This window comes from Phyllobates terribilis, unplaced genomic scaffold, assembly GCF_046119375.1.
Source record: "Phyllobates terribilis strain yellow unplaced genomic scaffold, ASM4611937v1 Scaffold_3__8_contigs__length_932513732, whole genome shotgun sequence".
NCBI lineage: Eukaryota > Metazoa > Chordata > Amphibia > Anura > Dendrobatidae > Phyllobates > Phyllobates terribilis.
The window spans coordinates 100,811,025-100,883,113 of NW_027362763.1; the positions used below are offsets into that span (position 1 = coordinate 100,811,025).

At 42.2% G+C, this 72,089-nt stretch overlaps 1 protein-coding gene across 1 annotated transcript; it reads left to right on the forward strand.

The window, feature by feature from the left end:
• Positions 1–36,037: 36,037 nt before the first annotated feature.
• LOC141258465 (serine/threonine-protein kinase SBK1-like) lies at positions 36,038–42,723 on the forward strand. Its single transcript, XM_073673461.1, has 4 exons — positions 36,038–36,052; positions 40,272–40,356; positions 41,609–41,811; positions 42,175–42,723. Exons 1-4 carry the CDS (start codon positions 36,038–36,040, stop codon positions 42,721–42,723), a joined length of 852 nt encoding a protein of 283 aa, XP_073529562.1.
• Positions 42,724–72,089: the final 29,366 nt, after the last annotated feature.

Here is a 72,089-nt window from a genome sequence, read left to right on the forward strand (position 1 = left end):
TAGAAGGCCAAATATTTTTTCAGAGGTAGATGCAGACAAAAAATTATTTTGAATTTGCAACCTGATGGAGGTCAGTATAGATGACTAATAGAAAAAGTCCCACACACAGCTAGAAGGCCAAATATTTTTTCAGAGGTAGATGCAGAAAAAAATTATATTCAGTTTGAAACCTTATGGAGGTCAGTATAGATGGACTAATAGAACAAGTCCCACACACAGCTAGAAGCCCAAATATTTTTTCAGAGGTAGATGCAGAAAAAAATTATATTCAGTTTGCAACCTTATGGAGGTCAGTATAGATGGACTAATAGAACAAGTCCCACACACAGCTAGAAGGCCAAATATTTTTTCAGAGGTAGATGCAGACAAAAAATTATTTTGAATTTGCAACCTTATGGAGGTCAGTATAGATGGACTAATAGAACAAGTCCCACACACAGCTAGAAGCCCAAATATTTTTTCAGAGGTAGATGCAGAAAAAAATTATATTCAGTTTGCAACCTTATGGAGGTCAGTATAGATGGACTAATAGAACAAGTCCCACACACAGCTAGAAGGCCAAATATTTTTTCAGAGGTAGATGCAGACAAAAAATTATTTTGAATTTGCAACCTGATGGAGGTCAGTATAGATGACTAATAGAAAAAGTCCCACACACAGCTAGAAGGCCAAATATTTTTTCAGAGGTAGATGCAGAAAAAAATTATATTCAGTTTGAAACCTTATGGAGGTCAGTATAGATGGACTAATAGAACAAGTCCCACACACAGCTAGAAGCCCAAATATTTTTTCAGAGGTAGATGCAGAAAAAAATTATATTCAGTTTGCAACCTTATGGAGGTCAGTATAGATGGACTAATAGAACAAGTCCCACACACAGCTAGAAGGCCAAATATTTTTTCAGAGGTAGATGCAGACAAAAAATTATTTTGAATTTGCAACCTTATGGAGGTCAGTATAGATGGACTAATAGAACAAGTCCCACACACAGCTAGAAGCCCAAATATTTTTTCAGAGGTAGATGCAGAAAAAAATTATATTCAGTTTGCAACCTTATGGAGGTCAGTATAGATGGACTAATAGAACAAGTCCCACACACAGCTAGAAGGCCAAATGTTTTTTCAGAGGTAGATGCAGACAAAAAATTATTTTGAATTTGCAACCTTATGGAGGTCAGTATAGATGGACTAATAGAACAAGTCCCACACACAGCTAGAAGCCCAAATATTTTTTCAGAGGTAGATGCAGAAAAAAATTATATTCAGTTTGCAACCTTATGGAGGTCAGTATAGATGGACTAATAGAACAAGTCCCACACACAGCTAGAAGCTCAATATTTTTTCAGAGGTAGATGCAGAAAAAAATATATTCAGTTTGCAACCTGATGGAGGTCTGTATAGATGGACTAATACAACAAGTCCCACACACAACTAGAAGCCCAATATTTTTTCAGCGGTAGATGCAGAAAAAAATATATTCAGTTTGCAACCTGATGGAGGTCAGTATAGATGGACTAATACAACAAGTCCCACACACAGCTAGAAGCCCAATATTTTTTCAGAGCTAGATGCAGAAAAAAATTATATTCAATTTGCAACCTGATGGAGGTCAGTATAGATGGACTAATAGAATGATCCTATGCCCAAAAGATTTTACTTCACTAGGTGCAGTAAAAAAATTGGTATTCTATACACAGGTGGTATATCTTGCAACACAGATAGGCTACTCCACTGACTAACACACTCTTCAATAGGCCAAAAAGGATTAGCTTTGCTAGATTCAGCCAAATGCTGTGAAAAAAACTTGCACAGCACTGGCACAGACCTGCATGGCAAAAACGGATAGGAACTGATGTAACCTAGTCCTGAAAAGGACTCCAATTACAAATAGTCTTTACTCCCACAATCTATCTATTTAAGAGCACAGACCTGCCTGATAAAAGTCGTAGGAAATGCTGTAACCTAGTCCTTAAAAGGACTGCAATCACAACTATTCCCTACTCCCAAGCTATCTGTAGATTTGTGCGAAAATTGGCTTGAAATTAACAAGGTATAGCGCACACAGCAACAGCGGTGCCGTCTAACACGCAGCTGCAGCAGTGAGAAAATGGTGGCGATGGGGAAAATGGCTTGGTCTTATAGGGCAAGGACATGTGACATACACTGCCAATGACACATGCCCTTGCTTGTGTGAAAAAAGCACTTCGCTCCGTGTCTGCGCTGCTGATAGGCTGACAGATTGCACCTCCCCACTGTAAATGCGGGAAAGAGAAAAAAAAATGGAGATCTTCATTATTCCTGCAGAGATCCATCCCCTGCCCCTCCCCCCACCCCGCTGTACACTCAAACTGCGTATTAACATTAATTTTCATCATTACTGGGAAAAAATCCAGTTATGATTTTGGTGCACGAACAGTTATCGAACATAACCTCGAACAGCCGAATTTTTCTCAAATTGTTCGTGTTCGCCGAACGGCTCGAACACCGCCCAAAACAGCTCGAATTTGAGATTGGCGAACAGTTCGAGTAGAACAACGCTCATCTCTAGCAGTCACACCTGTTTTGGGGCGCAGACCTGCCACCTCTTTACCCGCAACAGCCAGCGTGATTGGCAGGTCATCATTTTCTTTGGAGGTGGTAATACCAGCTGGTGTTGAGCGCTGTCCGACATCGATAGCACCACCTTTGGATCAAGGCAACCTAACGTGTCCACCTGCATCTTCCTCACAGACCGGCAGTTTGCCGGGGACACCCTTATCAACCCCGTCTAAGCACAATAGCCAGCCCTCGGTCCCTCAGATGTGGACAAGTAAAAGACCATTTCCTCCTAGCCATGAGAAAGCTAAGAGGTTGAATTTCACCATCTGTAAGCTCTTGGCTACAGAAATGCTGCCTTTCCGCCTGGTGGACACAGAGGATTTTCGAGACCTTATGTCCGTCGCAGTGCCCCAGTACCAGATGCCCAGTCGGCACTACTTCTCAAAGAAAGGTGGCCTGCGCTCCACCAGCATGTCGCACACAACATCACCGCTTCTTTGAGAAACTCTGTGTGTGACAGGGTGCATTTCACCACAGACACTTGGACGAGTAGGCATGGACAGGGGCGCTACATGTCACTGACTGGGCACTGGGTAACTATGGTGACAGCAGGACAAGGGGCTGCTGTCCAAGTCTTGCCGTCCCCACGAGTTGTGTGTCAATCCTCTTTATGTCAAAGTTCCTCCACTGCTTCTGCCTCCTCAACCTCCTCTCGGTCTTCCACCTGCACCCAAAGCCTGTCTGGTCATGCCACAAGCTTTCTAACTGCGCAGAAGGGATCCTGCACACCTCCTTACTATGCTGGCAGTAGGGCGGTTTTTACTTTGAAATGTCTGGGAAATGTGAGTCACACAGCTGAGGAGTTGTGGTCAGCTCTGGAGAAACAATTTCATGAATGGTTGTCTCCACTGGACCTGAAACCAGGGAAGGCCGTGTGCGACAATGCTGCAAACCTGGGTGCGGCCCTTCGCCGGGGCAATGTCACACACGTGCCTTGTATGGCTCACGTGTTGAACCTGGTTGTCCAGCAATTTTTAGCCCACTATCCCAGACTAGATGGCCTTCTGCAGAGGGCACGGTCGCTGTGTCTTCACTTCCGCCATTCGCATCCCGCAGCTCAGCGACTTACATCTCTACAGAAGTCGTTGGGCCTGCCACTTCACCGGCTAAAATGCGATGTGCCTACCCGGTGGAATTCAACTCTGCACATGTTGCAGCGACTGTGGCAGCACCGACAAGCCCTGGTGCAATACGTTCTGACGTATAGCCTGGGCCAACGAGATCCGGAGGTGGGGCAAATCACGCTGGAGGAGTGGTCTCAGATCAGGGACCTATGCACCCTTCTGCACAGTTTTGAAATGGCGACGAAGATGTTTATTGCTGACGATGCCATTATCAGCATGACTATTCCGGTGATTTACATGCTGGAGCACATGTTAAACAGAATTCGGAGTAAGGTGGTGGCACAAGAGGAGGTGGAGGAAGTAGAGGAGGAGGAGTTGTATGCGGAAGGGCTAACATCTGCAAGGTCCAGACTAGTGTTGAGCCACCCCCGTAGTGTTCGAGTTCGGTTCGGTTCGTCGAACACCCGTGTGTTCGCCGAACTGTTCGTCGAACTGTTCGTCGAACACCTTCGAACACCGTTAAAACCAATGGCAGGCAAACAAAAACACATAGAAACACATAGAAAACACCTTCAAAGGTGTCCAAAAGCTGACAAACTGCTCAGAAGACACAACTAACACATGGAAAAGTGACAAATACATATAGTCATGCGAAAAGAAAAGAGGTGGAGGAGTAAAAGGAGGGGGAGACACAGATATAGGCATGTCATGCCCTTCTAAAATCCAAAAAGTGAGAAGCCGACACGTTCAGTCCGCTCCTGCCCATGCCACCTCCGCGTCCCCGGGTTTGTGCCAGAGCCGCGGTGAACCCTGACGGCCAGCCCCCCTCTCCCAATACTGGTGCCTGTCCGCTGGTGGGTCGAGCGAGCACCCCTGTGGTGGAGGCAGCTCTAAGCTTTTTAATTTAAATTGTCTCTCTAATTTGAATGAATACACTTTAAATCCATTTACAAGGATCTATTGGAGGGCAAGTCTCATGCCAGCAGCCGCGTAATTCCAGCTCCAGTAGCGTCCACTAAAGCTGCTGCAGTTAAAAAGCTTTTATAAGGATCGAGCTCGGCTGTCCACCGCAAGGCATCCTACTGCCAGTCCCAGCCCCTATGCCTTGGGGTGCCTCCTGATGCTCTTCACGGAGTATCCCGTGGTCCCGAAGCATTTCCTTTGAAAAAATTAAGTGTCCAAACTACAGGTGGTGTAGCTTGCTTAACAGCCGGTATAATCCGCTGACTAGCAGACACTGCTACTAGGCACAAAGTATTTCCTGGGCTAGATGCAGTTAAAAATTTCTAATTAGATACTCTCGTTGGATGCTGAGAAAGCATTCCATAGAGTCTCCTGGCACGCCATATATGATTCTCTTAAAAAGCTTGGGGTAGGGGTCTAGGGGACCCTTTTATAGCCAAAATCATGGCCCTGTATCGCAATACGTCACCTAGGCTGAAGATAGATGGAACTGTAGCACCCTGAGGGCTCGGTTGCTACAGAGGTATTGCACCTCACCCAGAGGTGTGATATCTCACTCTCAGGTAAGGATGTAGTGTGGATCAGGACCCGACACCTGCATGCATTACACCACATTGCCGTGGGGCAGGGCGACCAATATGCCCCTGAGATGGGCACGACAGTCCCTGTCCCTGGCTGGAGTGGGGGGAGGGAACACTGAGGAAGGGGAACCCTGTAGTGCAGGAGCAGGGAGGAAGCAGTTCCTGGGTGCATTGAGAAGGGAGTATAAAAGGTGGGCACCATCTTAGTTCAGTGCAGAGAAGTCTGAGCAGAAGTGGCAGGGAGCAGGGGCTCTGCATGAGCTCTGCTCCGGAGGCGGGCCTAGTAACAGAGGCCCAGGCCTGGAAGAGGGAGAAGGAAGGAAGAGGAGCGGAGAAGGCTCCAGGAACGAGGAACGAAGGGATCCCAGGGGTGCGGACGGGCGAGTCGCCACCGCACGCCCGAATCCACCTGTGTGGAGGGGTCAGGCCAAAGGGGGAGACCGGTCCCCGAAACTAGTGGAGTCAGGAAACGACCCTCAGCTAGAAACAGGAGGCTGTGACATTTTATGTGGCGCAGCCCCTCGCTACACCCGCTAGGAAGGCACCACATAGGGTCAGGGAAACTGGCGCCAAGTTTACCAAGAGGAGGCCCGAGGCAGCCGGACAGAAGGGTTGGTAAGAAAGGCCAGACAAAGGACACACAAAGGGGGTCCTGTGAAGCGCTCCAAAGTTATCTGGGAGTTGTCTGAGCCCCTCACCTGGTAAGCACAGTACGACGTGGGCAGCCGTTACCTGCAGACGTGGTCTGGATAATAAGAACTGTGAGTAAAGGCCCTGGACTGCATCACTGACTCCGTGTCGTTACTGCTGCTGCCCTGCACCATCACCCCCATCCTCCGCATACACTGCCCTGAGGCTATACTCCTCCCGTGGGGAGTTATGCTACGCTCTGCTGCACCCACAACACCAGCCTCAGCGGTCTGCCCTGGAGCGGCGGTTCACTCTGACCGCAATCCACGGGTGGCATAGTCGGACATTTAAACATCAAAACCACATAAATAGTTCCGCCACTGGTTTGACCGCCCTGAGCCACGGAATCGGATCGCCGCCACGGAGACTACAACCACCAGCATCCACCAAAAAGGGTCCGGCTCCGGGTGTCCCAAGGCCCAGGGGGCGCGTCAGAACATTTTCATCACCTTTCACAATCACCAATGGGACAAGGCAGGGATGTTCTCTGTCCCCTCTCTTATACATCCTAGTGACGGAGCACCTGCTCTCATCAATTCGCCATAACCCCAATATTAGGTGGATTGAGGTGGGAGGCACCGAGTACAAGTGCTCTCTATTTGCTGATGATGTCCTAGTATATATCACTCAATCACATATATCCATCCATGCTGTTATGGCTGAAATAGATCACTTTGTTACATGGTCAAATTTTAAAATCAATGCAGCGAAGTCTGAGGCCCTCGATGTCTCCCTCCCCAAATCCATATAGGATTCCATCCAGTCCAACTTTCCCTTTGTCTGGCCCTCACAGGGTATCAAATACTTAGGAATTCCTATTCATAGAGACCTCTCCCATCTATGTTATCTTAATTTTGGGCCCTTTATTGAACAACTCCATACAGACCACGGTTGGCAAGTTAGAACTGTAAGATTCACTACGTGAACCACTGGTGTTTTGTGGAAAAGCACATGTACACTGTGTTCCAAATTATTATGCAAAAAGTGTTTAGGAGTGATAAGGGAAGAATTTGTTTGTTTGTCAGTTAAACTCATTGATGGTGATGTGTGTCAGGGCTCTTTATATCACTGTAAGCAATTGCAGACACCTGTGCTAATTAGTTTGGCAGGTGTGTCCAATGAAAGGCAAGACTACTTAAGAAGGCTGTCTCACATTATTAAGCAGCCTACATTTTCTGCCAAATGGGAAAGAAAAAGGATGTGTCGGCTGCTGAGAAGCAACAAATTGTGGAGTGTTTAGGTCAAGGCATGACTACAATCAACATTGTGCGATGATCAGGATGAAGTGTCTTGGCAATCAAGAAGTATGTAGCTGATTCACAGTACACACGTGTGCGTGCTGATAAGGGCAAATTGAGGACTCTTTCCTACAGGCAATTACGTCAGGTTGAAAGAGCAGCGGCAAAAAAGCCTTGTCATAGCAGCAGACAAGTTTTTGAAGCTGCTGGTGCCTCCAACGTCCCCCGAACAACAAGATGCAGGGTCCTTCAGAGGTTTGGAGCTGTGCATACGCCATCCTGTCGACCTCCTCTATCCACTTCACACAAGCAGAAACGGCTCCAGTGGGCCAAACATTACATGAAGACTGATTTCAAAACTGTTTTGTTCACGGATGAGTGCCGTGCAGCGCTCGATGGTCCAGATGGATGGAGTGGAGGATGGCTGGTTGATGGACACCCCACGCAAACACGGCTACAGCGCCAACAAGGAGGAGGTGGAGTAATGTTTTGGGCTGGAATCATGGGGAGAGAGATTGTCGGCCCCTTTAGGATCCCTGAAGGCGCTAAAGATGAACTCCATAATGTATGTGGATTTTCTCAAACAGCACTTCCTGCCATGGTTCAAGAAGAAGAACCATGTATTTCACAGCAAGATCATTTTTTTGCATGATAATGCACCATCTCATGCTGCACATAAAACATCTGCATCTCTGGCTGATATGGGCATAAAAGGGAACAAACTTATGGTGTGACCCCCATGCTCCCCTGACCTCTACCCCATTCAGAACCTTTGGAGCATCATTAAAAGGAGTGTCTATGATGGCGGGAGGCAGTTCACATCTAAGCAACAGCTCTGGGAGGGTATTCTGTCCTCATGCAAAACAATTGAAGCAGAAACCATCCAAAACCTGACAAATTCAATGGACGAGAGAGTTCAGAAGCTCCTTTCGAACAAGGGGTCCTATGTGAAAATGTAACATCACCTAGAATAAAGTTTTGAGTTGAAAACTGTTTGATTTCAGTTTCTAACAACCTGCTAATGCTTATAATTTCAAAAATGACCATTTTTTTGGTCTTTATTAAAATGAAAAGGTTGATCGAAAAGTTTGGGGGATCTAAGAGTGTGGCAACCCAGTAGTCATGATTACTTCGAATTCTGACAATATGAGGGTCATGCTGCAGGTAGTGCAGCAAGAAGGCACTTATGTGTCTTGCGCATCTCGGAGCCCCAAAATTATTTTCCGGGCTAGATGCAGCTAAAAATTATTATTAATTTTAAATCTGGTGAAGCTTTAGTATAGATGGCCTAATAGGATCAGTGCTGCACACTGCTACAAAGCCCAAATTATTTTCCAGTCAAGATACAGATAAACATGATTAGTAATTTTAAATCTGGTGGAGCTTATTATAGATGGCCTAATAGAATCAGTGCTGCACACTGCTACAAAGCCCAAATTATTTTCCAGCCAAGAAACAGATAAACATGATTAGTAATTTGAAAGCTTAAAACGGTTGGTAGGGTGATTTTAACCAATCATCAAGCTTTTACTCTCCCCTGGATGACACAGGGGTAGAAAAGTCATTTCGGATCCATGATTTGTTCATCTTTATGAACGTGAGTCTGTCTACATTATCAGTGCAGAGCCGCGTGGGCTTATCTGTCAGCACACCACCAGCAGTGCTGAACACACGTTCAGACAGAACGCTGGCTGCGGGGCATGACAATATCTCCAAGGCGTAAGTGGCTAGCTCCGGCCATTTATCCAGATTGGAAGCCCAAAAAGAGCAAGGGTCCAGTGACACAGTCATGGCTTCAATGTTTACTTGGAGATACTCCTGTACCATCGTCTCTAGGCGTTGACTATGTGTCAGACTTCTTGTCTCCTGTGGCCTTGCAAAGGATGGGCTAAAAAAGTGGTGAAATGATTCCGCAAAATTGATGTTACCAGCAGATACTGTGGTTCTGTTACGGTTTGAGTGCTGAACACTTGACGGTCCCACGGTGGGCAAGTTGGAACTGTGAGATTCACTACGTGCACCACTGGTATTTTGTGGAAAAGCACATGTAAGATTCTGCAACAGTCTCTGCTGATACTCCTGGATGCGTGCATCCCTTTCTATGGCAGGAATAATTTCTGCAAATTTACTTTTGTACCGGGGATCTAACAGTGTGGCAACCCAGTAGTCAGGATTATTTCTAATTCTCACAATTCGAGGGTCATGTTGCAGGTAGTGCAGCAAGAAGGCTTACGAAGACTGGAAAACATGTATTTGGAAGTCGCCTTGCTACACTCATCAGAAGAGCTTTAAACTAGAACAATGTGGGAAGGGAAGCAAAAGGCCAGAAAAAGCCATACAGCTGACAAATACTATTGAGATCTCTGCTACTGGAAGTGGAAAGGAAGAACAAAGACAAAACAATTTAAATAATAAAAATATGGGAGGAAGAGAAACCAATCACAAACTAAAATGTTTTTATACAAATGCACAAAGCATGGGCAACAAACAAGGAGAATTGGAACTACTAATGCAGGAAAAGGAATATGATGTCATTGGAATCACTGAAACTTGGTGGGACGATACACATGATTGGAATAAAAGGCTAAAAGGATACAACTTATTTGTAAGAAACAGACTTGATAAACGAGGAGGAGGTGTTGCATTGTATGTTAGAAAAGCGTATATCTGCACAGAGATTGAAGCTTCAGAGACTGGGAGTTCTGTGGAAACTGTTTGGGTAAGAATACAAGGAGAGAACAACGGAAAGGACACCATTGTAGGCATTTACTACAGGCCACCTGGGCAAGCTGAAGATATGGATGAACTCTTTATGTATCAAATGACCAAGTTCTCCAAAAAATATGACGTAGTGGTCATGGGAGAATTCAACTATCCAGACATTTGTTGGGAATCTCTCTCAAGTAAAACTAACAGGTCAAGCAAATTCTTATCCTCTCTTGCTGACAACTTTATCTTCCAAAAGGTAGGGGAGAAAACAAGGGGATCTGCTACTTTGGGTCTAATCCTTATAAACAGGGAGGAAATGGTTGAGGAGGTAAAGGTGGCTGGGACCCTAGGAGGCAGCGATCATGCTATTATAGAATTTTGGATAACTAGAGGAGGAAGACATGTGAAGACTCAAACTTCAAGGTTAGATTTTAGAAAGGCAGATTTTAAGAGACTCAGAAAGAGAATAGGAGGGATCCAATGGCTGGATGTCCTTAAGGACAAAAATGTCCAGGAAGGATGGGAAATTTTTAAAAATGAGATTCTCAAAGCACAATTGTTAACAATCCCGAAAAGTAGGAAGAATGGGAAGCATTTAAGGAAACCAGGATGGATGAACACAGAATTTAAACACATGCTAAAAAGAAAGAAAGAAATGTTTATTAAATGGAAAGAGGGAGGCATATCTAAAGAAGATTATAATGCAGTCTGCAGATCCTGTAGGGCACGTATCAGGTTAGCTAAAGCTGACAATGAATTAAGGCTTGCAAGAGATGTCAAAAGCAATAAAAAAGGATTTTGGGGGTATGTCAAAAGTAAAAGAAAAGTCAAAGATGCTATAGGATTTTTACAGGATGAAAATGGAGAAATGGTAAGAGAGGATGTTGAGAAGGCCGAACTTTTTAATTCCTATTTTGCATCTGTTTTCTCTCAGAAAGAAAATGTAACATCAACTGATCTTCACTGTCCTTTTAAAGGAATAGAGGAATCCAAGTTATCTGTAAACAGAAAGATGGTGAGGGAATATTTAGCTAACATAAATGAGTTCAAGTCTCCAGGTCCAGATGAATTACACCCCAGAGTACTGAAGGAGATCGTAGAAGAAATTTTACAACCACTCTCCATAATCTTTGAAAATTCTTGGAGAACAGGAGAAGTCCCAGAAGACTGGAGAAGAGCAAATGTTGTTCCTATCTTCAAAAAGGGGAAGAAGGTGGACCCAGGGAACTATAGGCCGGTGAGTCTGACTTCTATACCAGGAAAGATCTTTGAACAAATTATTAAACAACATGTATGTAAGTACATGGATAAGAATGAAGTGATTAACCAGAGTCAGCATGGGTTTGTAACTAACAAGTCATGTGAGACTAACTTAATTTCCTTCTATGACAGAATCACTGACTGGGTGGATCAGGGAAATGCTGTAGATATAGTATATCTTGACTTCAGCAAAGCATTTGACAAAGTATCTCACACCATCCTTATTGAAAAAATGACCAAGTATGCAATGGACCAGGCAACTGTTAGGTGGATTCATAACTGGCTTAGTGATCGGACTCAAAGGGTGGTTGTAAATGGCTTCACATCCAGCTGGATGAATGTCTCAAGTGGGGTACCACAGGGCTCCGTCCTGGGACCTGTATTGTTCAACATCTTTATCAATGATTTAGATGAAGGAATTGAGGGTAAACTGATTAAATTTGCTGATGACACAAAGCTAGGAGGGATAGCTAATACTAGAGAAGAGAGAGAGAGGATTCAAAAAGACCTAAATAAACTGGAGCAGTGGGCAGCAACCAACAGAATGGTTTTTAACAGGGAAAAATGCAAAGTACTACATCTGGGCAATAAAAATGAAAAAAGCATATACAGAATGGGAGGAATAGAGCTAAGCAACAGTACATGTGAAAAAGACTTAGGTATACTAATAGATCATAGACTGAACATGAGTCAACAGTGTGATGCAGCAGCAAAAAAGGCAAATACAATTCTGGGATGTATTAACAGAAGCATACAGTCTAGATCACGTGAAGTCATTATCGGTCTTTACTCCTCTTTGGTCAGACCTCATCTGGAATACTGTGTACAGTTTTGGGCACCACATTTTAAAAAAGACATAGACAAACTGGAGCAAGTTCAGAGAAGAGCGACCAGAATGGTGACTGGTCTGCAAACCATGTCCTATGAGGAACGGTTGCACAATTTGGGAATGTTTAGCTTGCAAAAAAGAAGACTGAGAGGAGACTTAATAGCTGTCTACAAATATGTCAAGGGCTGTCACATTGTAGAAGGATCATCTTTATTCTCATTTGCACAAGGAAAGACTAGAAGCAATGGGATGAAACTAAATGGGAGGAGACACAGATTAGATATTAGAAAAAACTTTTTGACAGTTAGGGTGATTAATGAGTGGAACAGGCTGCCACGAGAGGTGGTTAGTTCCCCTTCAATGGACGTCTTCAAACAGAGGCTGGACAGACATCTGTCTGAGATGATCTAGTGAATCCTGCTTTGAGCAGGGGGTTGGACCAGATGACCCAGGAGGTCCCTTCCAACTCTACCATTCTATGATTCTATGATTCTAAGGCACTCATGTGTGTTGTGCATCCAGGAGCACCAAGTCCCTGTTGTGTTGGTGGCGAGGTAACAATCATGCTTCCTTCCTCTGTCCTCTCCCCCCAACCTCGCACAACAGAAATGTGATCAAGGTCTCCCTCATCTGATGAGTCTTCCATCAGTTCGTCCTCCACTTCTTCCTGGGCTCCTGCACCTTCCTCACTAGTTTGGCTGCTACCATGCGCCCTGCTAAAACCATCTCCCCCACCCTCACATGCCTGCCGCCTTGGTGCTGCCGACCGTCTGGACCTTGCAGATGTTAGCCCTTCCGCATACAACTCCTCCTCTTCTACTTCCTCCACCTCCTCTTGTGCCACCACCTGACTCCGAATTCTGTTTAACATGTGCTCCAGCATGTAAATCACCGGAATAGTCATGCTGATAATGGCATCGTCAGCAATAAACATCTTCGTCGCCATTTCAAAACTGTGCAGAAGGGTGCATAGGTCCCTGATCTGAGACCACTCCTCCAGCGTGATTTGCCCCACCTCTGGATCTCGTTGGCCCAAGCTATACGTCAGAACGTATTGCACCAGGGCTTGTCAGTGCTGCCACAGTCGCTGCAACATGTGCAGAGTTGAATTCCACCGGGTAGGCACATCGCATTTTAGCCGGTGAAGTGGCAGGCCCAACGACTTCTGTAGAGATGTAAGTCGCTGAGCTGCGGGATGCGAACGGCGGAAGTGAGCACACAGCGACCGTGCCCTCTGCAGAAGGCCATCTAGTCTGGGATAGTGGGCTAAAAATTGCTGGACAACCAGGTTCAACACGTGAGCCATACAAGGCACGTGTGTGACATTGCCCCGGCGAAGGGCCGCACCCAGGTTTGCAGCATTGTCGCACACGGCCTTCCCTGGTTTCAGGTCCAGTGGAGACAACCATTCATGAAATTGGTTCTCCAGAGCTGACCACAACTCCTCAGCTGTGTGACTCACATTTCCCAGACATTTCAATGTAAAAACCGCCTGATGACATTGAGCCCTACTGCCAGCATAGTAAGGAGGTGTGCAGGATCCCTTCTGCGTAGTTAGAAAGCTTGTGGCATGACCAGACAGGCTTTGGGTGCAGGTGGAAGACCGAGAGGAGGTTGAGGAGGCAGAAGCAGTGGAGGAACTTTGACATAAAGAGGATTGACGCACAACTCGTGGGGACGGCAAGACTTGGACAGCAGCCCCTTGTCCTGCTGTCACCATAGTTACCCAGTGCCCAGTCAGCGACATGTAACGCCCCTGTCCATGCCTACTCGTCCAAGTGTCTGTGGTGAAATGCACCCTGTCACACACAGAGTTTCTCAAAGAAGCGGTGATGTTGTGTGCGACATGCTGGTGGAGCGCAGGCACACCTTTCTTTGAGAAGTAGTGCCGACTGGGCATCTGGTACTTGGGCACTGCGACGGACATAAGGTCTCGAAAATCCTCTGTGTACACCAGGCGGAAAGGCAGCATTTCTGTAGCCAAGAGCTTGCAGATGGTGAAATTCAACCTCTTAGCTTTCTCATGGCTAGGAGGAAATGGTCTTTTACTTGTCCACATCTGAGGGACCGAGGGCTGGCTATTGTGCTTAGACGGGGTTGATAAGGGTGTCCCCGGCAAACTGCCGGTCTGTGAGGAAGATGCAGGTGGACATGTTAGGTTGCCTTGATCCAAAGGTGGTGCTATCGATGTCGGACAGCGCTCAACACCAGCTGGTGTTACCACCTCCAAAGAAAATGATGACCTGCAAATCACGCTGGCTGTTGCGGGTAAAGAGGTGGCAGGTCTGCGCCCCAAAACAGGTGTGACTGCTGTCCCCCCAGTCACAGAGGATGAAGAGGCCGCGGATGCACAAGATATGGCAGACGGTGGTTGGCCCGGCCGGCTAGGCCGCATTGTAGCACACTGAGCTTCCCACTGCAACTTATGCTTCATGTCCATGTGCCGGTTCATGCATGAAGTACTCAAACTATGTATTTTTTGGCCTCTACTTAGCTTTTGCTGACAAATGTTACAGATAACACGAGTTGGGTCATCTTTATCGATCTGAAAAAATGCCCAGGCTATGCAAGGCTTAGCACCCATGCGACCTGAAGACCCACCACGACTTGTGGTGAGAGGCAGAGTTGTGTTTGAGGATGCAGTTGTTGACGTGCTTCCAGTACTACGTCTCTGTCCAGGAAGGCGCAACCTGACCTCGTCGTCACTAGCATCTTCCTCCACACCCTCTGCTGACCTCATCTCTTGGCTGACTGTGGGTTGACAGTAAGTGGGATCTCCAACCTCATCATCATCACCCTGTGTGTTATCACACCCGTCGTCCTCAGAGCCAACCTGTTCCTGCCCTGACAAAAAACTGAAGTTGTCTCTCCAATCAGGTATTTGAGTCTTATCATCGTCTTCCTCATTGTCTCCACCAACAGGAGTTACAGTTTGGGAATGAGGGTCTACATTATGGTCAGAACCTTTTGCGTCTGGTCCTGGATCCAACTCATAAAGATTCTGGGCATCAGTGCAGATCATTTCCTCGTCTGGATTCACAGAAGCGCTGGAGTCGACCTCTGAATCCCAGGCTATAGTATGAGTAAACAGCTCTGCAGACTCAACCATCTGTTCTACCTCATACTCAGACGGGCAGCTGGAGATTTGGGAGCTGTGAGGAAGCAAGTGCGATTGGAGTGACACCTTTGAGGACTGGAGTATTTGTGATGTTGAAGTTGATGTGGAGGAGAGCCCACTTAAAGGAGCACTTGATATCCGTTGAAGCACCTGCTGTTTTTCTGCCTCATCTGGAATTCGTAGCGATTGGCATGGCCGTAAGAAAGGGATCTTATCACATTGTCCGCTAAAAGAAGTAGACATTTTAGTTTGGCTGGAAGATGGTCTTTCTTCTGCAGATGTTACTGTTGCTTTAACACCTACCCCACGGACACAACCTTTTTTCCCCTTCCCAACACGCCTATTCCCCTTTCCACCAGCAGCAGGCCTTTTTCCACTCATTTTGGTGGTTAACTAATTCACAACTCTGGAGTTGTTTGCACAAAAAAACAATGGATGGGAACCGAGCAGAGCTGAGTGGCCAAACTGTGGTATTAGGCCAAAACTATTGGCTGGGTTAGATGCAGAAAAAAATTATATTCAATTTGCAACCTGATGGAGGTCAGTATAGATGGACGAATAGAACAAGTCCCACACACAGCTAGAAGCCCAAATATTTTTTCAGAGGTAGATGCAGAAAAAAAATATATTCAGTTTGCAACCTGATGGAGGTCAGTATAGATGGACTAATAGAGAAAGTCCCACACACTGCTAGAAGGCCAAATATTTTTTCAGAGCTAGATGCAGAAAAAAATTATATTCAGTTTGCAACCTGATGGAGGTCTGTGTAGATGGATTAATAGAACAAGTCCCACACACAGCTAGAAGCCAAAATATTTTTTCAGAGGTAGATGCAGATAAAAATTACTTTTAATTTGCAACCTGATGGAGGTCAGTATAGATGGACTAATAGAGAAAGTCCCACACACTGCTAGAAGGCCAAATATTTTTTCAGAGCTAGATGCAGATAAAAATTATTTTTAATTTGCAACCTGATGGAGGTCAGTATAGATGGACTAATAGAGAAAGCCCCACACACTTCTAGAAGGCCAAATATTTTTTCAGAGCTAGATGCAGATAAAAATTATTTTCAATTTGCAACCTGATGGAGGTCAGTATAGATGGACTAATAGAACAAGTCCCACACACAGCTAGAAGCCCAAATATTTTTTCAGAGGTACTGTAGATGCAGATAAAAATTATTTTTAACTTGCAACCTGATGGAGGTCAGTATAGATGGACTAATACAACAAGTCCCACAAACAGCTAGAAGCCCAATATTTTTTCAGAGGTAGATGCAGAAAAAAATATATTCAGTTTGCAACCTGATGGAGGTCAGTATAGATGGAGTAATAGAACAAGTCCCACACACAGCTAGAAGCCCAAATATTTTTTCAGAGGTAGATGCAGATAAAAATTATTTTTAATTTGCAACCTGATGGAGGTCAGTATAGATGGACTTATAGAGAAAGTCCCACACACTGCTAGAAGGCCAAATATTTTTTCAGAGCTAGTTGCAGATAAAAATGATATTCAATTTGCAACCTGATGGAGGTCAGTATAGATGGACTAATAGAGAAAGTCCCACACACTGCTAGAAGGCCAAATATTTTTTCAGAGCTAGATGCAGAAAAAAATTATATTCAGTTTGCAACCTGATGGAGGTCTGTATAGATGGATTAATAGAACAAGTCCCACACACAGCTAGAAGCCCAAATATTTTTTCAGAGGTAGATGCAGATAAAAATTATTTTTAATTTGCAACCTGATGGAGGTCAGTATAGATGGACTAATAGAGAAAGTCCCACACACTGCTAGAAGTCCAAATATTTTTTCAGAGCTAGATGCAGATAAAAATTATTTTTAATTTGCAACCTGATGGAGGTCAGTATAGATGGACTAATAGAGAAAGTCCCACACACTGCTAGAAGGCCAAATATTTTTTCAGAGCTAGATGCAGATAAAAATTATTTTTAATTTGCAACCTGATGGAGGTCAGTATAGATGGACTAATACAACAAGTCCCACACACAGCTAGAAGCCCAATATTTTTTCAGAGGTAGATGCAGAAAAAAATATATTCAGTTTGCAACCTGATGGAGGTCAGTATAGATGGAGTAATATAACAAGTCCCACACAAAGCTAGAAGCCCAAATATTTTTTCAGAGGTACATGCAGATAAAAATTATTTTTAATTTGCAACCTGATGGAGGTCAGTATAGATGGACTAATAGAGAAAGTCCCACACACTGCTAGAAGGCCAAATATTTTTTCAGAGGTAGATGCAGATAAAAATTATATTCAATTTGCAACCTGATGGAGGTCAGTATAGATGGACTAATAGAACAAGTCCCACACACAGCTAGAAGCCCAAATATTTTTTCAGAGGTACTGTAGATGCAGATAAAAATTATTTTTAATTTGCAACCTGATGGAGGTCAGTATAGATGGACTAATAGAGAAAGTCCCACACACTGCTAGAAGGCCAAATATTTTTTCAGAGGTAGATGCAGAAAAAAAATATATTCAGTTTGCAACCTGATGGAGGTCAGTATAGATGGACTAATAGAGAAAGTCCCACACACTGCTAGAAGGCCAAATATTTTTTCAGAGCTAGATGCAGACAAAAAATTATTTTGAATTTGCAACCTGATGGAGGTCAGTATAGGTGGACTAATAGAACAAGTCCCACACACTGCTAGAAGGCCAAATATTTTTTCAGAGGTAGATGCAGAAAAAAAATATATTCAGTTTGCAACCTGATGGAGGTCAGTATAGATGGACTAATAGAGAAAGTCCCACACACTGCTAGAAGGCCACATATTTTTTCAGAGGTAGATGCAGAAAAAATATATTCAGTTTGCAACCTGATGGAGGTCTGTATAGATGGATTAATAGAACAAGTCCCACACACAGCTAGAAGCCCAAATATTTTTTCAGAGGTACTGTAGATGCAGATAAAAATTATTTTTAACTTGCAACCTGATGGAGGTCAGTATAGATGGACTAATACAACAAGTCCCACAAACAGCTAGAAGCCCAATATTTTTTCAGAGGTAGATGCAGAAAAAAATATATTCAGTTTGCAACCTGATGGAGGTCAGTATAGATGGAGTAATAGAACAAGTCCCACACACAGCTAGAAGCCCAAATATTTTTTCAGAGGTAGATGCAGATAAAAATTATTTTTAATTTGCAACCTGATGGAGGTCAGTATAGATGGACTTATAGAGAAAGTCCCACACACTGCTAGAAGGCCAAATATTTTTTCAGAGCTAGTTGCAGATAAAAATGATATTCAATTTGCAACCTGATGGAGGTCAGTATAGATGGACTAATAGAGAAAGTCCCACACACTGCTAGAAGGCCAAATATTTTTTCAGAGCTAGATGCAGAAAAAAATTATATTCAGTTTGCAACCTGATGGAGGTCTGTATAGATGGATTAATAGAACAAGTCCCACACACAGCTAGAAGCCCAAATATTTTTTCAGAGGTAGATGCAGATAAAAATTATTTTTAATTTGCAACCTGATGGAGGTCAGTATAGATGGACTAATAGAGAAAGTCCCACACACTGCTAGAAGTCCAAATATTTTTTCAGAGCTAGATGCAGATAAAAATTATTTTTAATTTGCAACCTGATGGAGGTCAGTATAGATGGACTAATAGAGAAAGTCCCACACACTGCTAGAAGGCCAAATATTTTTTCAGAGCTAGATGCAGATAAAAATTATTTTTAATTTGCAACCTGATGGAGGTCAGTATAGATGGACTAATACAACAAGTCCCACACACAGCTAGAAGCCCAATATTTTTTCAGAGGTAGATGCAGAAAAAAATATATTCAGTTTGCAACCTGATGGAGGTCAGTATAGATGGAGTAATATAACAAGTCCCACACAAAGCTAGAAGCCCAAATATTTTTTCAGAGGTACATGCAGATAAAAATTATTTTTAATTTGCAACCTGATGGAGGTCAGTATAGATGGACTAATAGAGAAAGTCCCACACACTGCTAGAAGGCCAAATATTTTTTCAGAGGTAGATGCAGATAAAAATTATATTCAATTTGCAACCTGATGGAGGTCAGTATAGATGGACTAATAGAACAAGTCCCACACACAGCTAGAAGCCCAAATATTTTTTCAGAGGTACTGTAGATGCAGATAAAAATTATTTTTAATTTGCAACCTGATGGAGGTCAGTATAGATGGACTAATAGAGAAAGTCCCACACACTGCTAGAAGGCCAAATATTTTTTCAGAGGTAGATGCAGAAAAAAAATATATTCAGTTTGCAACCTGATGGAGGTCAGTATAGATGGACTAATAGAGAAAGTCCCACACACTGCTAGAAGGCCAAATATTTTTTCAGAGCTAGATGCAGACAAAAAATTATTTTGAATTTGCAACCTGATGGAGGTCAGTATAGGTGGACTAATAGAACAAGTCCCACACACTGCTAGAAGGCCAAATATTTTTTCAGAGGTAGATGCAGAAAAAAAATATATTCAGTTTGCAACCTGATGGAGGTCAGTATAGATGGACTAATAGAGAAAGTCCCACACACTGCTAGAAGGCCACATATTTTTTCAGAGGTAGATGCAGAAAAAATATATTCAGTTTGCAACCTGATGGAGGTCTGTATAGATGGATTAATAGAACAAGTCCCACACACAGCTAGAAGCCCAATATTTTTTCAGAGGTAGATGCAGAAAAAAATATATTCAGTTTGCAACCTGATGGAGGTCAGTATAGATGGACTAATACAACAAGTCCCACACACTGCTAGAAGCCCAATATTTTTTCAGAGGTAGATGCAGAAAAAAATATATTCAGTTTGCAACCTGATGGAGGTCTGTATAGATTAATTAATAGAACAAGTCCCACACACAGCTAGAAGCCCAATAGTTTTTCAGAGGTAGATGCAGAAAAAAATATATTCAGTTTGCAACCTGATGGAGGTCAGTATAGATGGACTAATACAACAAGTCCCACACACAGCTAGAAGCCCAATATTTTTTCAGAGCTAGATGCAGAAAAAAATGATATTCAATTTGAAACCTGATGGAGGTCTGTATAGATGGACTAATAGAATGATGCTATGCCCAAAAGATTTTACTTCACTATGTGCAGTAAAAAAATTGGTATTCTATACACAGGTGGTATATTTTGCAACACAGATAGGCTACTCCACTGACTAACACACTCTGCAATAGGCCAAAAACGATTAGCTTTGCTAGATTCAGCCAAATGCTGTGAAAAAAACTTGCACAGCACTGGCACAGACCTGCATGGCAAAAACTGACAGGAACTGATGTAACCTAGTCCTGAAAAGGACTTCAATTACAATTAGTCTTTACTCCCACAATCTATCTATTTAAGAGCACAGACCTGCCTGATAAAAGTCGTAGGAAATGCTGTAACCTAGTCCTTAAAAGGACTGCAATCACAACTATTCCCTACTCCCAAGCTATCTGTAGATTTGTGCGAAAATTGGCTTGAAATTAACAAGGTATAGCGCACACAGCAACAGCGGTGCCGTCTAACACGCAGCTGCAGCAGTGAGAAAATGGTGGCGACGGGGAAAATGGTGTGAAAAAAAGCACTTCGCTCCGTGTGTGCGCTGCTGATAGGCTGACAGATTGCACCTCCCCACTGTAAATGCGGGAAAGAGAAAAAAAAAATGGAGATCTTCATTGTTCCTGCAGAGATCCATCCCCTGCCCCTCCCCCCACCCCGCTGTACACTCAAACTGCGTATTAACATTAATTTTCATCATTACTGAGAAAAAATCCAGTTATGATTTTGGTGCACGAACAGTTATCGAACATAACCTCGAACAGCCGAATTTTTCTCAAATTGTTCGAGTTCGCCGAACGGCTCGAACACCGCCCAAAACAGCTCGAATTTGAGATTGGCGAACAGTTCGAGTAGAACAACGCTCATCTCTAGTCCAGACGGTCGGCAGCACCAAGGCGGCAGGCATGTGAGGGTGGGGGAGATGGTTTTACCAGGGCGCATGGTAGCAGCCAAACTAGTGAGGAAGGTGCAGGAGCCCAGGAAGAAGTGGAGGACGAACTGATGGAAGACTCATCAGATGAGGGAGACCTTGATCACATTTCTGTTGTGCGAGGTTGGGGGGAGAGGACAGAGGAAGGAAGCATGATTGTTACCTCGCCACCAACACAACAGGGACTTGGTGCTCCTGGATGCGCAACACACATGAGTGCCTTCTTGCTGCACTACCTGCAACATGACCCTCGAATTGTGAGAATTAGAAATAATCCTGACTACTGGGTTGCCACACTGTTAGAAACCCGGTACAAAAGTAAATTTGCAGAAATTATTCCTGCCAAAGAAAGGGATGCACGCATGCAGGAGTATCAGCAGAGACTGTTGCAGAATCTTACATGTGCTTTTCCACAAAACACCAGTGGTGCACGTAGTGAATCTCACAGTTCCAACTTGCCAACCGTGGGACTGTCAAGTGTTCAGCACTCAAACCGTAACAGAACCACAGTATCTGCTGGTAACATCAATTTTGCGGAATCATTTCACCACTTTTTTAGCCCATCCTTTGCAAGGCCACAGGAGACAAGAAGTCTGACACATAGTCAACGCCTAGAGACGATGGTACAGGAGTATCTCCAAGTAAACATTGAAGCCATGACTGTGTCACTGGACCCTCGCTCTTTTTGGGCTTCCAATCTGGATAAATGGCCGGAGCTAGCCACTTATGCCTTGGAGATCTTGTCATGCCCCGCAGCCAGCGTTCTGTCTGAACGTGTGTTCAGCGCTGCTGGTGGTGTGCTGACAGATAAGCGCACGCGGCTCTCCACTGATAATGTAGACAGACTCACGTTCATAAAGATGAACAAATCATGGATCCGAAACGACTTTTCTACCCCTGTGTCATCCTGCGGAGAGTAAAAGCTTGATGAATGGTTAAAATCACCCTACCAACCGTTTAAGCTTTCAAATTACTAATCATGTTTATCTGTATCTTGACTGGAAAATAATTTGGGCTTTGTAGCAGTGTGCAGCACTGATCCTATTAGCCCATCTATACTAAGCTCCACCAGATTTTAAATTAATAATAATTTTTAGCTGCATCTAGCCCGGAAAATAATTTTGGGGCTCCGAGATGCACAAGACACATAAGTGCCTTCTTGATGCACTACCTGCAACATGACCCTCATATTGTCAGAATTCGAAGTAATCATGACTACTGGGTTGCCACACTCTTAGATCCCCCAAACTTTTCGATCAACCTTTTCATTTTAATAAAGACCAAAAAAATGTTCATTTTTGAAATTATAAGCATTAGCAGGTTATTAGAAACTGAAATCAAACAGTTTTCAACTCAAAACGTTATTCTAGGTGATGTTAAATTTTCACATAGGACCCCTTGTTCGAAAGGAGCTTCTGAACTCTCTCGTCCATTGAATTTGTCAGGTTTTGGATGGTTTCTGCTTCAATTGTTTTGCATGAGGACAGAATACCCTCCCAGAGCTGTTGCTTAGATGTGAACTGCCTCCCGCCATCATAGACACTCCTTTTGATGATGCTCCAGAGGTTCTGAATGGGGTAGAGGTCAGGGGAGCATGGGGGTCACACCATAAGTTTGTCCCCTTTTATGCCCATATCAGCCAGAGATGCAGATGTTTTATGTGCAGCATGAGATGGTGCATTATCATGCAAAAAAATGATCTTGCTGTGAAATACATGGTTCTTCTTCTTGAACCATGGCAGGAAGTGCTGTTTGAGAAAATCCACATACATTATGGAGTTCATCTTTAGCGCCTTCAGGGATCCTAAAGGGGCCGACAATCTCTCTCCCCATGATTCCAGCCCAAAACATTACTCCACCTCCTCCTTGTTGGCGCTGTAACCGTGTTTGCGTGGGGTGTCCATCAACCAGCCATCCTCCACTCCATCCATCTGGACCATCGAGCGCTGCACGGCACTCATCCGTGAACAAAACAGTTTTGAAATCAGTCTTCATGTAATGTTTGGCCCACTGGAGCCGTTTCTGCTTGTGTGAAGTGGAAAGAGGAGGTCGACAGGATGGCATATGCACAGCTGCAAACCTCTGAAGGACCCTGCATCTTGTTGTTCGGGGGACGATGGACGCACCAGCAGCTTCAAAAACTTGTCTGCTGCTATGACAAGGCTTTTTTGCCGCTGCTCTTTTAACCTGACGTAATTGCCTGTAGGAAAGAGTCCTCAATTTGCCCTTATCAGCACGCACACGTGTGTACTGTGAATCAGCTACATACTTCTTGATTGCCAAGACACTTCATCCTGATCATCGCACAATGTTGATTGTAGTCATGCCTTGACCTAAACACTCCACAATTTGTTGATTCTCAGCAGCCGACACATCCTTTTTCTTTCCCATTTTGGCAGAAAATGTAGGCTGCTTAATAATGTGAGACAGCCTTCTTAAGTAGTCTTGCCTTTCATTGGACACACCTGCCAAACTAATTAGCACAGGTGTCTGCAATTGCTTACAGTGATATAAAGAGCCCTGACACACATCACCATCAATGAGTTTAACTGACAAACAAACAAATTCTTCCCTTATCACTCCTAAACACTTTTTGCATAATAATTTGGAACACAGTGTACATGTGCTTTTCCACAAAACACCAGTGGTTCACGTAGTGAATCTTACAGTTCTAACTTGCCAACCGTGGTCTGTATGGAGTTGTTCAATAAAGGGCCCAAAATTAAGATAACATAGATGGGAGAGGTCTCTATGAATAGGAATTCCTAAGTATTTGATACCCTGTGAGGGCCAGGCAAAGGGAAAGTTGGACTGGATGGAATCCTATATGGATTTGGGGAGGGAGACATCGAGGGCCTCAGACTTCGCTGCATTGATTTTAAAATTTGACCATGTAACAAAGTGATCTATTTCAGCCATAACAGCATGGATGGATATATGTGATTGAGTGATATATACTAGTACATCATCAGCAAATAGAGAGCACTTGTACTCGGTGCCTCCCACCTCAATCCACCTAATATTGGGGTTATGGAGAATTGATGAGAGCAGGTGCTCCATCACTAGGATGTATAAGAGAGGGGACAGAGGACATCCCTGCCTTGTCCCATTGGTGATTGTGAAAGGTGATGAAAATGTTCTGATGCACCCCCTGGGCCTTGGGACACCCAGAGCCGGACCCTTTTTGGTGGATGCTGGTGGTTGTAGTCTTCGTGGCGGCGACCCGGTTCCGTGGCTCAGGGTGGTCAAACCAGTGGCGGAACTATTTATGTGGTTTTGATGTTTAAATGTCCGACTACGCCACCCGTGGATTGCGGTCAGAGTGAACCGCCGCTGCAGGGCAGACCGCTGAGGCTGGTGTTGTGGGTGCAGCAGAGCGTAGCATAACTCCCCACGGGAGGAGTATAGCCTCAGGGCAGTGTATGCGGAGGATGGGGGTGATGGTGCAGGGCAGCAGCAGTAACGACACGGAGTCAGTGATGCAGTCCAGGGCCTTTACTCACAGTTCTTATTATCCAGACCACGTCTGCAGGTAACGGCTGCCCACGTCGTACTGTGCTCACCAGGTGAGGGGCTCAGACAACTCCCAGATAACTTTGGAGCGCTTCACAGGACCCCCTTTGTGTGTCCTTTGTCTGGCCTTTCTTACCAACCCTTCTGCCCGGCTGCCTCGGGCCTCCTCTTGGTAAACTTGGCGCCAGTTTCCCTGACCCTATGTGCTGCCCTCCTAGCGGGTGTAGCGAGGGGCTGCGCCACATAAAATGTCACAGCCTCCGGTTTCTAGCTGAGGGTCGTTTCCTGCCTCCACTAGGGATATGATGTGAGAAATCAGTTTTAGTGACACGGGACGGGACGTCTACACTCTGACTTGGCTGACCCCTTTTCCACCCTTTTATGGATTGTCTGATGATGAATCTCTTGTCACATCTACATCAATGCTACTCCAGTCAGACACCGCTGCGCTGACGCCCCTGATATTCCCCTCATCATTAGCTGGTGGAGAAATTCTATGGTGACTTGTAATCTGGCTTGTTCACATTGGTCAACCCGTCTGCCTGCTAATAGTCGTGTCCACTCTTCCCATGCCTTACCGTATGCTTGACACGTCGACTGGGCAACTGACGCTCTGATTAATAGCATCAACTATTCGCCACTAGATCCCATAGGGAGGATGGGCAACTGTTGCCTGATGGGTGGGCGTTGGGGAGGAGCTCTGTGAAAATCTGCCAATTGAATTGTGATAAAGCGTTAGCAGCAGCTTTAGACCCCTCAGCATCGTGGCTAGCGTGGACCCATACATTGTGTTTTAGAATCATAGAATGGTAGAGTTGGAAGGGACCTCTTGGGTCATCTGGTCCAACCCCCTGCTCAAAGCAGGAGTTTTAGGCACAGGAATGCTAGCCGGCGTAGTAGGCCTAGCACTGGGAGAGACGATGATGCCATCTTATTAATTCAGGGCACTAGGCTGGTGTTTTTTTGTTATGAAGCGTATATAGCCAGGAGCGCGCCCCATATTTCTATTGCTACCACTATTGGGAAGAAAAATTTTTTTCCGGACTAGATGCAGCTAAAAATTATTATTAATTTCAAAGCTGGTGGAGCTTGATATAGATGGCCTAATACAATGAGTACCACACACTGCTACTATGCCCAAAATTATTTTCCAGGCAAGATGCAGCTAAAAATTATTATTAATTTCAAAGCTGGTGGAGCTTGGTATAGATGGCCTAATACAATGAGTACAACACACTGCTACTAAGTCCAAAATTATTTTCCGGGCAAGATGCAGCTAAAAATTATTTTGAATTTGCATCCTGGTGGAGGTTAGTATAGATGGGCTAATAGAACAAGTCCCACACACTGCTACAAGCCAAAGCCCAAATATTTTTTCAGAGCTAGATGCAGCTAAAAATTACTTTGAATTTGCAACCTGGTGGATTTTAGTATAGATGGACTAATAGAACAAGTCCTACACACTGCTAGAAGCCCAAATATTTTTTCAGAGCTAGATGGAGATGAAAATTATTTTGAATTTGCAACCTGGTGGAGGTTAGTATAGATGGACTAATAGAACAAGTCCCACACACTGCTACAAGCCGAAGCCCAAATATTTTTTCAGAGCTAGATGCAGATAAAAATTAATTTGAACTTGCAACCTGGTGGAGGTTAGTATAGATGGACTAATAGAAGAAGTCTCACACACTGCTAGAAGCTGAAGCCCAAATATTTTTTCAGTGATAGATGCAGATAAAAATTATTTTGAATTTGCAACCTGGTGGAGGTTAGTATAGATGGACTAATAGAACAAGTCCCATACACTGCTACAAGCCGAAGCCCAAATATTTTTTCAGAGCTAGATGCAGATAAAAATTAATTTGAACTTGCAACCTGGTGGAGGTTAGTATAGATGGACTAATAGAAGAAGTCCCACACACTGCTATAAGCCGAAGCCCAAATATTTTTTCAGAGCTAGATGCAGATAAAAATTATATTGAATTTGCAACCTGGTGGAGGTTAGTATAGATGGACTAATAGAACAAGTCCCACACACTGCTGCAAGCCGAAGCCCAAATATTTTTTCAGAGCTAGATGCAGATAAAAATAATATTGAATTTGCAACCTGGTGGAGGTTAGTATAGATGGACTAATAGAACAAGTCCTACACACTGCTAGAAGCCCAAATATTTTTTCAGAGCTAGATGGAGATGAAAATTATTTTGAATTTGCAACCTGGTGGAGGCTAGTATAGATGGACTAATAGAACAAGTCCCACACACTGCTACAAGCCGAAGCCCAAATATTCTATCAGAGCTAGATGCAGATATAAATTATTTTGAATTTGCAACCTGGTGGATTTTTGTATAGATGGACTAATAGAACAAGTCCCACACACTGCTACAAGCCGAAGCCCAAATATTTTTTCAGAGCTAGATGCAGATAAAAATTAATTTGAACTTGCAACCTGGTGGAGGTTAGTATAGATGGACTAATAGAACAAGTCCCACACACTGCTACAAGCCGAAGCCCAAATATTTTTTCAGAGCTAGATGCAGATAAAAATTATATTGAATTTGCAACCTGGTTGAGGTTAGTATAGATGGACTTATGGAACAAGTCCTACACACTGCTAGAAGCCCAAATATTTTTTCAGAGCTAGATGGAGATGAAAATTATTTTGAATTTGCAACCTGGTGGAGGTTAGTATAGATGGACTAATAGAACAAATCCCACACACTGCTACAAGCCGAAGCCCAAATATTTTTTCAGAGGTAGATGCAGATAAAAATTATTTTGAATTTGCAACCTGGTGGAGGTTAGTATAGATGGACTAATAGAATGATGCTATGCCCAAAAGGTTTTACTTCACTAGGTGCAGTAAAAAAATTTGTATTCTATACACAGGTGGTGTAGCTTGCAACACAGGTAGACTACTCCACTGACTAACACACACTGCAAGAGGCCAAAAAGGATTTGCTTTGCTCGATTTAGCCAAATGCTGTGAAAAAAACTTGCACAGCACTGGCACATACCTGCCTGGCAAAAAGTGATACGAACTGATGTAACCTAGCCCTCAAAAGGACTGCAATTACAATTAGTCTTTACTCCCAACCTATCTATTTAAGAGCACAGACCTGCCTGATAAAATTGATAGGAACTTATGTAACCTAGCCCTCAAAAGGACTGCAATTACAATTAGTCTTTACTCCCAACCTATCTATTTAAGAGCACAGACCTGCCTGATAAAAGTCTTAGGAAATGATGTAACCTAGTCCTCAAGAGGACTGCAATCATAACTATTCCCTACTCCCAAGCTATCTGTAGATTTGTGCGAAAATTGGCTTGAAATTAACACTGAAAGTATAGCGCACACAGCAACAGCGGTGCCGTCTAACACGCCGCTGCAGCAGTGAGAAAATGGTGGCAACGGGGAAAATGGCTGGGTCTTATAGGGCAAGGACATGTGAAATACACTGCCAATGACACATGCCCTTGCTTGTGTGAAAAAAAGCAGTTCACTCCGTATGTGCGCTGCTGATAGGCTGACAGATTGCACCTCCCCACTGTAAATGCGGGAAAGAGAAAAAAAATGGAGATCTTCATTATTTCTGCAGAGATCCATCCCCTGCATCTCCCCCCGCCCCGCTGTACACTTAAACTGCGTATTAACATTAATTTTCAGCATTACTGAGAAAAAATCCAGTTATGCTTTTGGTGCACGAACAGTTATCGAACATAACCTCGAACAGCCGAATTTTTTTCAAATCGTTCATGTTCGCTGAACGGCACGAACACCGCCCAAAACAGCTCGAATTTGATATTGGCGAACAGTTCGAGTCGAACACCGCTCATCTCTAGTCTTGTTGAATTATTCCTGAATACTTCTTTGTGAAGATAGGACCTCTCAGACCAAGCCATAAGAAAAGCGACACAACATTTTTTGGAGCAGAACCCAGCTAATCATCAACATCACCAGAATCCCAACCCAGGTAAGACTACTCTTCAAAAGTATATCCACTGGGGTTATTGATTAATTGTTTGGGTCTCCTTGCCATATCCCATCTTTATTGGCACAATGGACCACTATGCACTTACTCAGGATTTGGCAACGGCAGGCACCTTGCATCATATCATACAAAGTGAGGTAAGTAAGGCCGGCTCCATATGTTCTCCTACAATGTACAAATATTTAATTTCTGAAACACCAGAGGCAGGAGATACACATCAACAGTCAGAGGAAAAGCTAGATACCCCTGTATATGGTAGCCACTTAGCCAACTAAAGTGTATGGGGGGTCCTTGGGAATGCATTAAACCTTTCCATAGGTGGAAGCAGTTTCCATAACAATGCACTGTTTGAAGCCTCATGACCATCACAGCAGCAGTTTTATCCACTATAACATCCGCTGTCCCAACAACAGCAACAGGTTCAATGTTTAGTATTTTTGCTTTGGATAAAGAACTACACAAATAAAACTAAATCTCATGAAACTGATTTGTTTTCTGCAGGTTGGAGTTCCTGAGGACGCAGTGAAGAGGTGCGCCAAACAGATATCATCAGCTCTGGACTATATGCATGGTAGAGGGTTGGTTCACAGGGAGCTGAAGCCGGACAACGTGTAGCTCATGGAGTAAGAGTATTACCAAATCAAATTGAGTGATTTTGGTTTGATCAAACCTATGGGACACTATGTGTCATCCATGTCAAATATCATTCCGTACATGTCGTGTGACTTGAAAGTGACTAGCCCAGGGGGATGGGGATGACTCGGTACCCGGGCCTTTATCCTGGCCTTAGGGATGTCGTGGTGGTCTGCTCCCGGGCCCATACCCTGGGGTCACTCTTTAAAAAGGTGCTGATAGATGTTAAATTGTAAAAGAGTTTGTGACGCCACCTGTGGCTTCTGGTGAGGATCACCAGGGCTGCACAGTCCACTGAGGCCGGTTATGGGCAGGTTGATGGTATAGCTCCCCACAGGTGGAGCTAGGCCTCAGGGCAGTGTATGGATGGGGAATGTAGGACAGACGAGACCCAGCCGGGTCAGAGCAAGAACAGGCACAGACACAATAGTCACTTCAGTACCTTTTACTGATGGAAATTCAGGCACTTCCCGGAGCACTGTAGGGTGAAGGATGCATGCCCTGATCATCCCCAATGAGTGGGTTTTGGGCCTCCTGTCTCTTGCCTCTGCGTAGTAAGTTTCTGACCTGCCTGGAGCTAGGCCAAACTTTGTCTCTGTCCTGCGCTGGCTGACCTTGTGGTAGGGCCTTTTCTTGGATTACATGCTCCTGACTTACGGGGCCTATGTGTCTCCTGGCTCTGGTACGTATGAGCAACTTAGCGATCCTGGGACTTATAGTTCTCCAGGGATTCCATTTATATCTTACTGGGTCGTGGAGTTCCCGGTAAGCTTCAGACACGGTGTCCGGTAACTGCTTCTTTGGGGTGAGCTAGTTAAGCTCTTCTGCCCCCCTATGAACTAACTCTGTACTCACCTTCGGCCTACTTGGGCCCTCACTAGGCTACTCACACTAGGGGCAGCTTGCCGCACTTCACCGATCTTATGGTGCCGGCACACCTAAAGCTCACCTCTCTGAGCTTCACGGAGTCTTGATCTGGATAGGCTCCACTGCAGGATAGCAATTGCAGGAGCTGGAACAGGCTTTTGTCCTCTGAGGTAACTCTTCTCAGACTGTACTGGACTAAAGTCCAGACTTCATTTCTCCCCCTTTTTGTTGGCAGATGTTGTCGAGAGAAGCAATATACATGTTTGACAATCTCCTTGCTCATTGTCCCTTTTCTCGGCAGTCAGTTCTCTCTATCATTAATTACCTTAATTTTCCCAGGAAAATAAAGGTCTTTGAGAATGGAACAAACTTGGCAGTTGAGGAAGAGGTGGTCAGTTCAAGATATTTGGAAAAACCTCCCTGCTGAGTTCCTTCAAAAACTGTGTGCAAGTATTAGTACCTAGAAGAACTGATGAAGTCAAAGGGCGGTCACCAAATATTGATGCAATTTAGATTTGTTTTGTTCATTCAGTTTGTATTTTTTTAATTGACAAAAAATAAATGATTAACACTTCTGTTTTGGGAAACTTCTTACTTTGTGGCATTTTTTTCACACCTTCCTTAACCGTTTCCACAATACTGTATATCTAACCCCTTTAATATATAATGGGCTACAAGTGGGGGTTTTCTTTTTCCATATTTGCAATATTGCAAAAACCTTAAGTAACCTTTAACAGAGGCAAGTTATGGCTGAGAAATATTGTTTAAAATATCTGGGGATCAAGGTTTCACTCTGAGGACATTATTAGGTTCATTATTAGGTTAAGTATATGGTCACTGGTAAAAAAAAATAATAATAATAATAAAGAAAAAAAAGAAAAAGGTAGAAGAAAAGCATAAATGTGGAAAAAAAAAGAAACTTTCCATATTGGGTAGAATTGTATCAATCACTATCTGCCTTCTCCCCCTCATTCTATACACTATCTTGTATTCCCCAAAATGGTCCCTAGAAAATTCTACAATATTTTGCATTATTATTTATAGAATTCGAATTTAATCTTCATTCTCTGCTATCTTCCCTTCCATACTGACAGCGCCCAGTGGATTTGTGTGGGATGGTGGTACCGGATATGTTTGGTTACTTTAAAGTTCCGCACCTGAAGCACCCGGTACATTAAGATGGGCAATGTATCAAAGCCAGAATCGCCTAATTTACCAAATATTAAAGATTAGAACTTTTTTTTGCAGTAAAATGGATAAATGTTTGACTGGAAGATGGATTGGATTTGGCATACGATATGACCAATTTTATCAATATGAAAGGAATTTGAATTTTCTCCTACCTGATGCAATATCAATCTTAAAGACCTCAATAAACTTCAACATTCAACTTCAACAAAACTCTACATTTTGGGAAAATAACCAACCCGACCCCTCACTATAAGTCATTTTAAAAGTTAACATTTTAAAAATATATATATAATTATATGTTAATATATATTGTTTTGTTTAAATTGTGTGTTTTATTTTTATTTCAAAATTATCAAAGGCCTCTTTATATGAAAAATGTATCTATTTGATTGTGTTCATATTAAAATAATTGTTTATAAAGTTCTTTGAGCCTGTTTCTTTCAGCAAAACAAATTTAGGGACAAAATTCTACTGTAGGCGATTTGATCCCAGCAAAAATGGAGGAGTGCGCTTCGCAGGTGTAGGAGATTACTTATGTTTTTAAACACTGACTACATGTATGCACCTCTTCATTGTCATCCATGATGTACCTTTGTTTCCTGAGGTGATAGCACAGAATGGATCAACTGGTTTATTACCAACTGACCAATTACACAAGAAAGGTTCTTGCTCCTGTACAGCTGAATAGCTCCGGCACCCCTCTGACGATCAGCTGATGCCAGAACTAAAGATTTCTTTAATTCTTTGCTTTAGCAGCCTCTGGTCATCTACTGGTATGGAAATTAACCATGTGAACATATGTCATGTGATCATCTGATGGACTATCCATGTGCTTTGGATATGCCCATAGTGGAAATAACTTTGTTCAGGGCACATCTTAACCAAAGCAGATATTCTGTGTTTGTGCCTGTTGGTCGGTGTGAAACTTGTGGTATACAAACTTATATCTGTCTATCTATCTATTTATTTATCTATAAAAACAGAAGCAGCACCAAATATTAGAATTGGTAAATATGGCAAGTACTTGGTGTACAAAATGTATGAATATATACAGTAAAGGGATATATTTTTACTGTATATATTCATACAATTTGTACACCATTTTGTACACCAAGTACTTTCCATATTTGCCAACTCTAACAGTCACTTCTCTTTTAGACCCTAGTAACCTTCAAGGACAAAGACTTTGCTTGTTCGCATCTCTATACTCTCATATGGTCCCAAAAAGTTGGGTATGCGCACATATACATACACACAAGGTGTAGCAACAATATAGTCCTTCCTGGTCTGAACTCTGGTACCGATGCATTCCAGGTAAAAACCCAGTCCACCACCAAGTCAGGCACTCCGGACCATACATTTTCACGGTACACCCTTTCTCTCACTATTAGGTCTTCATTCACTATTCTCTTCAACAAGGGAATATATACATCCAAAATCCTACCATCCAGGAAATTATAAACTGATCCTTATATTGAGACTAGCTCTGCATCCCACTTGAATAATCATTTTTCCCTAGTTCCTATCTCATCTGCATTAATATAAGCAAGTTTCCCTTTTCATGATTCAGCTCTCCACCAGCCTCATAAAGATACTGATAACACTCAACCCACACCCTTGTTCAGAATTATAATATATAACTAACTTACCTCTCCTCTCTCCTAGGGAACACCCGTTACCTTGTACCATACCCCTCCTGTTCACTGTACAATAGGATCATCACCCTAAACCCCGAATATTTATGTTACTTTGTTTTTTTCTACTTTTAGTACATCTATTAATTGCTTATTTTTATCAATTATTTATTAATAAAATCTATTTAATTTTATTTATCATCCTAATTCTCCAAGTCTACTCATCCTGCGCAATTATAGATATATATTTATATATATTATTACTAGTTTACTAAAAACCGATGCCTTAGATATCATTAGGACACGTAGTGGTCACTGTCCCAATTTGGAGCAGGATTATAGACCTCCTACCAGCGCTTCTGTAAACCTCAGAATTAGCTTATAATCAATAAATATTATCCTTGGACAGTCCTGTCCTGAACCATTATCCATCATGTGCTTCATGCCTTCTCTCAAGGGATGTTTGCTGTACAGGATGCGCACCACCAACACAGGAGTAATGCCAGGGCACGGCCCCTTCAGAACTCATGAAATAATCAGCAAAGGATTTCCTCAAACACACACACCTGTAATGTTGGGACATCCAGGACCTCAGTTGATTACTGTATCAAAAGCTGAGTACAATGTCTCCACATCTACTTCAGGCCTGTAGTCCCTAACATGATTGTGAAGAGCACAGCAAGCTTTGACATCAGAATCAACTGTCACAATATCCAACTGGATGGCCATGTTTAAGATGCTCCACTGACTGAAGATTCCAAAGTTATTCTCCACAACTCTTCATGCCCGGCTCAGCCAAAAGTTAAAAATCCTCTTCTTGGCATTCAGTTCCCTTCATGGGTATGGCCGCAGCAGGTTTGTCATCAGGGGGAAGGTAGCCTTTCCTCAGCAGATATCGCCTCCCTCATGATGGTATCTTTAAAGGTCAAATGTGGCCGAAGGATTTCCTACCAAATTGTCAAAGGCATTGATGGGAAGCCGGCAAAATGATACAAAATTATCAGGATATCTGCAAAAGAAAATTTAATTAAAATGAAAAACGTCACATTGTGTTCAAAGAAAGGTAACAAAAAAATCAAACCTGAGCAATTCAGGGAACAGATTACTAAAGTGTCCCTTTTCAATACGCTCCTCAAGTAAGAGGTGAGCCCAGAAGCGACAACTACAAGGTGCTTGTAACTGGTTAAAAATATAATATTTGATTATTTATATAGATAATATAAATATATTTTATATATATATATACAGTCATATGAAAAAGTTTGGGCACCCCTATTAATCTTAAGCTTAATGTTTTATAAAAATTGGTGTTTTTGCAACAGCTATTTCAGTTTGATATATGTAATAACTGTTGGATACAGTAATGTTTCTGCCTTGAAATGAGGTTTATTGTACTAACAGAAAATGTGCAATCTGCATTCAAACAAAATTTGACAGGTGCATAAGTATGGGCACCTCACCAGAAAAGTGACATTAATATTTAGTAGATCCTCCTTTTGCAAAAATAACAGCCTCTAGTCGCTTCCTGTAGCTTTTAATGAGTTCCTGGATCCTGGATGAAGGTATTTTTGACCATTCCTCTTTACAAAACAATTCCAGTTCAGTTAAGTTTGATGGTCGCCGAGCATGGACAGCCCTCTTCAAATGATCCCACAGATGTTCAATGATATTCAGGTCTGGGGACTGGGATGGCCATTCCAGAACATTGTATTTGTTCCTCTGCATGAATGCCTGAGTAGATTTGGAGCAGTGTTTTGGATCATTGTCTTGCTGAAAGATCCATCCACTGCGTAACTTCAACTTTATCACTGATTCTTGAACACTATTGCCAAGAATCTGCTGATACTGAGTGGAATCCATGCGTCCCTCAACTTTAACAAGATTCCCAGTGCCGGCATTGACCACACAGCCCCAAAGCATGATGGAACCTCCACCAAATTTTACTGTGGGTAGCAAGTGTTTTTCTTGGAATGCTGTGTTTTTTTGCCACCATGCATAACGCCTTTTTGTATGACCAAACAACTCAATCTTGGTTTCATCAGTCCACAGGACCTTCTTCCAAAAAGAAATAGGCTTCTTCAAATGTGCTTTTGCATACCTCAGCCGACTCTGTTTGTGCGTACTTGCAGAAACGGCTTCTTTCGCATCACTCTCCCATACAGCTTCTCCTTGTGCAAAGTGCGTTGTATAGTTGACCGATGCACAGTGACACCATCTGCAGCAAGTTGATGCTGCAGCTCTCTGGAGGTGGTCTGAGGATTGTCCTTGACTGATCTCACCATTCTTCTTCTCTGCCTTTCTGATGTTTTTCTTGTCCTGACACTTCTGGCCTTAACAAGAACTGTCCCTATGTTCTTCCATTTCCTTACTATGTTCCTCACAGTGGAAACTGACAGGTTAAATCTCTGAGACAGCTTTTTGTATCCTTCCCCTGAACAACTATGTTGAATAATCTTTGTTTTCAGATCATTTGACAGTTGTTTTGAGGAGCCCATGATGCCACTCTTCAGAGGAGATTCAACAGGAGAACAACTTGCAAGTGGCCACTTTAAGTAGCTTTTCTCATGATTGCATACACCTGGCTATAAAGTTCAAAGCTCAATGAGGTTACAAAACCAAAAAAAGTGCTTTAGTAAGTCAGTAAAAAGTAGGCAGGAGTATTTAAAACAAGAAAATGATAAGGGTGCCCATACTTATGCACCGGTCAAATTTTGTTTGAATGCAGATTGCACATTTTCTGTTAGCACAATAAACCTCATTTCAAGGCAGAAACATTACTGTGTCCAACAGTTATTACATATATCAAACTGAAATAGCTGTTGCAAAAACACCAATTTTTATAAAACATTAAGCTTAAGATTAATAGGGGTGCCCAAACTTTTTCATATGACTGTATATATATATATATATTATATATTATATGTTCATACTAATAGAATAACTTACTTCTTATAGCATAATAATTCTTAGAATGAGAATTAGCAAGCGGAGTAGAATGCTCTTTGGTTGTATTGCCAGTATCCTGGAAGCCATTGAAGCAAGATGTCTGCAAATAGGAAATTATTATTATTATTATTTTTCCTTTCCAGAAACCAACTTTTAGCTGGCTTCATTTAAAATGAACATACAAAAAGAGAATGCATAAAAAACACATTAAAAACAATTATGGAAAAAACGCAAGTAAAAACGCAGGTGACCTGACAGTGACCTCAGGTGCAGACTTCATTGCAGATTTCACCTGCGTAAAAGCCTGAGCAAACACTGAGCTAATCCTGGTCGTGTGCACAGACCCTTAGTAATTATGCAAAAAATGGATTTTTAAAAGAGAAACATAATTATTTTCTTCCATATTAGAGTAACGTCACTTCTGTCTCAATCTTATATTACAGTATATATACCGTATTTTCTATCATCACAAACATTTGTTCCCAATAACTCCAGACCCGCGGACAGCTCCACAGCACGTGTGTGTTGTCGGCCTCTTTCTCACCACACGTAAAACAAGTTTTAATCTAAATAAGTTGTCCCGTATGTGGGGTAAGAAATGTAAATGATGTGCAACCCCAATTCCAAAACAGTTGGGACGATGTGTAACAAGAATGCGATGATTTGGAAATCTCAGACATCTTTTGTTCACAAAATTCTGAAACAAAAAAATCTGACAATGGAGTAAGGGTCTGCTGGCTCAGAGGTCAATGATGGGATAGTCTGACCAAAGCTTCATGATGAGCGATAGGTTCCTGGACCCAGAGGTCTTCATCATACATCATGGAGGAAACAATATTGGGAAAATGGGGAACATTAGATTTGCCCTTCCTGATGAAGAGAAGTTTGCTGGATGTCAGGAGGTTGTTTCCCCAGTGTTAAAATAGTTTTCTCTGAAATAATTTTTAGATCATTGTGGGTAAAGTCTGCGGAGTTAAAATTTAAAAGCGTTTAAAGTATTTGTAAATGTAATTTATACCGTGGACAAACTCTTATCCAGCGTCATCTTGTCGGTTGTTTTTCAAATTTTGATTCCTTTAATTTCTGTAAGTAGTGAGTTATGTAATATCATAATGGAGAACTTACTGCTGAGATCTCCACAGATCTGTCACACTGTGCCATCTTATTCTCAGCCTCCAAGAGCCCATCTACGTACCACCCACAATGGCTGCGTTGACTCCCACTCAGAAGTAACTTACAGGTATATATCCATATCCTAACATTTTCTCTATTGTCTTAACCACTTTTTACCTCACCTGTCTATTTTTCCTTCAGTCCACAGAGAAGGTATCCTACCTGGATCCTCTATAACACCCCTCCCCCGTCCCTAGGAAGGTAACTGTTTTTCCATCCACAGTTCCACAGGCAATCACTAGTGCATCTGAGGTTCTTATCTTTTATTTTTTTCTCTCCTTTTTTCTCTTCCAGGGGATGACCACATTCTAAGTCATGTTATACCCATTGGAAAACTGAGAACCATTCTATATACTAAATCAAAAGCTACAAGGAAATCATTTACTCCCTGCCTACAATGATTTTCATCTTGTAAATCCCCTGATCTTATCCGCACACCATCTTTTATCTCTAATAATTGTTTTAACTGAACCAATAAAATTCTTTGTTTTTATTCACTACTGTACCGTTCTAATTATTATTACCATTACCTTGGTTTTTTAACTATCCCATTGATATCACCCCTTTTCCCCCAACGTCTCCAGCACAAGTTGCTTATTTTATTAAATTTTAATTTATTTCTATTAATTTTTATTTAACAAAAAAAAAGTAAAAAACAATTAATGATATAAATGTACATGATGGACGCTTGGCTTCCAGGGAGAAGGAGACACCTGAGGCTATGGGAAACACATGATTGTACTAATGAGCTGCACAAAAACCATTGACCACATAGGAGCGGCAACGATGGGCTAATGTGATGCTAATGGCTACAAGTGAAGCCTCTCTGAGAACATCCACATGTAATTCTAGAAGCTGTAGATGTATGGTGGTCTCCACAGGTGATCTGTTCTGTGGGAAAGTCCTCTGGTATGGAGATTATTGGTAAGAGACTGCTCCTAATTGTTAGCACATCTGTAATAGAGACAAGGTCAAATACTGTGATGCCCCCATACACATTAGATAAAGGTCAGCCAAACAATCTGAGATTGATACGAGAAATTAGTTATTAATAAGGCAATAACTCCATGATAATGACCATATTAATATTGGCCAGACTCTTTTTCATCAAGAGCAGATTCATGTAAGATGAAGCTTAGTCAGGTGGTCGGCAGAGAAGACTGCTGGTCCAGCTCACATTTGATCTATCCATGAAAATCAGACATGGGATTGATGCCCAGGTGCCCATTACAGGCTATGGTGCTCTTCACATACCATTTTTTGTGGAAAAACAGCACAGAAAACTAATTTGTGACATCTCCATTTTTGATCTGTGTTGCAGATAAAAACTCACTTTTTCAAGAGTAAGGGTCCATAAAAAAATAACCTAAAAGAATGGATAGCACATGAACACCATACAAGCGCTGTGTTTAGATTTTTTTGCAAAAGAAAAAAAAAAATTGTAAAAGTCAGATTGAGCGCTTCAGTGAAAAACATGCATTTTTTTATTGAGAATAAAATCAGAAAATGCAAAATAGGATTTCCTGGAAATAGTTTGAGTTTGCGCAGGTAATGTATTATTGTAGCAGACAAGGTGCTGACATTTTACAAATCTCACCCAGATGCTCCCTAAATATTCAAAGTGAAATCTGCCATGGAGTTTGGATTTTTAGATAAATTCTGGCAGATATTAATTAGTATAAAAGAGGAAGAAATAATCTCAAATCAAATCTGAAAAAATTTTTTTTATTTAAAGTGAATAATTTCTTTGCCTCCTACATAGCTAAACAATTCAGAGCAGATTTGATTTGATAACTTTACTGTAGATTTTTTCAAATTAGGAGCAAAAAATTCTTAAAAATCTGTCAATTACGAGGTACATGAGAACTTCAGTAACTCTGATTCAGATATATGCAGAATGAAATGTTTAATCTCAACGATAATGAGTGACCGTAATCTGTGCAGTGGAAAAGAATGAACATTTTTAATCCTCCAAAACACTGTCCCGCGAGTTGGATTTTCTCGGCAGATGATCAGATCTAATGCCAGAAAAAAAATGTACCCCAAACACATCACAGAATATATCAGCCAATCACTGAACAATGGTTTATTGCACCATTTTCATCTAATATGTATGGGGCCTTTACCCTTAGTTCTATTAACAGCTTTACTATAGAACATATAGACAATTCTGTTATTTCCATTTAATTATAATGTCAGTGGGGACAAGACTATTCTACAAGTTATGTTAAATCAGTTTCTGGCCATAAACACTGGATAAAAGAACCGTGCATGACAAATGTATATTTATATAAAAACATGGGTCCAGTTTCTCTTTTGGTGAAAGCAGCAGGAAGTCGGGAAGGTGAGATGTGACCATAGGGGGTAGAATAAATTCACAACTGATTACATTAGCAATTTACTAGAAATACTAACAATACTAAGGTGGGCGCCTCCCAGATACCATTGTGGCACCACATAGTCTATTAAATAACAATTAGGTTTTCATGAACGTCCAACATCTAGGAGTCACTTTAATCTGTAATTCAAAGGAGGTTTTTGACATCCAATTGGCTAAGGAGAAGGATTGACCTCAATGTCAGGTAGCTACTTCCCTGTAAAGCTTAGAACTTCATGGGTCTTGTTGAATTATTCCTGAGAACATCTTTGTGAAGATAGGACCTCTCAGACCAAGCCATAAGAAAGCGACACTCAACATTTTTTGGAGCAGAACCCAGCTAATCATCAACATCAACAGAATCCCAACCCAGGTAAGACTACTCTTCAATAGTATATCCACTGGGGTTATTTATTATTTGTTTGGGTCTTCTTGCCATATGACCATTAAACAATCATTTCTCTTTCTAGTCACATTTCACCAGGCAGAGAGTCTAATTTTCATGTGTGTTTTAATGACAAAAAATCTAAAAATAATCTCTAGATACAAACACTTCTGTATTATTGTAGAACCGTTTAGAATTATCATAATTTTGTCTATCTGATTACAATGTCTTCATGGAAAGGTTGATTACAACCAATGTGCCCACCAAGATACCTTTTACAAGGGTTGTCAGCTATCCTATATCGTACTGGCACATCTTTGTTTAGGATGGGTTTCTAAATTATGATTGAGCTTAATTATGATAAATGCCCACAGAACCCATGAATATGATCACTACAAGATGTTTCATTAATCATATTCCTTATATTTTCTTCTAGAGTCATACACAGTTTGTTGTTTAGCTCAAGAATCAACAACTTCCAAGCAGCAATGGCCGCCTCCCAGATCTTTTGGATTCAGGAGATTTCAGAATGCTACAACGTAATCAAGAAACTGGGCCAAGGATCATATGGAAAAGTTCTACAGGCACAGAACAAATTGACAGGTATGTGAAGAAGGCAAAAACAAAGATGGTCATTTACCTAAATTGATTAAATAAAAGTGGTAAATTATGTAACAAAATGTGAAAATGATTTTAGTCGGCCATAGAGATGAGATATTCATCTGTAAGCCATTGGAAAATCGAGATTATTTTAGTAATGTCAACTCATACACATAGGTGTAAAGTCATCCAAGCCTGCCAAATTTGGTGGGTCTTGATCACTATCTTATGTGTATGAGGGGCGCCTAACTCTTTCCAGACATGTTGGGTTATCAAAGGATCATATGAAAATGAAGGTTGGGAAAAAGAAGTTTTGTTCAAATAAGCGTTGGGTCAATAGCTGTTTATCTTCATTTTCACCATATTCAGCTGGATCTGCCAATGGTCTGCAGACAAATATCCATGTGTTTGGCCAACTTTACTCTGTTAGGTCATAAAAATGTCCATCTAAAAATATCTATAAATTGCACCATTGATTATCTTAATAATAGGGGTTTCAGAATATCATCCCTAGTTTTACATCAAAGAGCTTGTGCCCTATATCATGACCAAAAAACTCAATATAAGCATTTCCAAAAGCTGAGAACACTGAGTTAGCGATATCATAAAACAAATAGTTTATTTAATGCTATTAAAAATATTGCATATACCCATTATACGGTGCTCCAGCAGACCTTCAGCCTAGACCCTTTCTTACTTTTGGGTGGATGCAATACCTTTGCTTATAGGTGCTCAGTGGTCTTTATCTTCAGCCTTTTTACTGGGTTTCTAAATTATATCACTTCACATTTGTTACATGTATGTAATTGAATATGCAATATTTTTAATAGCATTAAGTAAACTATAGATTTTATGATACCTCTAACTCAGGGTTCTCTGTCTTTGTAAAAACCATGGATTATCTGTCTGACAGAAGATATCAGGAGACAAAAGAATGAAGCAGTTAAAGTTCAATCTCAAATAACTTTTTTCTCATTGGAGATAAATGGCCGCAAAACCACTAACAATTTTACTATGGTAATATCAGTTAGTAAAATAAATAAATAAATTTGGTATCTAACTGTTTTAAATCCAAGCTGCCCCCAAATTTAGCAAAGACAGGCCTCCTCATAGATATGAGATTGAGGATTAGGGACTGATATCCACCAGCACACATCCCATGCCAGTGGTGATAATTATGTGCTTGAATATAAAGTTTCTATGTGAGATCTTGGAGGTTTTTATAAACATTCTTTTGTTTTGTTTCTTTTTATAGGAGAACCAGTGGCTGTGAAACTCCTGAAGAAGGACAGAACTCTTCTGAAAACCTTTCTGAAGGAGCTGTCTTTGTCAATCAGTCTCTCTGACCACCCTCATATTATTAAGACATATCCCATCTTTATTGGCACAATGGACCACTATGCACTTACTCAGGAGTTGGCAATGGCAGGCACCTTGCATCATATCATACAAAGTGAGGTAAGTAAGGCCGGCTTCATATGTTCTCCTACAATGTACAAATATTTAATTTCTGAAACACCAGAAACAGGAGATACACATCAACAGTCAGAGGAAAAGCTAGATACCCCTGTATATAGTAGCCAGTTAGCTAACTATTACCTATGGGGGTCTTTGGGAATACATCAAACATTTCCATAGGTGGAGGCGGGTTCCATAACAATGCACTGTTTGAAGCCTCATGACCATCACAGCAGCAGTTTTATCCACTATACCATCCACTGTCCCAACAACAGCAACATCTTCAATGTTTAGTATTTTTGCTTTGGATAAAGAACTACACAAATAAAACTAAATCTCATAAAACTGATCTGTTTTCTGCAGGTTGGAATTCCTGAGGACGCAGTGAAGAGGTGTGCCAAACAGATATCCTCAGCTCTGGACTATATGCATGGTAGAGGGTTGGTTCACAGGGACCTGAAGCCGGACAACGTGTTGCTCATGGACAAAGACTGCTACCAAATCAAATTGAGTGATTTTGGTTTGACACAACCTATGGGAAACTATGTGTCGTCCATGTCCCACATAATACCGTACATGTCTCCAGAGCTGTGTGATTTGAAAGGAGGAGAATATTTGATCTTGAGCCCTACTATAGATATCTGGGCTTTTGGGGTTCTTCTCTTTGTTGTTTTGACTGGATTCTTCCCATGGATTGAAGCAACAGAATCTGACACCATGTATCAAGTCTACATCAACTGGAGACAAAGTGCAGACTTCACTTCTCCCCCTTTTTGTTGGCAGATGTTGTCGAGAGAAGCCATATACATGTTTGACAATCTCTTTGCTCAATGTCCCTTTTCTCGTCAGTCAGTTCTCTCTATCTTCAATTACCTTAATTTTCCCTGGAAAATAAAGGTCTTTGAGTATTAAATAAACTTGGCAGTTGAGGAAGAGGTGGTCAATTCAAGATATTTGGAAAAACCTCCCATAAAAGTTCCTTCAATAACTGTGTGCAGGTATTCGTACCTAGAAGAACTGATGAAGTCAAAGGGCGGTCACCAAATATTGATGCAATTTAGATTTGTTTTGTTTATTCAGTTTGTATTTTATTAATTTATAAATAATAAATGATTAAAACTTCTGTTTTTGGAAACCTCTTACTTTGCCGAATTTTTTTCACACCTGCCTAAATGTTTCCACAATACTGTATATCTAACCTACAAGCTTGGGGTTTTTTTTCCCATATTTTTTGCAATATTGCAAAAACCTTTAGTAACCTTTAACAGTGGCAAGTTGTGGCTGAGAAATTTTGTTAAAAATATCTGGGGATCAATGTTTCACCCTGTGTTGAGGACATTATTAGGTTAAATATATGGTCACTGGTAAAAAAATAATAATAAAATAAAAAGAAAAAGGTAGAAGAAAAGCGTAAATGAGGAAAAAAAAAGAAACTTTCCATGTTGGGAAGAATTGTATCAATCACTATCTGCCTTCCACTCTCTCATTCTATACACTATCTTTTATTCCCCAAAATAGTCTCTATAAATAATCAATCAAGATATTGAAGAATTTTCTAGAGTTAGAATTTAATCTTCATTCTCTACTGTCTTCCCTTCCATACTTACAGCGCCCAGTGGATTTGTGTGGGATGGTGGAACCGAATATGTTTAGTTATTTTATAGTACTGCACCTGAAGCCCCCGGTACATTAAGATGGCCAATGTATCAGAGCCAGAATTTCTTACTTTTTTTGCAGTAAAGTGGAAAAATGTTTGACTGGAAGATGGATTGGATTTGGCATACGATATGACAAATTTTATCAATATGACGAGAGTTTGAATTTTCTCCTACCTGATGCAATATCAATCTTAAAGACCTCAATAAAGTTCAACATTCAACTTCAACCACATCAACTAAACTCTACATTATGGGAAAATAACTAGTGATGAGCGAGAATCGTAATATTCGTAATCGCTATACTCGTAACGAGTACTTTGCAATTATTGCGTATTCGTTCTGAATAGCAAGTACAATGTATGCCAATGGGAAATGCGAATAATTTTCTGCTGAACCCTACAAAAGTGTCTGGGGGCCTGAGGAAAAGGCTGAAATGGATGGGAAAGTGATGAAACAGAATGGGAAGCTGCCTGCATGCATTTCGGACTCACATATGGTTTCTGGGAATAAGTTTGTTGCAGTATTATGCCACTTTTACAGACACATAAGAACAACTTCCAAACCTAACCTAAATTGCATTTAACAGGCCAAAAAGGTAAAGAAACAGTTTTTCCTGCGTAATCACTTGTATATAAGGCTAAATAAACCAGAGAAACCCAACAAAAATCCCTTTTAGCGTTTGTTGACACATACTATTGTGGCTTTTTTTCGCCTTTTACAATTGGGAGGGACCTGACTTATACATTTTGTAGGTCCCTCTGTCATACATCATTTTTAGTTTGCTATTCCCCAGCACTTTACAAGCACAGTTAGAACGTACCAGTAGGTATGTTAGGTCAAAGATTAAGAGGCCCCAGGTGGCTCTGTAACATGTGTTTTAGAGGGACAGCTGTTAATTAGACATTTGTCCGATCCCTCCATCACTGATACTCAGATAGTAGAATACATATTCCATAGCATTTTACAATGTGCCCATTTTATTGTTGGGCTTGTCCCTCCTCCTCCTCCTCCTACTCATCCTCTTCCTCCACCACCATGTGATACTGCAGCCCTAAATTCAAATGTTCAGAGGGCCTGCAGTAGGCAGGAAAGCGGAGTTTTTTGAGAGCCCTCGCTTGGCCCTATAACATGCATTTGGAAGCGTGCTCCTTTCCAAATTTTGGAGGTACCTCTTGTGTATATTTGAGAGTGCCCTTACTTATTCATATTGTAGGGCCTTCACTCTATTATTAAACTCATTTAAGGGCAGAGATAACAGAGAAAAAGGCCAAGAGACATGGAGTACTAGAAGGTAGCAGTGAGTGCGGCCTGCGATCCTCAGGTGTGGCTTAACTCTGTGAACTGGAAAAATAAAGCTGCACTAGTCAACTGGATGACGAGCTCAAATATATCACGTGTGCAAGTCAATGGACAAAGGATATATGGTGCCCCCCTCCAGGTTGGGTTGGAGAAGTTTTTCAAAATGGCTCAGAGATTTTGATTGTCAATATTCCCCAGATTATATAGGAAGAGAAGACTTTTTGATATTGTACTACTTGGTCCAGTGCAGAATGTGCAACGTATTTCCAAAAATTACTCCTGGGGGGTTTGTCATAGGTGCAGAAAGATTCCATGACAAGGGCCTCCCTTGACAAACATTATCTACGATCGGGTCATCAACAGTCAGTGTAAATTTCTATTGAATATGTTTCCCCTATCTTAGTGACAATGTGGCACAAGCCAGGCATGTTTTTTCGCCAAAAAGGGTGACTGACCGTACATTTCTATTGAATATGTATCCCCTATATGAGTCACAATGTGGCACAACCTGTGACAAGGGCCTCCAATGACAAATATTAGTTTGGTAGGACCACTTTACAATGTGCATAGGGTTTGTAAAAATTAGCCCTATGGGCTGAGTCATGGTTGATGCAGGAAGCCACCATCCCAAGGGCCTCCAATCACAAATAGTAGTTAGATTGGAGTAGGAGTACTGTCCTAGTTTGTCCACAGCACAATGTGCATAGGGTTTGTAAAAATTAGCCCTAATGACTGAGTCATGGTTGACACAGGAAGCCAACATCCCAAAGGCCTCTAATCACAAATAGTAGTTAGGCTGGAGTAGGAATACTGTCCTGGTTTGTCCACTGCACAATCTGCATAGGATTTGTAAAAATTAGCCCTATGGGCTGAGTCATGGTTGACGAAGGAAGGAAATGGGTTTTTATGGGAAGGGGGTGACATTAACAGCAGTCACATGAATCTGCATTTTTGGTGAATTTAGGTTGGTGTGCTGTCATCTGGAGGGAGTACAAACTGTGGAGATATCCAGTAATTGTTGAATTTAATCAAAGTAAGTCTGTCTGCATTTTCTGTTGAGAGGCATGTGCGCCTATCAGTGATGATTGCCACAGCGGAATTGAAAACACGCTCTGACACCACACTAGCAGCCGGGCAGGCCAGCACCTCCAAGACATATAAGGAGATTTCGGGCCAAGTGTTCAGCTTAGTCACCATATAATTAAAGAGAACTGAAGCATCAGAAAAGACACAAATATGGTCACTAAAGTACCCCTTGACCATGTTCTGCAACTTATCCCTCACTGGCATTGTTACAGGCGCAGATAGCCCTTGCTGTTGTGCTGGTTTATTGAAAATTGCCCGATTTGTGCACAATTTTCCCCCCACTTCTGTTGGAGCTGGTGTTCATGTCTCTCCACATTATTTCTTGGTGTTGAAAAGAGCCGGTTCCTCTGCCACTAGCATTGTCTGAGGGTGATATTTTCAGCAACTGATCTACAACGACCCTCTTGAACGATCCCATTGAAAAACTTTTGATGACAATAAAAGGAGAGAAGGAAATTTCTCCTTATACCGTGGATCGAGAAAGGTGGCCAACCAGTATAGGTTGTTGGATAAAATGTGTATCAGGCGAGGGTCTTGCAACAGTCACTTACACATGAACTGTGCCATGTGGGCCAAGCTGCGAAAAGGCAAATATTCTGTGTCCCCAACAGTAGAAACAGTACCCATCCTCTCCTCACGATGACTCGCCTCTTCCTCCACCTCCTCCTCTCCAGCCCATCCAGACTGGACAGACATGAAGCATGGGTTAGGTGTCCCCTCCGTAGAATTACGAGTCCCCTTGGTAGCACAGAAAAACAAGTCCTCTCCGTCTTCATCCTCCTCATCTTCCTCCTCATCACCCAATGTTGCCTCAGAATATTGGCTAGGCTGGATAGTATCACTCATTGAGAAATCTAGCTCCATACCAACATGCTGGATGCTCAAAGCTTCCTCTTTGAGATTATGCAGTGATTGTTTCAAGAGACACAGCAGCGGGATGGTTACTCTGATAATAGCCTGATCATGGCTCACGAGGTTGGTGCAGTACTCAAAGTTCTCTACCTTACAAATGTCAGCGATCCAAACCCACTCGACATTTGTTATGTGTGGTGGCTGACTCTCAGTCTGACAGGCATGTTGAAGTTGATATTCAGCTACTGCCCTCTGCTGTTCACTAATCCTCGCCAACATATGATAGGTTGAGTTCCACCGTGTGGGCAGGTCGCAAATAAGCCTATGACTTGGCAAATTCAATTGCTTTTACAGCTCTGTAAGAGCAGAAAAAGCGGTAGAGGAATGGCGGAAATGGGCTCTAATATGGCGCACCTTCTCAAGTAGGTACAGCAAGTCACGGTAAGTTTTCAGAAATTTTTTAACAACTAGGTTCAGCATGTGAGCAATGCATGGCACATGTACCAGTTTGCCAACCATTAAAGTCGCCACCAGGTTACGCCCATTATCGCAGACGACCAGATCGGGTTGGAGGTGCAGCGGGGACAGCCCCTGATCAGTCTGTTCTTTTAAAGCGTGCCACAGCTCTGATGCAGTGTGTGCTTTGTGACCTAAACAGATCAGCTTCAGCAGAGCGTGTTGCTGCTTTTCTGATGCGCTGCTGCACAGGTCCCAGCTTAGCAGTGATGGGGAGGGTAATTAAGCAGAGGATAAGGATCAAGAGGAGGGGAGAGAGAAAGTGGAATATGAAGAGGCGGAAACCCTGACAGAAGTTGGGCCCGCTATTCTTGGCGTGGGTAGGATGTGTGATGTTCCAGTTTGCGCCTTTGTCCCACCCTCCACCAGGTTCACCCATTGTGCCGTGACAGAATTGTATCATCACTGTCCACAACAACTTGTCCAGATGTCTGTTAGGTGGACCTTCCCGGTTGAGGCATTGGTGAGAGCATGGTTCAGATTGTTTGACACGTGCTTGTGTAAGGCAGAGACGGCACACCGGGCTAAATAGTGGCGGCTGGAAAAATTGCATCGTGGGGCAGCCACAGCCAAGAGATCACGTAAAGACTGTATTCCCACAAGCCTAAAAAGCAACATTGCCACAGCTAACAATTTGGCAATGTGCGAGTTTAGTATTTGTGCCTGTGGGTGCATGGCTGGGTAATTACGCTTTCTTTCCAAGCTCTCAGGCATGGACAATTTGACGCTTTGCTGGGACAAAGAAGTGGATGTGGTCAATGATTGTTGTGTGTGTGCAACCACAGCTTGTGGGCAGAAGGTATGAGCATCTGCTTCCTGAACAATAGATTCTAAAGGACATAGCCCAGGCGACATGGCATTGGTTTGACCCGCAGATGCAGATTTTGTATCCTGGTGTTCCACCCACCTACTGGAGTGCTTGGCTGCCATGTAGTTTCGCATACTGTTGTTGCTCAGGTTGCCTTTGCCCTGGCCTCTACTCAACTTGGTATGGCAGTTGCTACACACTACAATGTTTTTCTCTGAAGGACTTTAAGAAAAAAATTCCACACAGCAGCTGAACGCCCCCTTGCCCTGACTTGGAACACAGCGGGGATGTTCTTGGGAACAGCTGACCTAGTTCTCACTCTGGGCAAACCACGACATATCCATCTTCCTCTGTGTTGCTGTCATGGCTATAAATGCCAATGGTCCAGGTCGGATCAGTGGACTCATCATAGACCACCTCATCTTCCATCTCATCCTCCTTCCCAGTTGACATCGTAGGCTGACCTGATGCTAACTGTGTCTCATCATCATCAGCCTTCACCTCTGGAGACAGTAAATGATGTACCTCCAAGTGGCTTTCTTCTGGCCGTAGGTCCTCAAATACTTCAGCATCAATGCACACCACCTCCTCTTGTCCCTCTTCAGTGCTGCACAGTGATAGGCCAGAGCCAATCAAAGGATATGTACCAAACAGGTCCTCGGAGTGGCCAAGCTTGGTGTCATATGTGTCCTGTGACTGATAGTGGCGGGAGGAAGGAGAACCAGCTTCAGGATTCAATGGGCCAGACTTCTGTGTAGACTGTATGTCATGGAAGATTTGTTGCTGATTGGCAAATGCGTAAAGGCCTTGTCTGCTAACCAAGACAGAATCTGCTCTCGCTCTTCTGGCTTCCACACACGTTTATTTTCCAGACTGGGAAATTTTTCCAGGAAAATAGTGGATGCATCAAGCTTCTGACCTGACACAGACTGAGTGCCTTCTTGCGCTCTACTGACAAAACCCCCTCCACGTCCACGTCCCTTAACAACAGGCTTTTTTTTGCATTTTGGGTTTTGTTGACAGATTTTTAGATGTTGATGGCAAAAGCCAAGCTAGCTGTCACAGCCAAAATAGTGGGTAAAATGGCGTGGTGCATGCTTGGCAGCAGGCAGTAGAAAATGTTTGAACTACTACCTTGCGTTGGGCCCTAAACACCTTTTTAAGTGGATTAATGTGGTCAGAAGGCAGGCTGTCACGCCAAAAACAGCGGGGGGAAATGGCCTGGTGCGTGCTTTGTAGCAGGCAGTAGGAAATGTTTGGATTACTGTTTTGCATAGGGCACTAAATGCCTTTTTAAGTGGACTAATGTGGACAGAAGGCAGGCTGTCATCCCAAAAACAGCGGGGAAAATGGGTCGGTGCATGCTTGGTAGCAGGCAGGAGGAAATGTTTGGACTACTGCTTTGTGTAGGGAACTAAACGCCTTTTTAAGTGGACTAATGTGGACAGCAGAAGCCAGGCTATGACCCCTAAAACAGCGGGGAACATAGGCCGGTGCATTTAGAAAAAAAAGGCAGCACAAAATGCTACTACTCTGTGTGCAGGAAAAATATTGCTTTGCCTCTGACAAAGAGCTGTTTTAAGATGGACACTGGAAGAACACTTTAACCTCTCCCTACCTAATGCACAATCTCTCCGTCTCTGTGCTCTGACTGTTATGTGTCTTCAGCTCTGAAAAGAGCTATGTTTTGGTGGTATTATAGATCTAGTGAGAGGCTCCTTTAAACTGTTCCTGCTCGAGTATCTCTCCCTCCCTACTCTACACTGAACTAGTATACACAGCAGGTAGCCCTTACAATGGGTTTTGTTTTATCAAGATGTCTCAACACTCTCCCTAGCAGCTCAGCGATCTCTCCCTATGCTTGTAGAACGTATGCAATGTGCACAAAATGGCGGCAGCAGGGCTTAAATAGACCCTATGACGCTGGACGGCAGCCAAACACAGTAATGCCACAACCAAGGTGTCTGCGGCAATACTGTGATTGGTTATGAAGCCCAGCATGTTTAATGGCTGCAAAGGAGGCGCCAAAACTGAAGGGTGGACATCCGAATATAGCGAGGCAAGTACACAAATACTCACAATATAACGAGTAACCCAAATACCATACTATCCTTGTGAATAGCGAATAGTAACAAATAGACTCGCTCATCAAAAATAACCAACTCGACCCCTCACTATAAGTAATTTTAAAAGTTAACATTTTTAAAGGCCAAAATATATAGTTATATTTTAATGCACCGTATTTTTCGGACTATGAGACGCACTTTTTTTCTCCAAAATTTTCCAGGAATGTGGGGGGTGCGTCTTATAGTCCAAATACTATATACCTGGCTTTGCATGGTGGTGGGTGTGGGGGAGCAGCAGTGGGGGAGCAGCAGCGGGGGAGCAGCAGCGGGGGATCAGCAGGGCACAGAAGGTAGCTGCCGCCTGCTGCAGCCTACGCTGTGCCTGCTACTAAAGAAAATTAATATTCCCTGCTCCCCACACCTATGGGCATAGAGAGCAATGAGTATTCATTTTTCTTAATATCCGGCACACTGGAACCGCAGCACGGCTCCTGCTGCTGCTCTGCGATCTGTGTGCCCGCTATTGAAGCTCATGAATATCCACTACAACCCACTCTCATGGGTTGTAGTGAATATCCATGGTCTTTAATAGAAGGCACACTGACCACAGAGCGGCAGCAGGAGTCGCGCTGCGGTACAGTGTGCCTGCTATTTAACTCACTGAATGGCCACTGCTCCCCACGCACAGAGTCCCGGTGTGGGGAGCAGTGACTATTCCAGCACAGCGTCTTACACTGTGTGAGGGCACATGGCAGGGACGCCATGCGCGGCTCACACAGTGAGAGTGTCGGCAGCAGAGCGGGACAGCGCTGCAGGAGAGAGGTGGTGAGTATGATAGTTTATTTTTTTTGTAGGCAGCATGATGGGGGCTCAGAGAGTGCCATGCATACCAGGATGGGGGCTCAAGGGGTGCCATGCATACCAGGATGGGTGCTCAGAGAGTGCCATGTATACCAGGATGGGGGCTCAGAGGGTGCCATACATACCAGGATGGAGTAAGAAGGGGTGCCTTTCATACCAGGATGGGGTATCAAGGGGTGCCTTTCATAACAGGATGGGGTATCAAGGGGTGCCATACATACCAGGATGGGCGCTCAGAGGGTGCCATGCATACCAGGATGGGGGCTCAGAGGGTGCCATGTATACCAGGATGGGGGCTCAGAGGGTGCTATGCATACCTGTATGGGGGCTCAAGGGGTGCCATGCATACCAGGATGTGGGCTCAGAGGGTGCCATGCATACCAGGATGGGGGATAAAGGGGTGCCATGCATACCAGGATTGGGGCTCAAGGGGTGCCATACATACCAGGATGGGGGCTCAAAGGGTGCAATGCATACCAGGATGGGGGCTAAAAGGGTGCCATGCATTCCAGGATGGGGGCTCAGAGTAGCCATGTATACCAGGATGGGGCTCAAGGGGTGCCATGCATACCAGAATGGGGGCTCAAGGGTTTCCTTGCATACCAGGATGGGGGCTCAGAGGGTGCCATGCATACCAGGATGTGGGCTCAAAGGGTGTCATGCATACCAGGATGGGGGCTCAAGTGGTGCCATGCATACCAGGATGGGGGCTCAGAGGGTGCCATGCATACCAGGATGGGGGATAAAGGGGTGCCATGCATACCAGGATGGCAGATAAAGGGGTGTCATGAATACCAAGATGGGGTATAAAGGGTTGCCATGCATACCAGGATGGGGGATAAAGGGGTGCCATGCATAACAGGATTGGGGATCAAGGGGTACCATGCATGCCAGGATGGGGATGAGGGCCAGGTATACCAGGATGGGATGGGGGCCACTTATACCAGGAAGGAGGGGCCATACATACCAGGATGGAGGATATCAACAAAATTGGGGGACAATACCCCAATACCAGTGTTAGCAGCAGACCCCCTCCCCCGTAACAGGGCATCATGACCATATTTTTGCTTACATTTTTTTCCTATTTTCCTCCTTTAAAACCTAGGTGCTTCTTAAGCTCAGGTGTGTCTTATAGACCGAAAAATACGGTATACTGTTTTATTTAAATTGTGTGTTGTATTCTTAATACAAAACTATCAAAGGCCTCTTTATATGAAAAATGTATCTATTTGATTTCGATCATACGAAAATAATTATTTATAAAGTTCTTTGAGTCTGTTTCTTTCAGCTAAACAAACTCAGGGACAAAATTCTACCTTAGGCGATTTGATCCCAGCAGAAATGGGGGAGTGCGCTTCACAGGTGTAGGGGATTACTTATGTTTTTAAACACTGACTACATGTATGCACCTCATCCCTGTCAGCCATGATGTACCTTTGTTTCCTAAGGTGATAGCAGAGAATGGATCAACTGGTTTATTACCAACTGACCCATTACACAAGAAAGGTTCTTGCTCCTGTAAAGCTGAATAGGTCCGGCACCCCTCTGACGATCAGCTGATGCCAGAACTAAAGATTTCTTTAACTCTTTGCTTTAGCAGCCTCTGGTCATCTACTGGTATGGAAATTAACCATGTGAACAAATGTCATGTGATCATCTGATGGACTAACCATGTGCTTTGGATATGCCCATAGTGGAAATAACTTTGTTCAGGGCACATCTTACTCCGAGCAGATATTCTGTGTTTGTGCCTGTTGGGCGATGTCAAACTTGTGGTAGACATAGATATAAGTTTATCTATCTATCTATCTATCTATCTATCTATCTATCTATCTCTCTATCTAAAGCAGCACCAACATGTAGTGTCTTGGTGTCAAGACTCCAGGAACAAAACAAACCTTCAATATAATTCAAAATATTGTAGGCAGCACAACATTCAAAGTTAAAAAAAATGCTATTTAATGGCCCATCATGGCAACGATTTGGTTCTGAAATAAGAACCTTTCTCAAGTCTCAAGCACTATTTTGTTTCCTTTGAATAGTGTGCTGTCTCAATTTTTTATGATATAGATATATATCTATGTATATGTATATATACACATACCGCACATCTTACCTAGATATGTTGCTTGTCAACCCCCCTTTTTTTTTAAAGGGGGAAATGATATGAAGACCACAATTACATTTTTAAACATTAATTTTACAGTAATAAAACAAACAATATTTTAGAGAAACATTAAATAAATATTATCCTTGGACATTCCGGTCCTGAACCATTATCCATCATGTGCTTCATGTCTTCTCTCAGGGGATGTTTGCTGTACAGGATGCGCACCACCAACACAGGAGTATTGCCAGGGCACGGCCCCTTCAGAACTCATGAAATAATCAGCAAAGGTTTTTCTCAAACACACATACCTGTAATGTTGGGACGTCCAGGACCTCAGTTGATTACTGTATCAAAATCTGAGTACAATGTCTCCACATCTACTTCAGGCCTGTAGTCCCTAACATGATTGTGAAGAACACAGCAAGCTTTGACATCAGAATCAACTGTCACAATATCCATCTAGATGGCCATGTTCAAGATCCTCCACTGACTGATGAGTCCAAAGTTGCTCTCCACAACTCTTCATGCCCGGCTCAGCCAAAAGTTAAAAATCCTCTTCTGGGCATTCAGTTCCCTTCATGGGTATGGGCGCAGCAGGTTTGACATCAGGGGGAAAGCAGCCTTTCCTCAGCAGATATCGCCTCCCTCATGATGGTATCTTTAAGGTCAAATGTGGCCGAAGGATTTCCTACCAAATTGTCAAAGGCATTGATGGGAAGCCGGCAAAATGATACAAAATTATCAGGATATCTGCAAAAGAAAAATTAATTAAAATGAAAAAAGTCACAGTGTGTTCAAAGAAAGGTAAAAAAAAAAACCTCAGGGAACAATTCAGGTAACAGATGACTAAAGTGTCCCTTTTCAATACGCTGCTCAAGTAAGGGGTGAACCCAGAAGCGACAACTGCAAGGTGCTTGCAACTGGTTTAAATTCTAGTATTTGATTATTTGTATATATAATATAAATATATATTATATATTTTATATGTTCAAACTAATAGATTGAAAAAAATGATATATTTACTTACTTCTTATAGCATAATAATTCTTAGAATGAGAATTAGCAAGTGGAGTAAAATGCTCTTTGGTTGTATTGCCGTTGTATTGCCAGTATCCTGGAAGCCATTTCAGCAAGATGTCTGCAAATATGAAATGATTATTATTATTTTTTTCCTTTCCAGAAACCAACTTTTCTCTGGCTTAATTTAAAATGAACATGCAAAAAGCGAATGCATAAAAAACTGATTAAAAATCAATTGCTGAAAAAACGCATCAAAAATGCAAGTAAAAACGCAGGTGACCTGACAGTGACCTCAGGTGCAGACTTCATTGCAGATTTCACCTGCGTGAAAGCCTGAGCAAACACTGAGCTAATCCTGGTCGTGTGCACAGACCCTTAGTAATTATGCAACAAATGGATTTTTAAAAGAGAAACTTATAATTATTTTCTGCCATATTAGAGTCAGTTCTGTCTCAATCTTATATTACAGTATATATACCGTATTTTCTATCACAAAAATTTGTTCCCAATAACTCCGGACCCGCGGACAGCGCCACAGCACGTGTGTGTTGTCGGCCTCTTTCTCACCACACGTAAAACAAGTTTTAATCTATATAAGTTGTCCCGTATGTGGGGTAAGAAATGTAAATGATGTGCAACCCCAATTCCAAAACAGTTGGGACGATGTGTAACAAGAATGCGATGATTTGGAAATCTCAGACATCTTTTGTTCACAAATTTATGAAACAAAAAAATCTGACAATGGAGTAAGGGTCTGCTGGCTCCGAGGTCAATGATGGGATAGTCTGACCAAAGCTTCATGATGAGCGATAGGTTCCTGGACCCAGAGGTCTTCATCATACATCTTGGAGGAAAGAATATTGGGAAAATGGGGAACATTAGATTTGATCTTCCTGATGAAGAGAAGTTTGCTGGATGTCAGGAGGTTGTTTCCTCAGTGTTAAAATAGTTTTCTCTGAAATAATTTTTTAGATTGTTGTGGGTAAAGTCTGCGGAGCTTAAATTGTGATAACATCAAGAAACGTTTAAAGTATTTGTTAATTTAATTTATACCGTGGACAAACTCTTATCGACTGTCATCTTGTCGCTTTGATTTCTTTAATTTCTGTAAGTAGTGAGTTATGTAATATCATAATGGAGAACTTACTGCTGAGATCTCCACAGATTGCAGCTGTGATCAGATCACTGAAATACATGGAAAACTAGTTAATTTGTTATTTAAATCTATTAATTTTAATTTAACAATATTTAAAAAACAATTAATGATATAAATGTACAGGGTGGACACTTGGCTTCCAGGGAGAAGGAGACACCTGATTCTATGGGAAACACATGATTGTACTTATGATCTGCACAATAACCAGTGATCACATAGGAGCGGCACTGAGGGGCTAATGTGATGCTAATGGCTACAAGTGAAGCCCCTCTGAGAATATCCACATATAATTCTAGAATCTGTAGATCTATGGTGGTCTCCACAGGTGATCTGTTCTGTGGGAAAGTCGCCTGGTACCGAGATCATTGATCAGAGACTGCTCCTAATTGTGAGCACATCTGTAATAGAGACAAGGCCAAATACTGTGAAGCCCCCATACACATTAGATAGCGGTCAGCCAAATAATCTGAGATTGATATGAGTAATTAGATAGAGCCTCTTAGTTGATAATAAGGCAATAACTCCATGATAATGACCATATTAATATTGGCCAGACTCTTTTTCCTCAAGAGCAGATTCATGTAAGATGAAGCTTAGTCAGGTGGTCGGCAGAGAAGACTGCTGGTCCAGCTCACATTTGATCTATCCATGAAAATCAGACATGGGATTGATGCCCAAGTACCCATTAAAGGCTATGGTGCTCTTCACATACCATTTTTTGTGGAAAAACTGCACAAAAAACTAATTTGTGACTTCTCCATTTTTGATCTGTGTTGCAGATATAAACTCACTTATTCAAGAGTAAGGGTCCATAAAAAAATATCCTAAAAGAATTGATAGCACATGGACACCATAGAAACACTCTCTAAGTGTTGCCCATTTTTCCCATTTATTGGTGGGGAAGCTTGGAAGGTTTTTTTGCAAAAAAAAAAAATTGTAAAAATCAGATTGAGCGCTTCAATGAAAAACATGCATTTATTATTGAGATTAAAAACAGAATATGCGATCGAGGCTTTCCTGGAAATAGTTTGAGTTTGCGCAGGTAATGTATTAATGTAGCAGACAAGGCGCTGACATTTTACAAATCTCACCCAGATGCTCCCTAAATATTCAAAGTGAAATCTGCCATGGATTTTGGATTCTTAGATAAATTCTGACAGGTATTAATTAGTTTCATAGAGGAAGAAATAATCTCAAATCAAATCTGAAAAAAATATTTTATTTAAAGTGAATTATTTCTTTGCTTCCTTCATAGCTAAACAATTCAGTGCAGATTTTATTTGATAACTTTACTGTAGATTGTCAAATTAGCAGCAAAAAATTCTTAAAAATCTGCCAATTCCGAGGTACGTGTGAACTTCAGTAACTCTGACACACAGATATCCAGAATGAAATGTTTAATCTCAACCATAATGAGCGACCGTAATCTGTGCGGTGGAAAAGAATGAACATTTTTAATCCTCCAAAACACTGGTCCCGCGCGTCGGATTTTCTCGGCAGATGATCAGATCTAATGCTAGAAAAAAAAAATTATTTCCCCAAACACATCACAGAATATATCAGCCAATCACTAACAATGGTATGTTGCCCCATTTTCATCTAATGTGTATGGGGCCTTTACCCTTATTTGTACTATCAGCTTTGCTATAGAACAAATAGACAATTCTGTTATTTCCATCAATTTACAATGTCAGTTGGGACATGACTATTCTACAAGTTATGTTTCTGGCCATAAACACTGAATAAAAGAACCGTGCAGGACAAATGTATATTTAGAACTTCATGGGTCTTGTTTAGTGTTGAGCCACTCCCGTAGTGTTAGAGTTCGGTTCGGTTCGTCGAACACCTTCGAACACCGTTAAAACCAATGGCAGGCAAACAAAAACACATAGAAGCACATAGAAAACACATGGAAAACATTTCAAAGGTGTCCAAAAGCTGACAAACTGCTCAGAAGACACAACTAACACATGGAAAAGTGACAAGTACAAAGTATATCAAGTGCTCCTTCAAGTGTGCTCTCCTCCACCTCAACTTCAACATCACAAATACTCCAGTCCTCAGAGGTGTCACCCCAATCGCACTTGCTTCCTCACAGCTCCCAAGTCTCCAGCTGCCCGTCTGAGTATGGGGTAACACAGATGGTTGAGTCTGTACAGCTGTTTACTCATACTATAACCTGGGAAACGGAGGTCTGCTCCAGAGCTTCTGTTAATCCAGACAAGGAAATGATCTGCACTGATGCCCAGAATCTTTATGAGTCGGATCCAGGACCAGATGAAGAAGGTTCTGAGCATAATGTAGACCCTCGTTCCCAAACTGTAACTCCTGTTGGTGGAGACAATGATGAAGACGATGATGAGACTCAAATGTCTGATTGGAGCGACAACTTGACTTTTCGGTCAGGGCAGGAAGAGGTTGGCTCTGAGGACGACAGGTGTGAGAACACACAGGGTGACGATGACGAGGTTGGAGATCCCACTTACTGTCAACCCACAGTCAGCCAGTCGATGAGGTCAGCAGAGGAGGTGGAGGAGGAAGTGACTAGCCCAGGGGATGAGGATAACTCGGTACCCGGACCTTTGCCTGGCCTTTGGGTTGTCACGGTGGTCGGCTCCCGGGCCTGTACCCTGGGGTCTCTCTTTAAAAGGGTGGATAATTGTTAATTTTATAAGAGTTCGTGAGTGACGCCACATTTGGTATCTGGTGAGAAGCACCAGCGCTGCAGTAGTCCACTGAGGCCGGTGATAAGGCGGCTCGATGGTATAGCTCCCCACAGGTGGAGCTAGGCCTCAGAAAAGCGTATGCAGGGGGAATGCAGGACAGGCGAGATCCAGCTGGGTCAGAGCAAGAACGGGAATGGACACGTTAGTCACTTCAGTACCTTTTACTGGTGGAAATTCAGGCACATCCCGGAGCACTGCAGGGTGAAGGGTGCATATGAGGATCCTCCCAAATGAGCGGGTGTAGGGCCTTCTCTTTCTTGCCTCTGCGTAGTAAGTTTCTGACCTGCCTGGAGCTAGGCCTAACTTTGTCTCTGTCCTGCGCTGGCTGACCTTGTGGTAGGGCCTTGTCTTGGAGTTCACGCTCCCAGCATGCGGGGCCTAAGCGTCTCCTGGCTCTGTTATGTATCAGCACCTTAGCGATCCTGGGACTTGAAGTTCTCCAGGGATTCCGGTTATGCCTTACTGGGTCATAGAGATCCCGGTAAGCTCGGAACCGGTGTCCGGTAAATGCTGTTAGTACATAGGGGGCAGAGGAGCTGGTTAAGCTCCGCTGCCCCCTATGTACTAACTCTCCACTCGCCTTCGGCCTACTTGGGCCCTCACTAGGCTATACACACTAACGGCAGCTTGCTGCACTTCACCGATCTTATGGCGCCGGCACACCTTAAGCTCTATCTGGGCTCCCTGAATCTAGCTAACAGGAGCCTCGTGCTCCACTGCTGAACTATTAACTGAGTTCTCTAGACTAGACTGAGCTCCACTGCAGACTGACCTCTCTTAGGCTTCTCTACTGCAGGAACTCTTCAGAGGAACTGAACTGCCTAGCTCCACCTTCCCTATTTATATCCCTAACGGGCTCCCTCTGCTGGTCTGAGGTGGAAGGTGGAGATGTGTGAATGTTTATGGGGGCCTCTTGTGGAGGATTCCATCAATGCACTCTTCTGGGATCTGTGATACCAAGCACAGCTGGGCGTCACAGATGCTATTGACGATGAGGTTAGGTTTCGCCTTCCTGGACAGAGACGGAGTACTGGAAGCATGTCAACAACTGCATCCTCAACCACAACTCTGCCTCTGACGATAAGTCGTAGTGGCTCTTCAGCACGCATGGGCTCTAAGCCTTGCATAGCCTGGGTATTTTTTCAGATCGATAAGGGCGACCCAACTCGTGTTATCTGTAATATTTGTCACCAAAAGCTAAGTAGAGGCCAAAAAATCCATAGTTTGAGTACTTCATGCATGAACCGTCACATGGATATGAAGCATAATTTGCAGTGGGAAGCTTACTGTGCTACAATGCGGCCTAGTGGGCCGGGCCAACCACCGTCTGCCCCATCTTGTGCATCCGTGGCCTCTTCATCCTCTGTGACTGGGGGGACAGCAGTCACACATGTTTTTGGACGCAGACCTGCCACCTCTTTACCCGCAACAGCCAGTGTGATTGGCAGGTCATCATTTCATTTGGAAGTGGAAACACCAGCTGGTGTTGAGCGCTCTCCGACATCGAGAGCACCACCTTTGGATCAAGGCAACCTAACTTTTCTGCCTGAATCTTCCTCACAGACCGGCAAGTTTGCCGGGGACACCCTACTGAACCCCGTCTAAGCACAACAGCCAGCTCTCAGTCCCTCAGATGTGGACAAGTAAAAGACCATTTCTTCCTAGCCATGACAAAGCTAAGAGGTTGAATTTCACCATCTGCAAGCTGTTGGCTACAGAAATGCTGCCTTTCCGCCTGGTGGACACAGAGGATTTTCGAGACCTTATGTCCGTCGCAGTGCCCCAGTACCAGATGCCCAGTCGGCACTACTTCTCAAAGAAAAGTGTGCCTGCGCTCCACCAGCATGTCGCACACAACATCACCACTTCTTTGAGAAACTCTGTGTGTGACAGGGTGCATTTCACCACAGACACTTGGGCGAGAAGGCATGGACAGGGGCATTACATGTCGCTGACTGGGCACTGGGTAACTATGGTGACAGGAGGACAAGGGGCTGCTGTCCAAGTCTTGCCGTCCCCACGAGTTGTACGTCAATCCTCTTTAGCTAGAATTTCCTCCACTGCTTCTGCCTCCTCAACCTCCTCTCGGTCCTCCACCTGCACCCAAAGCCTGTCTGGTAATGCCACCCGTTTTCTAACTGCGCAGAAGGAATCCTGCACACCTCCTTACTATGCTGGCAGCAGGGCTCAACAGCATCAGGCGGTGTTTACTTTGAAATGTCTGCGAAATATGAGTCACACAGCTGAGAAGTTGTGGTCAGCTCTGGAGACCCAGTTTCATGAATGGTTGTCTCCACTGGACCTGCAACCAGGGAAGGCCGTGTGCGACAATGCTGCAACCTGGGAGCGGCCCTTCGCTGGGGCAATGTCACACACGTGCCTTGTATGGCTCACGTGTTGAACCTGGTTGTCCAGCAATTTTTAGCCCACTATCCCAGACTAGATGGCCTTCTGCAGAGGGCACGCTCGCTGTGTGCTCACTTCCGCCGTTCGCATCCCACAGCTCAACGACTTACATCTCTACAGAAGTCGTTAGGCCTGCCAGTTCCCCGGCTGAAATGCGATGTGCCGACACGGTGGAATTCAACTCTGCACATGTTGCAGCGACTGTGGCAGCACAGACAAGCCCTGGTGCAATACGTTCTGACGTATAGCCTGGGCCAACGAGATCCAGAGGTGGGGCAAATCATGCTGCAGGAGTGGTCTCAGATCAAGGACCTATGAAGTTGTCGCGCCCCCTGGGCCATGGGGTACCTGGAGCCGGGCCGGTAGACGCTGGGGGTTGTAGTCACTGTGGCGGCGACCTGGTCCGTGACCCAGGGCAGTCAATCCAAGGGTAATTTGTATATATGGGTTTTATAATGTCCGACTACGCCACCTGTGGAGTGCGGCCAAAGGGGCCGCCGCTGCGGAACAGTCCTCTGAAGCTGGTGGTTTTGCAGCAATGGTATTATTACTCCCCACAGGAAGAGTGTAGCTTCAGGGCAGTGTGGATGGATGATGGTGGTTGTAGTGAAGGGAGTCAGTAATGAACACAGAGTCCGTGTGATGCAGTCCCAAGATCTTTACTCACAGTTGTGGCAGTCCAGATTACAGGTACCAGAGCAATCTCCCCCGTTGTGCTGTGCGTACTCAGTGAGGGGCTCAGTCCATCCCCAGATAGCCCCGGAGTACTTAGCAGGACCCCCTTCTGTGTGTCCTTTCTCTGGCCTTCTCCCTGCACCTCACACCCAGTGACACTTCTATCCAGTATTCTCGGGCCTTGGCGGGCGACTTGTGTTCCGTCCCCTGGGTCCTATGTGGCTACCTTCTTAGTGAGACTGGTGTGGACTTTGACCTGCAGTACATGAAATTCTGCAGCCTCTGGTTTGTAGTTGAGTATTGCTGTTTCTCCGCTAGTTGAGGGACCAGTTCCCCTTATCTGGCCTGACCCCTCTACCTCCTGGTAGCAGCGGGCATACGGGTGGCCTTCTGCACGGCCGGTCTGTGAGGAAGCTGCTTTCTACACCCACACCCACTACATAGGACCCTCCCACCAGCTAGGGACCTGGGACTGTGCTCAACCCTTAGGAGCAATCTCGCCCTACCCCCACTGCAGGTATGTGCTGGATGCAGGTGTTAGGGTCCCTAGCCATACTCCTTCCTTACCTGAGGGTGAGACACCACACCTCTGGGTGAGATGCAGTACCTCTGTGGCGACTGAACCCTCAGGGGTGCCACACACCCTTCTGCACAGTTTTGAAATGGCGACGAAGATGTTTTTATGCTGTCGACGATGCTATTATCAGCATGACTATTCTGGTGATTTACATGCTGGAGCACACGTTAAACAGAATTCAGAGTCAGGTAGTGGGACAAGAGGAGGTGGAGGAAGTAGAGGAGGAGTGGTATGCGGAAGGGATAACATCTCCAAGGTCCAGACGGTCGGCAGCACCAAGGCGGCTGGCATGGGAGGGTGGGGGAGAGGGATTAACCAGGGCACATGGTAGCAGCCAAACTGTTGAGGAAGGTGCAGGAGCCGAGGAAGAAGTGGAGGACGAACTGGCGATGGGCATGTAAGACTCATCAGATGAGGAAGACCTTGATCACATTTCTGTTGTGTGAGGTTAGGGGGAGAGGGCAGAGGAAGGAAGCATGGTTTTTACTAGAGATGAGCGTTGTTCTACTCGAACTGTTCGCCAATCTCAAATTCGAGCTGTTTTGGGCGGTGTTCGAGCCGTTCGGCGAACACGAACGATTTGAAAAAAATTCGGCTGTTCGAGGCTATGTTCGATAACTGTTCATGCACCAAAATCATAACTGGATTTTTTCTCAGTAATCATGAAAATTAATGTTAATACGCAGTTTGAGTGTACAGCGGGGTGGGGGGAGGGGCAGGGGATGGATCTCTGCAGGAATAATGAAGATCTCCATTTTTTTTTCTCTTTCCCGCATTTACAGTGGGGAGGTGCAATCTGTCAGCCTATCAGCAGCGCAGACACGGAGCGAAGTGCTTTTTTCACACAAGCAAGGGCATGTGTCATTGGCAGTGTATGTCACATGTCCTTGCCCTATAAGACCAAGCCATTTTCCCCATCGCCACCATTTTCTCACTGCTGCAGCTGCGTGTTAGACGGCACCGCTGTTGCTGTGTGCGCTATACCTTGTTAATTTCAAGCCAATTTTCGCACAAATCTACAGATAGCTTGGGAGTAGGGAATAGTTGTGATTGCAGTCCTTTTAAGGACTAGGTTACAGCATTTCCTACGACTTTTATCAGGCAGGTCTGTGCTCTTAAATAGATAGATTGTGGGAGTAAAGACTAATTGTAATTGCAGTCCTTTTCAGGACTAGGTTACATCAGTTCCTATCAGTTTTTGCCAGGCAGGTCTGTGCCAGTGCTGTGCAAGTTTTTTTCACAGCATTTGGCTGAATCTAGCAAAGCTAATCCTTTTTGGCCTATTGCAGAGTGTGTTAGTCAGTGGAGTAGCCTGAGTTGCAAGATATACCACCTGTGTATAGAATACCAATTTTTTTACTGCACCTAGTGAAGTAAAATCTTTTGGGCATAGCATCATTCTATTAGTCCATCTATACTGACCTCCATCAGGTTGCAAATTGAATATAATTTTTTTCTGCATCTAGCTCTGAAAAAATATTTGGACTTCTAGCAGTGTGTGGGACTTGTTCTATTAGTCCATCTATACTGACCTCCATCAGGTTGCAAATTGAATATAATTTTTTTCTGCATCTAGCTCTGAAAAAATATTTGGCCTTCTAGCAGTGTGTGGGACTTTCTCTATTAGTAAATCTATACTGACCTCCATCAGGTTGCAAACTGAATATATTTTTTTTCTGCATCTACCTCTGAAAAAATATTTGGGCTTCTAGCAGTGTATGGGACTTGTTCTATTAATCCATCTATACAGACCTCCATCAGGTTGCAAACTGAATATAATTTTTTTCTGCATCTACCTCTGAAAAAATATTTGGGCTTCTAGCTGTGTGTGGGACTTGTTCTGTTAGTCCATCTATACTGACCTCCATCAGGTTGCAAACTGAAAATAATTTTTTGTCTGCATCTAGCTCTGAAAAAATATTTGGCCTTCTAGCAGTGTGTGGGACTTTCTCTATTAGTCCATCTATACTGACCTCCATCAGGTTGCAAATTAAAAATACTTTTTATCTGCATCCAGCTCTGAAAAAATATTTGGCCTTCTAGCAGCGTGTGGGACTTTCTCTATTAGTCCATCTATAGTGACCTCCATCAGGTTGCAAATTAAAAATAATTTTTATCTGCATCCAGCTCTGAAAAAATATTTGGCCTTATAGCAGTGTGTGGGACTTTCTCAATTAGTCCATCTATACTGACCTCCATCAGGTTGCAAATTAAAAATAATTTTTTGTCTGCATCTAGCTCTGAAAAAATATTTGGCCTTCTAGCAGTGTGTGGGACTTTCTCTATTAGTCCATCTATACTGACCTCCATCAGGTTGCAAACTGAATATATTTTTTTTATGCATCTACCTCTGAAAAAATATTGGGCTTCTAGCTGTGTGTGGGAGTTGTTCTATTAATCCATCTATACAGACCTCCATCAGGTTGCAAACTGAATATAATTTTTTTCTACATCTACCTCTGAAAAAATATTGGGCTTCTAGCTGTGTGTGGGACTTTTTCTATTAGTCCATCTATACTGACCTCCATCAGGTTGCAAATTAAAAATAATTTTTATCTGCATCTACCTCTGAAAAAATATTTGGGCTTCTAGCTGTGTGTGGGACGTGTTCTATTAGTCCATCTATACTGACCTCCATCAGGTTGCAAACTGAATATAATTTTTTTCTGCATCTAGCTCTCAAAAAATATTTGGCCTTCTAGCAGTGTGTGGGACTTTCTCTATTAGTCCATCTATACTGACCTCCATCAGGTTGCAAATTAAAAATAATTTTTATCTGCATCTACCTCTGAAAAAATATTTGGGCTTGTAGCTGTGTGTGGGACTTGTTCTATTAATCCATCTATACTGACCTCCATCAGGTTGCAAACTGAATATAATTTTTTTCTGCATCTAGCTCTGAAAAAATATTTGGCCTTCTAGCAGTGTGTGGAACTTTCTCTATTAGTCCATCTATACTGACCTCCATCAGGTTGCAAATTAAAAATAATTTTTATCTGCATCCAGCTCTGAAAAAATATTTGACCTTCTAGCAGTGTGTGGGACTTTCTCTATTAGTCCATCTATACTGACCTCCATCAGGTTGCAAATTAAAAATAATTTTTTGTCTGCATCTAGCTCTGAAAAAATATTTGGCCTCCTAGCAGTGTATGGGACTTTCTCTATTAGTCCATCTATACTGACCTCCATCAGGTTGCAAACTGAATATAATTTATTTCTGCATCTACCTCTGAAAAAATATTGGGCTTCTAGCTGTGTGTGGGACTTGTTCTATTAATCCATCTATACTGACCTCCATCAGGTTGCAAACTGAATATAATTTTTTTCTGCATCTAGCTCTGAAAAAATATTTGGCCTTCTAGCATTGTGTGGAACTTTCTCTATTAGTCCATCTATACTGACCTCCATCAGGTTGCAAATTAAAAATAATTTTTATCTGCATCCAGCTCTGAAAAAATATTTGGCCTTCTAGCAGTGTGTGGGACTTTCTCTATTAGTCCATCTATACTGACCTCCATCAGGTTGCAAACTGAATATATTTTTTTTCTGCATCTACCTCTGAAAAAATATTTGGGCTTCTAGCTGTGTGTGGGACTTGTTCTATTAGTCCATCTATACTGACCTCCATCAGGTTGCAAACTGAATATAATTTTTTTCTGCATCTAGCTCTGAAAAAATATTTGGCCTTCTAGCAGTGTGTGGGACTTTCTCTATTAGTACATCTATACTGACCTCCATCAGGTTGCAAATTAAAAATAATTTTTATCTGCATCTACCTCTGAAAAAATATTTGGGCTTCTAGCTGTGTGTGGGACTTGTTCTATTAGTCCATCTATACTGACCTCCATCAGGTTGCAAACTGAATATAATTTTTTTCTGCATCTACCTCTGAAAAAATATTTGGCCTTCTAGCAGTGTGTGGGACTTTCTCTATTAGTCCATCTATACTGACCTCCATCAGGTTGCAAATTAAAAATAATTTTTATCTGCATCCAGCTCTGAAAAAATATTTGGCCTTCTAGCAGTGTGTGGGACTTTCTCTATTAGTCCATCTATACTGACCTCCATCAGGTTGCAAATTAAAAATAATTTTTATCTGCATCCAGCTCCGAAAAAATATTTGGCCTTCTAGCAGTGTGTGGGACTTTCTCTATTAGTCCATCTATACTGACCTCCATCAGGTTGCAAATTAAAAATAATTTTTTGTCTGCATCTAGCTCTGAAAAAATATTTGGCCTTCTAGCAGTGTGTGGGACTTTCTCAATTAGTCCATCTATACTGACCTCCATCAGGTTTCAAACTGAATATATTTTTTTTCTGCATCTACCTCTGAAAAAATATTTGGGCTTCTAGCTGTGTGTGGGACTTGTTCTATTAATCCATCTATACAGACCTCCATCAGGTTGCAAACTGAATATTATTTTTTTCTGCATCTACCTCTGAAAAAATATTTGGGCTTCTAGCTGTGTATGGGACTTGTTCTATTAGTCCATCTATACTGACCTCCATCAGGTTGCAAACTGAAAATAATTTTTTGTCTGCATCTAGCTCTGAAAAAATATTTGGCCTTCTAGCAGTGTGTGGGACTTTCTCTATTAGTCCATCTATACTGACCTCCATCAGGTTGCAAATTAAAAATACTTTTTATCTGCATCCAGCTCTGAAAAAATATTTGGCCTTCTAGCAGCGTGTGGGACTTTCTCTATTAGTCCATCTATACTGACCTCCATCAGGTTGCAAATTAAAAATAATTTTTATCTGCATCCAGCTCTGAAAAAATATTTGGCCTTATAGCAGTGTGTGGGACTTTCTCTATTAGTCCATCTATACTGACCTCCATCAGGTTGCAAATTAAAAATAATTTTTTTTCTGCATCTAGCTCTGAAAAAATATTTGGCCTTCTAGCAGTGTGTGGGACTTTCTCTCTTAGTCCATCTATACTGACCTCCATCAGGTTGCAAACTGAATATATTTTTTTTATGCATCTACCTCTGAAAAAATATTGGGCTTCTAGCTGTGTGTGGGAGTTGTTCTATTAATCCATCTATACAGACCTCCATCAGGTTGCAAACTGAATATAATTTTTTTCTACATCTACCTCTGAAAAAATATTGGGCTTCTAGCTGTGTGTGGGACTTTTTCTATTAGTCCATCTATACTGACCTCCATCAGGTTGCAAATTAAAAATAATTTTTATCTGCATCTACCTCTGAAAAAATATTTGGGCTTCTAGCTGTGTGTGGGACGTGTTCTATTAGTCCATCTATACTGACCTCCATCAGGTTGCAAACTGAATATAATTTTTTTCTGCATCTAGCTCTCAAAAAATATTTGGCCTTCTAGCAGTGTTTGGGACTTTCTCTATTAGTCCATCTATACTGACCTCCATCAGGTTGCAAATTAAAAATAATTTTTATCTGCATCTACCTCTGAAAAAATATTTGGGCTTGTAGCTGTGTGTGGGACTTGTTCTATTAATCCATCTATACTGACCTCCATCAGGTTGCAAACTGAATATAATTTTTTTCTGCATCTAGCTCTGAAAAAATATTTGGCCTTCTAGCAGTGTGTGGAACTTTCTCTATTAGTCCATCTATACTGACCTCCATCAGGTTGCAAATTAAAAATAATTTTTATCTGCATCCAGCTCTGAAAAAATATTTGACCTTCTAGCAGTGTGTGGGACTTTCTCTATTAGTCCATCTATACTGACCTCCATCAGGTTGCAAATTAAAAATAATTTTTTGTCTGCATCTAGCTCTGAAAAAATATTTGGCCTCCTAGCAGTGTATGGGACTTTCTCTATTAGTCCATCTATACTGACCTCCATCAGGTTGCAAACTGAATATAATTTTTTTCTGCATCTACCTCTGAAAAAATATTGGGCTTCTAGCTGTGTGTGGGACTTGTTCTATTAATCCATCTATACTGACCTCCATCAGGTTGCAAACTGAATATAATTTTTTTCTGCATCTAGCTCTGAAAAAATATTTGGCCTTCTAGCATTGTGTGGAACTTTCTCTATTAGTCCATCTATACTGACCTCCATCAGGTTGCAAATTAAAAATAATTTTTATCTGCATCCAGCTCTGAAAAAATATTTGGCCTTCTAGCAGTGTGTGGGACTTTCTCTATTAGTCCATCTATACTGACCTCCATCAGGTTGCAAACTGAATATATTTTTTTTCTGCATCTACCTCTGAAAAAATATTTGGGCTTCTAGCTGTGTGTGGGACTTGTTCTATTAGTCCATCTATACTGACCTCCATCAGGTTGCAAACTGAATATAATTTTTTTCTGCATCTAGCTCTGAAAAAATATTTGGCCTTCTAGCAGTGTGTGGGACTTTCTCTATTAGTACATCTATACTGACCTCCATCAGGTTGCAAATTAAAAATAATTTTTATCTGCATCTACCTCTGAAAAAATATTTGGGCTTCTAGCTGTGTGTGGGACTTGTTCTATTAGTCCATCTATACTGACCTCCATCAGGTTGCAAACTGAATATAATTTTTTTCTGCATCGACCTCTGAAAAAATATTTGGCTTTCTAGCAGTGTGTGGGACTTTCTCTATTAGTCCATCTATACTGACCTCCATCAGGTTGCAAATTAAAAATAATTTTTATCTGCATCCAGCTCTGAAAAAATATTTGGCCTTCTAGCAGTGTGTGGGACTTTCTCTATTAGTCCATCTATACTGACCTCCATCAGGTTGCAAATTAAAAATAATTTTTATCTGCATCCAGCTCCGAAAAAATATTTGGCCTTCTAGCAGTGTGTGGGACTTTCTCTATTAGTCCATCTATACTGACCTCCATCAGGTTGCAAATTAAAAATAATTTTTTGTCTGCATCTAGCTCTGAAAAAATATTTGGCCTTCTAGCAGTGTGTGGGACTTTCTCTATTAGTCCATCTATACTGACCTCCATCAGGTTTCAAACTGAATATATTTTTTTTCTGCATCTACCTCTGAAAAAATATTTGGGCTTCTAGCTGTGTGTGGGACTTGTTCTATTAATCCATCTATACAGACCTCCATCAGGTTGCAAACTGAATATTATTTTTTTCTGCATCTACCTCTGAAAAAATATTTGGGCTTCTAGCTGTGTATGGGACTTGTTCTATTAGTCCATCTATACTGACCTCCATCAGGTTGCAAACTGAAAATAATTTTTTGTCTGCATCTAGCTCTGAAAAAATATTTGGCCTTCTAGCAGTGTGTGGGACTTTCTCTATTAGTCCATCTATACTGACCTCCATCAGGTTGCAAATTAAAAATAATTTTTATCTGCATCCAGCTCTGAAAAAATATTTGGCCTTCTAGCAGTGTGTGGGACTTTCTGTATTAGTCCATCTATACTGACCTCCATCAGGTTGCAAATTAAAAATAATTTTTATCTGCATCCAGCTCTGAAAAAATATTTGGCCTTCTAGCAGTGTGTGGGACTTTCTCTATTAGTCCATCTATACTGACCTCCATCAGGTTGCAAATTAATAATAATTTTTTGTCTGCATCTAGCTCTGAAAAAATATTTGGCCTTCTAGCAGTGTGTGGAACTTTCTCTATTAGTCCATCTATACTGACCTCCATCAGGTTGCAAACTGAATATATTTTTTTTCTGCATCTACCTCTGAAAAAATATTGGGCTTCTAGCTGTGTGTGGGACTTGTTCTATTAATCCATCTATACAGACCTCCATCAGGTTGCAAACTGAATATAATTTTTTTCTGCATCTACCTCTGAAAAAATATTTGGGCTTCTAGCTGTGTGTGAGACTTGTTCTATTAGTCCATCTATACTGACCTCCATCAGGTTGCAAACTGAAAATAATTTTTTGTCTGCATCTAGCTCTGAAAAAATATTTGGCCATCTAGCAGTGTGTGGGACTTTCTCTATTAGTCCATCTATACTGACCTCCATCAGGTTGCAAATTAAAAATAATTTTTATCTGCATCTACCTCTGAAAAAATATTGGGCTTCTAGCTGTGTGTGGGACTTGCTCTATTAATCCATCTATACAGACCTCCATCAGGTTGCAAACTGAATATAATTTTTTTCTGCATCTACCTCTGAAAAAATATTTGGGCTTCTAGCTGTGTGTGGGACTTGTTCTATTAATCCATCTATACAGACCTCCATCAGGTTGCAAACTGAATATTATTTTTTTCTGCATCTACCTCTGAAAAAATATTTGTGCTTCTAGCTGTGTATGGGACTTGTTCTATTAGTCCATCTATACTGACCTCCATCAGGTTGCAAACTGAAAATAATTTTTTATCTGCATCTAGCTCTGAAAAAATATTTGGCCTTCTAGCAGTGTGTGGGACTTTCTCTATTAGTCCATCTATACTGACCTCCATCAGGTTGCAAATTAAAAATACTTTTTATCTGCATCCAGCTCTGAAAAAATATTTGGCCTTCTAGCAGCGTGTGGGACTTTCTCTATTAGTCCATCTATACTGACCTCCATCAGGTTGCAAATTAAAAATAATTTTTATCTGCATCCAGCTCTGAAAAAATATTTGGCCTTATAGCAGTGTGTGGGACTTTCTCTATCAGTCCATCTATACTGACCTACATCAGGTTGCAAATTAAAAATAATTTTTTTTCTGCATCTAGCTCTGAAAAAATATTTGGCCTTCTAGCAGTGTGTGGGACTTTCTCTATTAGTCCATCTATACTGACCTCCATCAGGTTGCAAACTGAATATATTTTTTTTATGCATCTACCTCTGAAAAAATATTTGGGCTTCTAGCAGTGTATGGGACTTGTTCCATTAATGCATCTATACAGACCTCCATCAGGTTGCAAACTGAATATAATTTTTTTCTGCATCTACCTCTGAAAAAATATTTGGGCTTCTAGCTGTGTGTGGGACTTGTTCTGTTAGTCCATCTATACTGACCTCCATCAGGTTGCAAACTGAAAATAATTTTTTGTCTGCATCTAGCTCTGAAAAAATATTTGGCCTTCTAGCAGTGTGTGGGACTTTCTCTATTAGTCCATCTATACTGACCTCCATCAGGTTGCAAATTAAAAATACTTTTTATCTGCATCCAGCTCTGAAAAAATATTTGGCCTTCTAGCAGCGTGTGGGACTTTCTCTATTAGTCCATCTATACTGACCTCCATCAGGTTGCAAATTAAAAATAATTTTTATCTGCATCCAGCTCTGAAAAAATATTTGGCCTTATAGCAGTGTGTGGGACTTTCTCTATTAGTCCATCTATACTGACCTCCATCAGGTTGCAAATTAAAAATAATTTTTTGTCTGCATCTAGCTCTGAAAAAATATTTGGCCTTCTAGCAGTGTGTGGGACTTTCTCTATTAGTCCATCTATACTGACCTCCATCAGGTTGCAAACTGAATATATTTTTTTTATGCATCTACCTCTGAAAAAATATTGGGCTTCTAGCTGTTTGTGGGAGTTGTTCTATTAATCCATCTATACAGACCTCCATCAGGTTGCAAACTGAATATAATTTTTTTCTACATCTACCTCTGAAAAAATATTGGGCTTCTAGCTGTGTGTGGGACTTTTTCTATTAGTCCATCTATACTGACCTCCATCAGGTTGCAAATTAAAAATAATTTTTATCTGCATCTACCTCTGAAAAAATATTTGGGATTCTAGCTGTGTGTGGGACGTGTTCTATTAGTCCATCTATACTGACCTCCATCAGGTTGCAAACTGAATATAATTTTTTTCTGCATCTAGCTCTCAAAAAATATTTGGCCTTCTAGCAGTGTGTGGGACTTTCTCTATTAGTCCATCTATACTGACCTCCATCAGGTTGCAAATTAAAAATAATTTTTATCTGCATCTACCTCTGAAAAAATATTTGGGCTTGTAGCTGTGTGTGGGACTTGTTCTATTAATCCATCTATACTGACCTCCATCAGGTTGCAAACTGAATATAATTTTTTTCTGCATCTAGCTCTGAAAAAATATTTGGCCTTCTAGCAGTGTGTGGAACTTTCTCTATTAGTCCATCTATACTGACCTCCATCAGGTTGCAAATTAAAAATAATTTTTATCTGTATCCAGCTCTGAAAAAATATTTGACCTTCTAGCAGTGTGTGGGACTTTCTCTATTAGTCCATCTATACTGACCTCCATCAGGTTGCAAATTAAAAATAATTTTTTGTCTGCATCTAGCTCTGAAAAAATATTTGGCCTCCTAGCAGTGTATGGGACTTTCTCTATTAGTCCATCTATACTGACCTCCATCAGGTTGCAAACTGAATATAATTTTTTTCTGCATCTACCTCTGAAAAAATATTGGGCTTCTAGCTGTGTGTGGGACTTGTTCTATTAATCCATCTATACTGACCTCCATCAGGTTGCAAACTGAATATAATTTTTTTCTGCATCTAGCTCTGAAAAAATATTTGGCCTTCTAGCATTGTGTGGAACTTTCTCTATTAGTCCATCTATACTGACCTCCATCAGGTTGCA

Bases quoted from the DNA above. Each gene is read 5' to 3' on its own strand.
- LOC141258465 (XM_073673461.1), top strand. The intron at 40,357-41,608 runs GTATGTGAAGAA...TTCTTTTTATAG, and splicing joins GGCACAGAACAAATTGACAG to GAGAACCAGTGGCTGTGAAA. The intron at 41,812-42,174 runs GTAAGTAAGGCC...TGTTTTCTGCAG, and splicing joins ATCATATCATACAAAGTGAG to GTTGGAATTCCTGAGGACGC.